This window comes from Amaranthus tricolor, chromosome 5, assembly GCF_026212465.1.
Source record: "Amaranthus tricolor cultivar Red isolate AtriRed21 chromosome 5, ASM2621246v1, whole genome shotgun sequence".
NCBI classification, from domain to species: domain Eukaryota; kingdom Viridiplantae; phylum Streptophyta; class Magnoliopsida; order Caryophyllales; family Amaranthaceae; genus Amaranthus; species Amaranthus tricolor.
In genome coordinates, this window is record NC_080051.1 from 21,621,265 (window position 1) to 21,676,581 (window position 55,317).

Consider the following 55,317-nt stretch of genomic DNA (forward strand, 5'->3'; position numbering starts at 1 on the left):
TATTATTATTATTTTTATTCTTTTTAGTGATTTTCAAATCACAGTTATTAATTAAAAATTACTGTGCTACGTAATGTCCATATACAAGTAAAAGTAAATCTAATATCCAAACAAACAAGCTAGTACAATTATTATTGATTTATTATGAGTAGTTTTTTAAGATATGTGCTGTCACTGTGTCCCAGAAATAAGATACTACACTATTTAAGTGTGATGTGTCAACTTGTTAGGTTTGAAACTTTGAATAATTTCATCCTTAGTTTCAGTGAATACTAATAGTGTGAATTGATGTGTGTATGTGCACTTACTAATTTTTGATAGGACCTTAATTCGTAAGGGGTCAATAATTGATTCGTTCTTGTTGTGTTGTGTGCGGTGAATCATGCTAAAAGCATAAGTATACGCTCGATAATATATGTTATGCAATTCAAATGGGTGTATGATCTTGAATATTACTTAAGGATAAGTTATCTTATCTCATCATGTGAGTATGCATACTTTTTGGCTATGACAACTCAAATAGGACATACAGCGTTATAGGAAGGAGGTCTTCTTGGGGTTAGCTCCCCTATGTGTATTCCTCCAAAATTATATAATACTTTGGCGATTCAAACTGGAAGAACAACGTCATAAGTTGGGATTTGAAAGTGGAGCTATTGTGATTAAATAAGAATTTGAACTAGAGCCTCTTGTATGCAAGGATGACCTTATTCATTTGCTTAACCTTTTTCTTGTTTATGTATTATGTCTCTGACGTATACTTTTTGTTGTGTTTTTTTCTTATCAACCTGCGATAATGTTATCATATTGACGATTAATAATTTGATTTTAAATTGAAAAATGACAAATAAGAAGGACCAAGTAGGACACCTTGGCATTTTAATCAACTTTGTCGTGGACTTTATTTTAATTTGTGCATTTGGATTATCTAAGTTTGAAGATATTTTTTGAGGTTCGGTTGATTCTCAAGTTGTACATTTAATTTCTGCTGTTAGGTTTGTGTATTTTGTTTAGTTATTTTTTATCATTAGAATGTAAAACGATCCGCTAATAACTTTTAGTGGGCGATATACCATTTAAAATTCATATTTACATATAAATATCTGGATCGACTTAATTCGAATCGTTACAACTGATATCAGAGTCAACGTTCGTTAATTTAATAAAGAAGTTATTTTAACCATAGTACAAGTGTAAAAAGATAACATCAAAATTATAATTCGCAAAAATCTGTCATATGTATTTTACAAATTATCTTTTCTCAATTATGAAATGAAAAAAAATGAAGAAAACAAAAAAGAAAAAAAAAAAGAAAAAGGAGCTGTTGATGAACGCAACAGCAGCAAGGCTTCGTTGGATAAAATCAATTTCATCACTCTCTCTCTCTTCCTCCACTTTCTGTCTCCTCCTTCCTCTTCTTTTCGCAACCCTTTTTTTTTCATCCAATTTTTTTTTATTGATAATCCATCCCAAAATATATCCCATATTTTTTAAAATCAAATTTAGTTGATTAATTAATTTTTTTTTGGAAATTATAGGTTCTAGGGAGAGAGAATTTTAAGTACAAAAATTCAAGCTTAATTATTTTTTCATTATTATTATATTATTCTGAGTAATTAATTCATTTTATTTTTCAATGGGCGTTACCTATAAATTCTCTCTTTATTGTTGTTTCCCTTATTTATCTTGACAACATATATAAAACCCAATTAGGGTTTATTTTTGTTGATTGGTATTTTAAATCAAAAGAATCAAAAGTTTCCTGATAAATTGATTCCTTTTACATGGAACCCAGAGTTGGGAACAAATTTAGGCTTGGTAGGAAGATCGGAAGTGGGTCCTTTGGAGAGATCTATCTTGGTTTGTTCTTCATTCTTATCTAATTTATAAAATTAAATTAATTTTTTGGGGTTTTTTTTTTGAAATATCTCGTTTTTCTTAATTCAATTTTAATTTTTATTGTTGGGCAGGTACCAATTTGCACACTAATGAGGACGTGGCAATCAAGCTTGTAAGTCTTTGCTTCACTAAATTCCTCTACTTTTTTCTTCTATTTGATATTTGATTTATGTTTTGTTTTTAGTTCTTTTGAATTGTTATAAGTGATGTTTAATAGTCTAGGAAGCTCATATGATTGCTTTCATTGGATTGATATACTATCTATTTGATGATTCGAACTTGTCGAATAGGTCAAGTTATTAGCTTTACTGTTTTGAATTGGTAAAAGAAGTTCATGGGTAAGGGTTTAATGTTAATAGATACGGCCGGTTATATTGTTATGTGTTTTTGAGGTGGGATATGAATGTGTATGGTATGGTATGCTGTAGATTTTTGGTTATTGAATTATTGATTCTTTGCTGACTTTATATGTTGTATTGGATAGCAATATCAATATCAATATCAATAATTGCTTTTGCTTTTGCTAACTTGAGCTTTCAAGTGATCAATTGAGGCCATAGAGTAAAAATGCGGTAACGAAACGTTGATACACTAACGGGAGGGATGTGATTATCTTAGTGCCTAAGTATCGGTCGAAAACATAAAATCTCCTTTGATACAACCCAAAACACGGTTTTTTACACCTTTACAACACAGAATATCGATTCGTTGGTTTTGAAAACCTTTAAACCTTGTTACACTATGATTGGGGCTGCGATTGCTTCAGGAAGTTTTAATTGTTGGTTTTTTGTACACCTTTACAACACGGGAAGTATCGGTTCGTTGTTTTTGAAAACCTTTATAACCTTTCGATGCTAGGCGATGTGACCTTGTTACACTATGATTGTGGCTGCAATTGCTTTAGGAAGTTTTAATTGTTGCTCTTTTATACACCTTTACAACACAGGAAATGTCGGTTCATTGTTTTTGAAAATCTTTATAATGCGGCCAACGCGATGCGATGCAACCTTGTTACACAACGATCGGGGCTGCAATTGCTTTAGGAAGTTTTAATTGTTGGTTTTTAAGTTATTTCTTGTTGTGATTCTTAAAAATGTTTGCAGGGAAGTGGTTATAAAGCTGCCAATTTCCTTGTATTGAATGGATTTGGTAGTCGTTTCTTATTGGTTCATTGGCTGTAGTTTTTGTAAAAAATTTTGGTGGTCATTTTAGTTGGTGTTTGAAGGCAATAACTCTACATTATAGAGCTTTACTGTGGGTCTTCTGAATATGTAGTTGAGTTGGCTCAGTAAGATGTCATTTGCACTTTGGGGGTCAATATGCTATGTTAGCCATAAGCATTAAGATTTTGAGTTGTATAGTGTGAAGAATCATGTTTTTGGACTTGCGTACTCAGTTTGTGCATTCATCTTGATCTGGTGATTTGGCTTTAACTGTGTTGTGTGCCATCTATTGATTTCATCAGTACTGTAAGTTCAAACTCTTCTCTAGATTTGATGATATGACACTGCAATTCTAAAATTCTTGATTTTCAATTACGCTGAAATTTAATATTCAAATTGCTTTTATTAACCTAACATAATTTGATATTTATTAGTGCCAATTTTCTCTCTTCATTTGTAATTATAGAAAATGCCTAGGCTTGATTTTGTTTTTTTAGCTAGATTTACATAGTAGTATAGCCTCTTCATTCCAACCCTAGCTTCATGTTAAAAAATTAGCCTATTATGATCTTCCCCAATTGTAATTTCACTAATATGGTGAAGATATCAATGTTAAAATGAGGAAGGTCGAGATGAATTTTCTCTATAAAATTTAAGAGTCTTGTAATATTCACTAAAGTTTGCATTGGCTTATTTCATTGGCGTAGCAACGTTCTTATCATTATTTAAATTGATCTAGCATTTTGGGATTGTGAAGAAATGTCTTATTGAAGTCGAACAATATATTGAAAGATGAATAAGAGAGACTATCATGTTGTGTAGCCTAAGAGTATCAACCTTATTTGTTGAAAAATATTGATGTAACATTGAGTTGTGTATCAATAGAATCCTTTCAATGTAGAGAGCTAAGTATTTGGACTTCTAGGATTTGCACATGCTTAACCTTGTTAATATTGCAAGGAAAGAAGATTCATTGCACTTGGCATTCTAAAAGTACTGTTATCTTATTTGTGTGATTTGGAATGGAAGTTAGCCTTTTGGCTCTACATCTAATTGATTGATGTTTATGGTGTGAACCATCCAGTTGCAAATAGTAATTTTTCATTTTATACTACACACGCACATGAATGTTCGCGTTGAAACACATTTGTGGGAGGCAGAAGGGTATCTCGTAATATGTGATAGACTAATTCTACCATTATAGTGAATAATAGAAGAATACAGAAATATAAACAAGTATTCCAAGTAGAGAAATGTAGTGTTGATCTTATTGATGTAATTGATTGAAGAACAAGATTTTACAAGCATTCGAGAGCCTTGCATTCCCCTAAGACATGAGCATAAAACCCACTTAATATCAATACAAAGTATTCTAATCTTTTTCTCTACTCCTCTTTCTTATTTATACTAATTTCTCCTACTAACTAATACTAAAATACCCAATTTTCCCTTTTTAAGTAGATACCATTTTGGGTATAAAATTGGGATGGTTTATAGAACATTGATAATTCAATCTCATTTGCTTTTGAATTTAATTAAATTTGTCCTAAACAAGTGCCACTGCTATTATATAGAACGGTAGAAGGTTCCTCAAATCTTTCCCTGCTTAGTCTAATCTACTTTATGCTCGTATACTTGTATTTTGTATATCATCATAATCTTATAATTGAATTGTTAGCTTAAAAACAAAAGTATTGTCCAACTTAAGGCCTTTATTAGTGCTTGCCTTGGTATTATCTTGAAACTTTAAAGGATTTATTAGATGGATGTGAACATTTCATGGTTACTTCATACTGTCCCAATAGCTCATTTTAACTATTGGAGCTTTAGGGAGTAAATTTGTTTGACACAAGTAGATGTGACAAATATTCTAGAAAAATATTCATTTAGGAATATATTTTACATTTTTAGTTCAATTTTCATAATAAAAGAGCAAGGATTTTGAGTTTTAGGTTTGATTATCGGCATCTTGCTGCAATTAGATTATTGTATAAGATTATAGACAACAACATAGTGGTATATGACAAGAATAAGCTCAAAACTTTCACTATATACATGAAAAATTAATCTCTGTCCCATACCAAATTTCAATACTTTCCTCTATTATTTTTCAATATCTGAGGACTGAGATTAGGTTGAAACACCATTTTATTTATGCTCAATTATTTTTCTAATATTTTATTTTTTTCTTTTGTCTGCACCATTTCCCTTGAAGTATGACACTGTTAAAAATCACTTTTTTTGACTTCATTACTTTATTCGCGTGCCTCACTTTTTGTCCGTTTCTTAGTGTCATATTAACAATGAAAAATTTTGGAGTCTTTTTCTTCACTATCTTAATTAATGTACAATTGTACTTTAGTGGGAGTTTTTTCCCTTTTCAGCCCACTATTTCTTTTCTCTATCTCTTCTATTCAAAAGAAAAGATGTGCCTCACCAATATCCTTTCCCTTTTCATCAAGGCATATTCCACATGGTAGCACCAATATTGTCTAAAACGCCAGCGATAGTTGTTTTTTTTATTTTTTGTTCACATGCTAGCATCATATTTTAAAAGTAATTAAACCCCTAGCATTATTCAAAGGATTGCTTTAAAAGTTCTATCAAATGTTAGAAAAACACTCAAATACCCAAACTTTTTATTTTTCAATTTCAAAAAAAAAAAAAAATCAACCCTCTCTACCCTACCATTCACCACCATCACCACCCACACCTTTTCAACACCATTATTCCCTCTTTAAACTAAATACTCCTCAACCCAACATATTGGTGAAGAGTTTGGCCATTTAATACTACTTCAACCCACTTGATAAGCCTCACCTAGAACTCATTATAAGAATTACAAAAATAACTTCAACCCTTGTGAATTTGTGATTGGTATTTTCATGTACATCATTTTCCTGCAGTGTGCTCTGTGGAATAGCTGAAAAAGATGGTTGCTTTTATTTATTCTCTATCAGGACTCGGTTAGCTTTTGAGAGGGAGTGGGGCTGTGAGGAACTAGGTTTCATGTTAGATTACTAGCCTTTGCTATTGCCTAGTCTTGGGAAGTCACTACAATTCTATGAATGCATATAACTCAAGTATAAAGCTGTGTCGTTGGGAGGTGGGCAAGGGTGGCAAAGTCTTTTCTCTTTTTTCGATTTCAATATTTGAAAACGGGAGAAAAAGGAAAATTAAAAAGTTTAACAGAATCTTAATGGAATATGTCGTTTTTAATGAATTTTACTACCCTATGGACAACATAGTATTTTAGTGATATTATGTGGACGAAAAATTTAAAAAATTTACCACTTGCATTTTGGACATTATTGGTATGACCATGCAAAATATCCCTTCGAGAAACTATATCAGTGGCCATTCATATACTTTTAAATCTTTTCTTATAGATATGTACTAAGGCTATTTTAAAAATAATGATTTGAAAGATTTTAGGAATCTTCATTTGAATATTTTTTAGCTCCCATAGCCCCATCTCAATTTGATTCAGTATGTGAACAAGTTACCATGTTACATCTTTGCATCTTACCTTTGTAGCTGTGATAGTGTTATTGCATCTTTATTTCATCATCTTAATGATAATGGTATCCCTTCTATTTTCTGTAATTAGTTATGTATGAGTGATGAAATAAATATGTTGTATATTTCTTAAATACGTAAGGTTCAGTCAATCTACTTCTGTGGTGTGCAATTTAATGAATTGATGCAATTATATCATAACTCTAGTCATCTGTGAACAGCTTTTTGAATACTGTATTTCCCATTGATTACTTTATTTTACAATATTTTTCAGGAAAATGTGAAAACAAAGCATCCACAGCTGCTTTATGAGTCCAAATTATATAAAATACTGCAAGGAGGAAGTAATAACTTATCATTAATTTAAATCAAATATCATTTGAGTAACACCTTGAATTCTTCCTCTGATTTTTCTGATGATGGCAGCTGGAATTCCCAATGTGAGATGGTATGGTGTTGAAGGAGACTACAATGTTCTAGTCATAGATCTGCTAGGACCCAGCCTAGAAGATTTATTCAACTTCTGCCATAGGAAATTTTCATTGAAAACTGTCCTTATGCTAGCTGATCAGATGGTATTGTCTTCTTTCTATTTCTTGTCTTTAATTTTTCTTGTTACTTTTTGTTTGATAGAATCTTTAAACTTTGTTGATCTAACATTCTCAGATCAATCGAGTTGAATATGTTCATTCGAAATCTTTCTTGCATCGCGATATCAAGCCAGATAACTTTCTCATGGGGTTATCGCGACGTGCAAATCAGGTTTGTTATTTTGTTTTTATTATCAAGGTAGAACCCTAGCAGTCTGGTTGGAAAATTATTTTTCCATCATTAATCTTTCATTTTAATGCATTTTGTGCGGCTTGTCATCTCTATCTAGGTCTACATGATTGATTTTGGTCTAGCAAAGAAGTATAGAGACAGTAACACCCATCAACATATTCCTTATAGGTGAGTGGTGATTTGGTTAGTTGCAAGTCGTATTGTAGGTCCTATGTGGCTACAAACTATCAACCTACCGTCATCATCATTATACTACTATTAATATTATTACTGTTACGATTATTGTTATTATCATGAAATTATGATCATTATCATTATTTTTTAGCTCAACTTTTTTATCAATATGATCATTGTAATACAACATTATTCCATTAACCCAATGCCGTTAAGTGACTCCCACCCAGGGTGGGGTTTGGGAGGGTCGGATGTACACAACCTTACCTTTGTTGTTAATAATAAAACTAACAAAGAGGTTGTTTCCGATTGACGCTTGGTAGCAAACGACATGTGCAATTTCACATAAATAAGAAGTGTACATTATTTAATGAGTCATTTTGCTTTAGTCTATTATAATTTGAAATCAAAGAAATATAAATTTTTAGCCCCATCAAAATATTGGACATAATATGCATTGTAAATTTGTAATAGTTCCCTATAATCTGTTCAATCGGTAAAGGATCTTCTTGTCACTCTTAGCCATATTTTAAAAATGTTTTTTCACTTCAAATATGTTTTTATTAAAGATTTATGCGTTTGCTTTGCTGTCGTGAATGTCCTGTCCTACCTTCTCATGTACTCCCCCTTGGAAAACAAAAGGACAGAAATGTGAAAAGAAAATAAAGAAGGATTGAAGAAATGTGAAAAGAAAACTGACTTAGTTGGATCTTTGTTGTAGGGAGAACAAGAATTTGACAGGAACTGCTAGATATGCAAGCATGAACACTCACCTAGGAATTGGTATGTTCTCCTGTTCTATTGGGCATTGAACTTGAACCATTGACCACGTTTCTCTCTGAATCTCAGTCTTCTGCTTCTCTGCTCCGCTCCAGTCTTTAGAATTTGTTGATGTAAATGATTGGCATTTGTAAGGCTGGGGATAACACTAGATTCGATTTTGTTTTACAGAACAAAGTCGGAGGGATGACTTAGAATCAATGGGTTATGTTCTCATGTATTTTTTGAGAGGAAGGTGAGCGTTGGTTTCAAAGAATTTGGATGTACGACTTTGCTTGTTTCCTTGGTTTCTCTGGTGCTGAGTCTGTATTTTTTGTAGTCTTCCCTGGCAGGGGCTGAAAGCTGGGACGAAGAAACAGAAGTATGAAAAAATTAGTGAGAAAAAGGTTTCAACCTCTATTGAGGTAATACTATATTTCTTCTCTAATAGAAATCTTTTAACTTGACAGTTTGCAGTTGTCATATTGGCTTAGCAATTGTAATTCTCCTTCAGGCTTTATGTCGAGGTTATCCATCAGAATTTGCATCTTACTTTCACTATTGCCGTTCACTGCGGTTTGATGATAAGCCGGATTATGCCTATCTAAAAAGACTCTTCCGTGACCTCTTTATTCGTGAAGGTCTATGAGACTTTAGCCTTAATTGGTATTTAGTTTTATGGTGGTGCCGCAGATTTTGATTATGGTCATTTTGCTTTTCAGGATTTCAGTTTGATTATGTGTTTGACTGGACCATTCTGAAATACCAGCAATCCCAGACTGTTGCCCCTCCCCTACTTGCTCTTGTAAGTATTCTTTACCTTGGCCTATTTCACTGTTACTCCCTAACATTCATTTGTTTATTTACTTGTTTGATGGTTGTTACTCTGCCAGGGTGCCGCTGGACCAAGCTCTGGGCTGCCTCATGGTGCCAGTGACAAACATTTTGGTAATTTTTTGCAATATTATCTTTTTTCATTTTTGTTCCTGTCCACCCTTTGTGTTGGGCGTGTAGACAAAAGCATTGATGTTGTTGCAATTGCAGACTGCAGTAATGGTCCATAATTATTCTTGTATTAGTATTACTTGCCCATATTGTTGGAAGTAAGGCTTTGGCATTATATTAGTATTACTTGCATTGTATTTTAATGGGATATGCAATGGTAAGTGGAGAGAGGGGGTTAGTACAAGCACATAGTATCACAACAGAAAACACCACTATGATTTTACAGTGCTAAGAAAACAAGCTGGGAAATGTACCTCTTTTAGTACGTAAAAATGGTAACAGGCTCTAGTCCCCTTTCGTGAATTGCCTTATTTGATTTGTTTTGTTGAATAGACAATAGAATAGGTTTCACATACTTTTTAAATGATTTACTTATTGCAAACTCAATATATATATGACCTGGTCTAGGAACATTACTAGACATGTGTAATGGGTCGGATAAGGGACAAATTGAAATTAAATGGGCTGGGCTGGGCCTTTAGAATATAAAAGGGCTCAATGGACCTGGCCATTCAGCTCGGCCCGATCCATTTTAATATATTACTCATAAACCAAAAGAGGACAAGACAATACAAATACAATACATAATAAGAAGTTTACTGTGATCTAACTGAACTGGATAAAACATCTTTACTAATTAGTAATCACTCACGTAAACATTGACAGCTGCATGATTGCATGATAAATGCTTACATTCAGCAGCACCCCAAAAATAAAAAAATCAAAAAAATCAAAAAATCACTATCAAGGGCCTTAAGCTATCAAAGTATGTATTGATGATCAAATGGCCTAAAATAAAATTGATGATCAGAAAATTTTATTTTGTTCACATTCAGCAAATTTAATGGAACTAAAATAACGCAGGGGCATAATTATGGTTGACTACATTTCATGACATGGTCGTACAGTAGTAGTAAAACCATCAGGGGCATAGACAAGGCGATAGTATAATAGTCTAATATACGATCTTGAAATGGCTTCATAAGCAAGGAATTTACTAAAAGCTTTTGAAGGCCTGTATAAAGCCAACAAACAACCCTTTAAAGCCTTCTCTGTTTATGTGGATAAAAGGCCCTATTAAGCCATGCCTGTTTTGAATTTGCATAGTATAGGGTCCGATAAGGGCCTCTAAGGGGCCCGGCCCGTTGCACTGGTCTGCCATCACCTCTTCCTTCCGGATATATGTTTATATCTCCTCAGAAGGAATAGCTAGTCTAAGATGTAAACCTAAACCATTTAGCTCCATCCTGGAGGCGACTAGAAGTTGCCTGACTTTTTTGGCTGTCTTTATGTTGGACATTTATTGCAGGTCTCTCTTATACTTCACAAAACTGATTCAAATGTTTTCATATAGGTGCTGAGGAAGGGAGACCCTCTAATTGGCTTTCAGCAGACTCATCTCGTAGGAAATTAACAAGTTTGCCAAAGCAGAAAAGTCCAGCTCCAAATGATCCAGCTGTAGCAAAAGAACCCATGGTAAAAACTTTTACAGAATCTCTTGCCCATAGTAATGGAGAGGGAGGGATTTATTTTTTTCTCTAATAAAGACCATCCCTTCACTGTTGGACCTTGGAGAGATTTGGAGGAAAATGGAGCTCCATCTTCGCCCTTCCTTCTCTCTTCTTTCTCTCCCTCTACCATCCCTTGAATTATATATCCATCACAGCGTGAGTGATTACATTGTTATATATATATATGTATATGCATACCACCTATGTTACTCGGACTCTTCATTTTGCTTCACGTTCCCGTGTCCGACCCTTGATGTTTGGACATTAGTATGACACTTAGACACTTCATTTTAGGCATAAAATTGAATATTTAGATGTATCCAACACTTGGACACGTACTAGTATCAGACATTAGTGCCCAAGTCTAAGTAACATAGCATACCACAATGTCATTATAATTTGTTTCATGAGAAACAAAATTAATCTTGAACCGAGCTAAGATTTATTTATTAGTAGAGTTTACAACTTCGGTAATAAATTAATAATCAAGCTGAATGATGGCAACTATCACACCAAAAGCAGAATGACACAATCACATTGAACTCGAGCTTTCCGGAATTTTTTTGCCAAATCTTTCATTTTTACCCTTTCCTTGGCTCATATCTTGGTTATGGCTGATGAAGCATATGACATTAGCATTAACAAGCTCCAGTTTATATTGTTTTCCTAATTTGTTTATGTTAACAATTTTTAAATGTGCATTTATAACAAGTTGGCAAGTAAATGTTTTAGGAGCTTGGGAGGGACTGAGGGTGGACTCAAAAAAACAAAAATGATGCTTGGACTCAATTTCAGTTAGGTGTTTTTGTAATTTGGTGTGAAACAATTTTATTTATGCAAAAAGGATAGGTGGTTTCCTTTGTCGTTAGATGTACTCTTACACCAACTATGATCAAAAGATCAAGTTAGGTGTGTGCAATGCAACTCGTACAATGCAACTCGATAGTGTAGTTGAATGTTTATGGTTTTAATTATGCAATCTTTATGAAAACACTTTGCTTCACTCACAAAATGCTCTCGATCTGAATCAAGTTAAGCTACACCGACTCCGTCCTCTTGGATTGTTTGTAATCACAACTCACTTGACTCGTGATTTTTGAACACAAAGATAAGACAAGATTTTTGCTATAAACAGAAATTTATTAACTCCCAAATCTGTATATGAATAAATAAAAAGCATCTTTTTATATAGGGATTGAGAAATCTAGATAAAAAGAGGGGGAGAAGACAACTAGATAAGCAGTAGTAACTGATCAATATTCTCAGGCTTTTTTGCTTGTGGACACTCGATTTTGTGCTACTATATTCCACTCTGCATATGTCTGATCAGAAGCTTCAGTGTACACCCTTATGGGAATTTAGTTAATTATCGAAACACAATGTATCTCACGTTTTCCTTTCATTTTTGCACATTTTATATCACGTGCACCCAATGTCTGTTCTAAGGGTTGACCCTCGAGATTGTAAAATGCATTCCTTGTATTGATTTGTTGGTATATCTTGGCAGCTATCAAATTCTCTAGTAAAAACTAGCACATCAGGTAGACGTGCTGTTGGGTCAAGCAGTCGGGATGCAGTCTTTTCTGGCAATGTTGCAGACGGCACTCGCCCGGGTACTAAGGATTCCAATCTTCAGAAAGTAGCAAGTGGGCATCGTAATTCACCATTTGTGTCATCTGAGCATCCTCGCTCGTTTTCTGCCAGAGTAACGTCGAATGAACATACTCTTGAATCTACCATCAAGAAGATTGAAGGACTCAATGTTAGCAATGAAGAGAGGTTGCAATGATTTGTTATCAGCACAGCTTTTAGACCTTACTTTTCCCCCATGTAAATTTCAATACTACAATTTGGTTATTTTTATGGACCCTTGAGTGCTTTTTGTCTAATTTTTTTTATATCATTTTTTAGGCTCTTGTTCTCCCCCGCCCCGTCTTTTAAAAATTTAACTAGAACAGGTGAAAGCCCGAAATCGAAGGCGTGAAAAGTTGGAAGAGATAAGCACTCTGAGTAGTCTGTAAAGAAGTTTTAAAGAGTCCCCATTAATGGAGTCAGAATTGATATTATTTAGATTCTTTGTTTGAACTTGTCCATGCTAGGATTTTCTAGGGTTCACAAATAGTTTTATTAATTATATCGTCATTTATAAGTTTATAGATATAAGGAGTTAAAGTCATATGGTGTAGAGTTCTAAAAGCTAAAGATCCAGATCCACCATTATTTGCACCTATGGCTCGTTTGTGTTTTAAGGGGCCTATTTTTATACCCTCATTTGTACCTTTCATCACGCTCTAGAAATGAGGTAGTCTAAGTAAGTGTAATTGCGACGTTTGGTTTATCGTTATGATGGGTTAAAATGACATTAAATTTCTTTTATTTTATTTGTTAATTTATGTGTTTTAATTTTTATTATTTAAAAATACGAGGACCAATGAGATAATGTCACATAGACATCTTAACCTCTCAAATTGGTCAAACCCTTGAACCTATCGGTTAATTCACATTTTCTATTAAGTGGTAGTCATTTACAAAGAAATATATTACATTAGGTAGTTTTTTACAAAAAAAAATACATAAGATAGGTTTTTGCAAATAGACCTATAGATAAGATAGTTTCTTATAATTTTTCCTTTAATAAATTAAAATGTACTAAATGTCTTTTATATATATATATATATATATATATATATATATATATATATATATATATATATATATATATATATATATATATATATATAACATTGACTTTAACTTTTTGAAACACCACTTAATATAATTATAATGTACTCAAGATTCTCCGGCCATTGTTTAGTTATGTATAGTTTATTGTGATTAATGACTTGGTTCACCCAAGTTGTGCATAGTCGAGCATTTGGACTCCACCATTTAGAGTCAAAGATGAAGATTTTGTCGGAAGGATTAGTTTTTAGCGAAAATTAACTAAACATTACAATTCATCAAGTTTAGAATTTTGAACGTACGGCCCGGCCTACTGCAGTCTACAGCACCCGCACATATTCACATGTTCTGATTTAGCGTGTTTCTCCGTTATTTTACTCGTCTAAATCATCGCCTTGGTAAGCCTAAAGTTTAGTACGCCGAAGTCTCTCTTGAGCTTCCCTACCACTTGAACTCGTGTCCCGTTGCTTTCTTTACACATTATTTAACTTCAACATTGTAATACCTTCTCGTTTGTAAGCTTAGCATTTTACTCTTATCGTTAAACCTTGTCCTAACTATGGATGTTGCCGCCATCTAGAATAAAAATTCACGTCTTTTTTTACCTTTTTGACAAAAAAAAGTTTGTTACCCGTTAATGATGAATTAACGCATATCAACAATTCAACATAAACAAATATTTCCCCAATTATCATCCCCAAACCATCAAACTAACCCTATTTAATCATCAAGCAACTGTGAAGCTGAATTGATTTATTTTTATTTTCAGGGAAAATTAGATCCTGTTGTTAGCAGGCAGCAGCAGCAATACCATTATTAAAACAGCTCGTTTTCTATCATACTGTCGCAACAAAAGATGAGCCCACATAACTAGCTCGTTTCTCCGATTGATCCCTTTAATATCGTAAATAATCACTTTAACACACTTTAACACACTATAAATGTACATAGATTAGCCCAATAAAATAATCTCATACCATCTTATTCAAGAATTTTTATTATTAAAAACTAAAAATTCATCATCCCAAATCACAAACATACATAAGACAGAATAAGGAAATTAAGATTAAAAATAATAATAATTAGTTACCATTAACAAGATGAGAACAAGTATTCTTAATCCATCTAAAGCTGTTTCTAAAAGAAGCTTTTAGTTTTCCTTGAACACCATAAACCTTATAAGAAGCAACCCTTTTCTTTCTTTGAAGCTCTGCATCACTCAAATTCATCATCCATCCTTTTCCTTTAATTGAAGATTGTTTGATATAATTATGATAAGAAGCATAATTACAAGTAGTGTAAGACCTTCTTAGATGTTTCTCATTAGGATTATGATTAGGATTCTCCATCTTCATTCTTCTTTCTCTGCATGACATTGATCTATAATTCTCCATTTTCTTTTTCTTTTTTTTTTTAGTTAATCAGATTCTAATGGGATTTCAGGGATAACTAATTATCTCATATATACTCCATAGCAAGGAAAGACTCGTCTAGAGTGACCATAGAAAAATATATTATTATATATAAAGCGGGTATTTTAGTGTTTATATTTTTATAATATATACTCTCTTTGTGTTTATAATTCTTTTTAAATAGAATTTACGAATTTTAGTGTCTATATGAAAAAATATGTTCATGTCTGATCTTGAAAAATTTATCTTAATATATATTTTTTAAATATCGATTTTTTAAAATTATTAAAAACGTAAAATTAGAATTATTTAACTTTTAAATTTCCATTGAGATCTGCACAAAAAGTAAATAGAAAAAACATGAAAATAGAGAAAGTAGTTCTTCATCCTATTAGTTTTACTAAAATTTTTTCTGTCTTTTAAATTTTACTATATTTTTAATTTTGAATTTGATTCACATTCTTTCGCTTCATATTCATAAATTTAAATTATATTTTCATCTTGTCTATATATTTTTTTTCATTTTAGTGTACATTTTTCTTTTTTTTTTATCCGCAGGCTGTTACGTTTTTAATGTTACGAAAGTCAGGAATTACTAAATGGAGTTGTTTAAGTGGTTTTGTTTTGTCTACTCAAATTAAATGGTTTTGTTTTATTTGTTTTGGTGAAGGATTTCGTATTGGATTAATAAAATAAAAAAGGGAGATCATACTTTTGGAGATGTAGAAATGTAGTTTTCTTTTATTTTTTTTCTTCTTAAAATGCTAATACACATTTCTATAAAAAAAAATGCTAATCCACATGAGTTTCCCTTAAATAATGCTCATATAGATCCAAGTTTTAAAAGATTTTTCATAAAATAATAATTTTCACAATAACGTAGATGCATTGTGGATTTGTGTATATTGGAGAAATTGCTAACAATACAATGAAGGTTTTAAGATAAAAACTAGGTTCGTCTAATAAGGAAAAATTGTTAAACTACCAACGCATCAATAAAAAATTATACTAATTATTAGTGTTTTAATAAAACAAGATAATACCCCCGTAATATAAGGCTTTGTTATTTTTACTTAGTTATATGATCTCGAGTATCAATTGACAACCTATTTGTTTTAACGTCATCATTTAAATCGATGGTTGTGTCTTAATGTATCACCAAAAACTCTCATGTTCCATGGCCTTTCTCCGGTTTTAAGACAATATTCGATAGTCATAAGCAGACAAATTATGTGTTCTAAATCTTGATTTTGGTCAAGTAGCATTTTAAATCATGGATTGACCTCTAAACCTATCGTATCAATGATAACGTAGATAAAGGATTCACTTTAGAATGATCCTCCTTTTTCCTATCAGATGCACGAGTGAAATGAAAACAACTAATAATATCTATCTCGTTTGCCCTAGCATGTAATTATCGATAAATTCAAATTGCCTATCCTTAATAAACATCATAAAATAATTTACTTCATCACCACCAAAATCCTCCAAGACATCCTACATATATTTAAGAAAACATTTAAAATTCTACAAAACATTTACTAAAAAATTGCAAGTTGTACAAATTGTACAACTTTACCTAGGTCAAGTCACACGTTTGTGCGACTAAAGAACGTAAATTTATTGCTTACTTTAATATTTTTGAGGTTGAATTCACCGATTATATTGTTCCAATGATAAAATTCAATTTCTAAAGTTTTTGAGAGAAGTCAGAGAGAAGACATAGAAAATATAAGTTAAAAACAATTTAAAATTCAATATAAAATATAACAACAGATTAAAAAGGGTGTGGGAAATGGCGATAAATTTCTATACCCAAAATTGAGGCGAGGCCATGAGGATACAACTTTTGATTTCTCAATAACCTAAGAATCATAAAAACACATTACACGACGTTGACGTTCCTCGTACGTATAAAGTCATCCACCCCCACTTCAATTTTCTCTATAGATTTTATGTTCAATGTCTGTGGTCCTCTATTGTGACCATTTTCAAGATACAACGCACTATTATTTTTTTTCAAGTAATTGTAACTTTGTAAGAGTATATATATAGTATATTATAGGATTTAAGACTTAATATGTGTTATATACTTTTAAAGTCTTCTATATAAGAGTTTTTTATAATAGAAGTGTGAATAATATAGTATAGATTTTTTTCGTAACTGGCATAATATATTGCACTTTGAAATGAGGGAGGGATGATTTAAATTCAAACTGTATTCTCTTGTCGCGTTGGTTTTGATATCATATTATGAAACCAACTCAAATAAAAGTTTAAGTTGATAGTTGAGGCCTTGAGGGTCTGAGGCTCCATGATATATTATACAGTTGGTCTCCTGAGAAATTGTGTCCCTGAGAGATCTCTCTCTCAAGCCCAGCCCAACCCATTAAACCTTAATGTCCACCGAAAAAGTACTTAAAATGTCTACTTACAATATTCTTAATGCCTACCGAAAAACTAGCCTACTTACCATATCTTTAATGCCTACTTACAATATACTTAACGCCCATTAATACTTAAAATATTCTCAATGCCTACCGAAAAACTTACTCTATATTTTTCTTTTTAGGTCAGCCCAATACGAGATGATCTCTAAAAAAAACCCGTCTCTCACAAGAATTTGTGTAGAATATAAACTTGCGCTTAAAAGCTATTAAAAAGTTAGCTTCGTGTTCAAAGGTTTTCTCTTCCTTTATTATAACATGGTTCAAATCTCTACACCTACCGGAAGGATTAATTATCCCTTTTCCTTGCCGGTGGAAGATTCTCTAGCCTTACCCCGAATTTTAAGAACAATCCCAATATCTTGATACCCCGAATTTTAAGAACAATCCCAATATCTTGATACCCCGAACTTTAAGAACAACCCCAATATCTTGATAATAAATCGAAGGAAATATTGAACTAACTTTTAATAACAACCTGCTTCTCGGAGCAAAAGAGCATCAATATGGCACAAACAAGGAAAAGCTTTTTGTGTATGCAATAAGACACAAGATCAGGTCCCAAAATTTGCATATACCAACTTAATTTAAAAACAGGATTAAAAATTTTACGCTGAAGACTTCAGCTAAACCCAATAACAAAAAGGTCAATATATACAGTAGCTTTCAATCCACAATTGGATCATAGCATTTAGGTAAGGCAAAGTAAACACCCAAACAAACAAAAGTTAGTGTACCTTGAATCGAATTCAATTCAAGCTTTGTTTGGAGTGTGAACGATGATGGAGTTAGAAAGAAAAATGGGTGATCTCTTGTTGAGCATCATCATCGTCATCATCTAACATATCTTCCTCCTCCTCGCTGATCCTACCATCTTCATCTTCCTCATCGTCTTCTTCTTCACTCTCATCCTCATTGTCCTCTACCAGCATGCTCTTGCGGTCAGTCTTTCCGTCTTTTAAACCAGTACCTAGAACCACTGTTTCTCCATTTGACTTTTGCATATCCTTCCTAAGCTTCTCCATGTTTTCACGCCGGCGATCGTCCTCCAACCGTTGCTTCTCTGCCCGTCTCTTATCAAAATCAGCCCTACACAAGCACCAAATGATTATGAAGCAAATGGAATAGTGGCCCCCTTAATATATCTTCTTTTATTGGTTAAATAATAAAAATAATGATCATAATAAATGAATGAATAGATTACATATAAAAAAAAGTGCAAGTTTTAGCTAATATTTACTTATAAGTTTCCATGTATTCTGTAGCACTATCATCAATGGCTTTAAAGAATTCATTCATCCCAGCGCCAGACAATGCAGATACTCCAACTGATTTCAGATTTTTATAAAACTCATCCAGAACAAGAGATAGACTTCGAGTCAGAGTTGAAGTGTACGACTGGTCTGACTCAAGTGCTGCATGAAACACCTCAAAGTCTTCCATCCACTGCAAAAAAGACGAATATTCAGTGAGTCTAGGGGGATCGATTTTCAGATGACAGGATACTACGCATACATCATTATATGTATGACAGTGACGTAGGTTGATCAATATCCAAAAAGTAATGATTGTGAAATAATCAGATCATATTGCAGTGTAGCAGAGTTCAAGTCAAAATAACAAAGTCTACAAACCAAAACACAAAATAATGGTGTAAATAATTACTTTTTAGAAAGATAAAAATTTGTGCCCAGCAGAGCTAAAAAATTTTCTATCAGTAATCAGCGAAGGTTAAAAATATAGAAAAGCAGAGACTGAAGCTAAAAGGTGAAATCACGCCATATTTAACTACAATCACCAAACCTATGTTACACAGACCCGTATACCCATGTCCAACATAGATATCTGTCAAAAGCCATTTTATGAAAAAAAAAAACCAATATTTTGAATCAAATCGAGCAATGCACAAGAGCCAAGGATCCGACAGAAGTACTTGAGGCAATATAACGACACAAACTATGTCAAATGAAGACTTTAAGGAGCCATCTAAATAATCCTGTAATAAGACTTCTACTTAACTAGACATCATATACGCCAATACTATTGAAAAAGTAATTATAACAAGCTCACGACAAACAATATTTGTCTGAGACTCAAAATTAGCTTGTAACTTGGGGAAGAAGCTGAACAATGCGTAAAAAATAGTTTAATTCAAAGAAATCAAAACATTGAGAACATTTACAGTGAGAATGATCAATCATCTCATAATTAGGTTAAATCTACCATGTGGATGATTCTAGTTGAGCGAAGCAGATTCTCCTTGTCAGTCAATGTGGATGATCTTGCGTTATCGCAGCCTATATTGCAGCTGCAGTAACCCCCCTATGGTCCACCTTACATCATCTCTGAGGTTGCACATTGACTAAGTCTGAAAAATAGTTAAACGGAAAACACTACAAAAAATCCACTTTTAGTACCTTATCCATATAACTTTCCCATACAGTTTCAACAAACTTCATAAAATCAAGCTTAAGCCTTGAAGAAAACCATTTTAAGGACTCCGACATATTTATCAACCATTTCTCCCCCAAGCGCCACATCTCTATTCTTCAAGAAAAACGTTTAACGGACAATGAAAATGCATAGTTGACGAAATAGGAGCTTGTTGATCAAGGAAGACTTTTGTCAAAGCACTTTAAGCACTTGTAAGCAAACACCTCACAAAGGGCAGCTCATGCAACAACACAATGCAAAAACAAGGTTGCTTGGTACACTAACAACCACATTAAATCATAAAGATTTACAAATCCACCGAACCGATATAACCCACATTGTAAAGGTGTAAAAAAAACACATTTCGAGCAAGTTCAAGGAATATATCATAGTATCGCCGATATTTGGAGGTATGATAAACGCATCACTACCATTACTGCATCGAAGTGTCCGTCACAGCAATCGCGATCATTACCACAGTTTTGATAAGTTTTGAACTATAATTTACAAGGCAACAATACATTGTAAAACTCACAATCCTCATTCTAAAAAAACTTCCAAAAACTTCCAAGTTCCTCATCATACCAATCATCATTGCCTCCCATAATTCCGTAAACATTGAGCTTCTTTCTCCTCATAAGGTCTTCCTTGGCAATTACACACTCTATCAACACTACAAAATAATGATCATGATACAAACTTCTTTTGTAAATTGACCTACCATCACCTCATAAAAATCACTCAAAAGCCTAAATACATAGAAGGCATCCCCTGCAATGGCTTGTTGATCACACAAACACCACTAACCCTCTAACTTTAACTCTTCAACATGATAAACATATAACCTCGTTTTAAAGTAAGATTCTCAAACTATTAATACATTATAGAATAAACTCAACTCTTTTCCCATGTACTCCCAGACCAGGGACGTTTAGTGCAACAGGTTGCTCGTATTTTTCATTAGGTACCCTCCCTCTCGAAGTCATCAACTAATGATATGTCATTACTAGTCTCAGCCTTAAATAATCACAGCAACTTTACAAAAAAACAAAATAAATTATTCATCAATTTAGATTATTATCTCACAAGTCAAAACCAACCTCTATAAATGACAAGATACAAATACAAGATTTTCGACAATGTGAATTAAAATTTAATCAGTAGGCAATACAAGTAATTGATTGCATAATTCATAACTCCTTAATGTGGAATACAAGACTACTTAAAGCAAAACCACAACTTCATCCATGATTAGTTGCTAAGTCTATTTCTACTATAAGTAAACCCAAATCCATCAGAAAATTTATTTGATTTGAACACACATCAAGATATAAATAAAAAAAAACTTGAGTACAACATAGCACACAATACAACATTAGAAAATCAATCTGATCAATGTATATGAAAGTATCAACAACCAAAAATATTTAGACAAGGGATATAATCAAAATTTCAATAACTATGAATATGAAAGGAAGAAACAATTTGAAAACTGAGTGTTTCTTGACATAACACAGCAAAAGTGATTAGTTTGAGGCGAGTTTGTAAGAAGATTAAAAATAGCTAATAAATGATCAAAGCTTCCATTTTTACAAGACAGCTAATAAAGACATTTCTTCTGCTTTTAAAAAAAAGTCATTTTGCAAGGCATTATTTGTATCATGCAAGTTTTAAAAATAAATTAAATTTGAATGTCTAAAGGATGTTATGAAAGCTCTATAGAGAAATTTCAAAACTAAAATGCTGACAAAAAAAATAATCTCACAATGTAATTATAATGCTATGAATAAAGTCTACCTCTAAAGCAAATTGATGTTGAGCAACATCTGTCTTGTTAAAAGCCAAGACGAGAGGCAGTCGCGTCTTGTAAAGAATGCTACAAGCATACAGCATATTACTCATGAATGTAGTTGGATTTGAGGAGCGTGGAGTATCAACCACATAAGCAATCACGGTCGGAAAGGTCGACGCAAAGGCTTCAGTAATTATGGCTCCAGAAGCAGACCAAGTAAAAATTTCAATCTGCCCAGGTGTGTCCACCAACACATAATCAAGTTGGTCGGCTCTACGTTCAACAACTGAAATGACCTGAAAGTTAAAATGAACAGCACCACTTCATTAGCGTGAACTCAAGGCAAATACACACAAAACAATTCAGTACTAACCTTAGGTACAAAAATCGTACAAAATCTTTTTCGCTCATGTACCAATACTAAAAAAAGAAAATATATGAAAAGAGAAGTTTTGGCATTACACCAATTCATAATATTTAATTTTCCATGCTACTACTCCATATCATCAAAGATAAGGGTCAAAGTAAGGGATCTTACAATTGGAATTTAAAAACTGTGTAGCCTTTTGTAAAGTCTATAGAACTCATACTGACACATTGATCATGTGCACAAATATTGCTTCATGAAAAAAAAGGACCAGAGTCCTATAGTAATTAGTATTAAGCAGACAAACAAGCTGATCACATTGCCTCGTGACACTTATCTCAAGAAGAATAGAAAACCAAAGAGCATAACAGCACTATTCTTTCCCAGGACAAAAATGGAGAAGGTGCACAGCTACACTGTATTAATACATACGACTCCTGGCATATGTGAGTCTAGAAAGGTCACCATATGACATCAAGTTACAAGTAATAAAAAATAACATAATCCATTCAATTCTATCTAATATCGTAATTGGAAAAAGGGGATGTTAAATTGCACCTTCATAATTCAACTAATACACAAGAAAAACACCACAAATGAGTAGTTTTCATTTATAAAATTGAACAGGATGCCAGGCATAATTCAAATCAAAAGGGCTATAAAGAAAACATCTGATGACCCTTGTCCTCAGTCACAACAATATCGCAAAAATTCAAAGCAGACCAATCCATTAAAAAAAAATATTTATCCTAAACCTTAACAACAACCGAGAATAATAGAAGCTGCACAACTTACCTCATCAAATTTTGTTGCAAATAGATTGAGGGAAGTTAAAATTCCTCCATTAGGACCCAAGTTAAATTGCTTCATAACTTCCTTGTACTTGACAGTATCCCTTATATCAATATTAGCACCAAAAGGAAGAGTCATAACAGCTGGATCAAGGTTAATCACATAACCTCGAAGCTTTGATGCATGTGTTTGGTACACTAGCTGCCGCATAAAAGTCGTTTTTCCACTTCCTAATTACATTTGATTTGCGCATTAACTCAATAATATACATATATATATATATATATATATATATATATATATATATATATATATATATATATATATATATATATATATATATATATATATATATATATATATATATATATTCATAGAAGTTCCACAATAAGTTGCTACTTAATTTATATTGAAAATGTGCAAAAGCAACAAAATGGTAACCTTTAAATGCCAATAATCAACAGAAAATAGTGTAATAATAAAAACTTAGGTTGCCTTTATGTTCATCTTCAAAAGGAATCCAACAATGTAGGATGCTCTATCTTTGATTACCGCCATTTAAACTACCTTCTAGAGTTTCATGGTTTATATTTGCATCACTCCAAATACTAATGCAATATTATTAGTGAATTTGAATTACCAATGTCATAATATTAGAAAATTTCATAAAACTATGCAATAACTAGTTCTTTCTAAAGTGTACGCAACTGTAAACAACACTTTTTTCATTCATGAGACTGACCTGCCATTCCAACGACAATAATGATCACAGGTTTTCTCTTAAAGCTCGATGTTGGTTCCTCAATTTTCAGCTTCTCAATCGACTGCATGATCTCATCATTTTCCTTTACCTATATAATCCAACAAACGGTTCATCAAAAACCTAAACCTTGACAGTAAAAAATAATAGTTAAAGTCACAATAAAAGTAAGCAAGACATTACATTTTCCTTTGTAGATGACTCCACACTGTCCATCTGAACAATTGGGGTACCATTCTCAGTAGCGTTAGCAACAGATTCATGCATCTCCGAATCAACCTCCATTGTCCTTTACAATTTATTCAAGAAATTAAAGAATTACAAAACTCAACCCCAACAGCAAACTAGAACGATTTAACACAACCATCAATCAATAAACTCAATTCTGAGATAAAATTCGCACAATCAATATTATTTGATGCAACAATATCACTATAAAGCCACTGCGTAGCTCTAGATTAGGGGGTCGCATGTACCTAACCTAACTTTGCCCTTCCAGTTTCAAAAATAACCAGGGGCATATCTAAAATAAAATCAAATGCTGTCCATATTGGTAATATAAAAAAAATTATATCATCAACATTTTAATTACGTTAAATGTCCATGCTGAATTTCCATATTTTAAGAAAAACGCATTATATCATCATTTGACAAATTTTGTAACAAATCACATTTAAAATGCTATCTTGTTGCGTAACTAAGTCTTAATAATCTTCACATTAATGAAATTACAAAGTTTTGAAATGAGAACCCCAACAAGTATCCCTGGGCCTTTGAAGACCAACTTCTTATTTTAATCCCTTTCTTGTTAAATATCACCTTCATAAAATGCTTTTTCAACTATTTCAGCTTGTTTTTTATGAAAATCATTTTTACGTTTATAAGAGCTACCAATTGTATTTAAAGTAAGATTAACCAAATATGATCGAGAAGCCACTCTTTTGAAATACCTATCCATTTTAAATTGTACATACAATCATTGTAGAATTATATTACTAATCCACGATTTGAAAATATATAGCCATAAACCCTAAATCAATTATCTAAACTTTTATTAAAAAAAATTCAAAAAAATTATCTAAATCAATCGAAGAATTAAATTACTAATCAACTAAAACTTTAATAAATTCCAAGTGATTAAAAAATGAAACCCTAAATTCAGAAATTACCACCAATTAAACAAAAAACCCTAAATTGATCAACGAATATGATTGGGTATTGTATAATCATCAATCATGAATGAACAAACAATGTTTAACAGTTAAAATTCAAAAATAAAATCTATAACAATTGAAATTAAAACTTCTAGGAAAAGAAAGAAAAAGAAAAACATTACTTTGGTGGTGATGGTGGTGGGCGGTGGCTGCCGGTACTGCGTTCTGGCCGTCTGGGTCTGCGGAAGGGCTGGAGACTGGAGTGGAGGCAGGCGGCAGCAGTGGATGAAGGATTGAAGGATTTTGGACTTGGGTTATAAATAAGGAAAACAGAATAGTGCGGAGCCAAGGAGGAAGTTAGAAGTATTGCGTCAGTAACATTGTAGACAAGTTAAAGTACATATAAAGATGGTCTTGCTGTAAGATAGGCTTAATATAGGTTAGCTTAATTTTAATTTTAATTTTAATTTTAATTCTAATTTATTAAAGAAACAATAAAAAGTTTAGACCTAGTTTTAATTTTTTTTTAAATACAAAGGATTTGGGCCGGTTTTATAGGGACAGTCTCATCGTGAGACGATTTAATATAGATCGGTCTAATTTTATTTTATTAAAAAAATTATAAAAAAGTTTGAATGTTGTTTTAAATTTATTTTATTCAAAGATAATATAATGACTTGCAAAAATATTATTTCTTCAATTTTCTTTAATTTGTTCATTTACTTAGATTCAAGAAAGGTTTAATGATCAAAATTCTAATATGATCAAAAAAATAAATATTGCTTTTACATATCTAATTATATAAAGCTTCTTTTATAAATCTTTTTATGTACTCTTGCAATATATTTTTGACAAATAGTCAATTTTGTGGTCTCTTTATTGATTTATTTATTTAATTTTAAATAAGTCTCCTTTATTTATTCAAAGGTATTAAGATTACTTAGCAACACTTCAGAAAAAAAAATTACTTAGCAAACGATTCATAACTCATTAAAATGTCAGATTTGACCAATTGCTCTTATCAATTGGTTTGGCTGTAAGTTTTTTTTATGTAAGCTATAACACCAACTTTAAATGAGTAAAACAGGCAATAGCACGTGTGTAAGTTTCTTTTTGTTTTTTGTAAAATGCTAGTAGGCTAGAACTGGAAAGCCGTTTCTATAAGAGACGGTCTCTCAAAAAACCTAGCTGAAGTTGAATAAGATTTGGCTGTAAGTCGATTATAATTTGAACTAATACAAGTTTGATTGATTTCAGTTTGCGTCATTTTGAGATTCAATTAACTTTAAGTCTCATTATATTGGATTTACATCAAGTTTAAGTTTGAAAATTTGAAACAATAAGCAAAACAATATAAAAAATTCACATAATAGTTAAAGTTTCAAAATATTTCCCAAGAATTAAGATAAGCAGTTTTTTCTTAAAGTAGAGGTTCGGCTAATAGCGAACAAAGAAGTTTGGTCAAAAAAAGTTAAGGTCTTTGTTCACTGTTACTAATAGCGAACAAAGATTTTAACTGTTTTTGACCAAACATCTTTATTCGCTGTTACTAACAACGAACAGTTACAACGAACAGTTACGACCTTAAAATCAGCTGCTGCATTCTTTTTCCCTATTCAAAAAAAGAAAAAAACAATAGCTTCAATTAGCTGTTCGCTATTACTAACAACGAACAAAGAAGTTTGGTAAAATAAGGGTCAAAATCTTTGTTCATTGTTAGTAACAACGAACAAAGACCTTGACGTTTTTTGACCAAGCTTCTCCATTCGCTGTTAGTAATAACGAACAAGCCGAACCTCTACTTTGGAAAAAAATTGCTTATCTTGAAAAATATTTTGAAACTTTGACTATTATGTGAATTTTTATATTTTTTTGCTTATTCATTTCAAATTTTCTTTTAAGTTTTAAAGCATTGGCCTTCGATCAAAGTGATAACATATTGGTCAAATTAAATCTCCAACAACTTTGATTTGGTTTTTGCATATATTTCTCGTGTTAAAATCATATTTTGAGGAATCACGAGTCAAAATATGAATAATCCAAATTTTAAGATCACTTAATAGATCTTAGACTTTTCTTATCGTGTCTTAAACCCTTGGCTTGTATAATTGTATGAAACTACGAAATAAAAACAAAAGATTTAAACACATCAAGATGTAATGATACTCATTTTTCATGGATTTTCACCATTACTACAATAAGGATGCAACCCTTTTTCCCAAGGGCTTTCACACATTATGGAGAAGCACTATAAGAAGTAACATCCCAAATTAAAAAACCTTCATTGGTTTAAAAGGTAATAAAAACAATCATCCCCACAGATAAAACAATCAAACACCAATCTCGAACAAATAATATATGGAATATGGATCAACCTCTAAGAGCACAACAAGCAATGACGAAGACGACAAAGAGGACAACAAGAAGAGCACCATTAAGCATGGTGACTTTTCTCCAACCCTTCATGAATAGAGCAAGATATCCAGCTTTGCATGATCCACAATTATAGCACAATATCTCAAAGTTATTGTTCCAATTTTTGCAATCTTGATCTTCTGAAGTTAGTCCTTTGGCTGGTACTTTCCAATTTGTTGCATTTTCATACTCGTACCCACAATGTACTGGTGGTTTGCAGCATCCCATCTGAACCCGAAAATATAGATTTCATCAGTTAATCGATCGAGGAAAAAGAAAACCTCATTGATGGAGTTACATTTTATGCCTAAGAAGCCCCTACTTTATAGTCAAAGACATCAATCCTAATAGAATACTATCCTCTTCCGTCCCTAGAAGATTGCTTGTAATGTTGACATTGTGTGAGGGAAGCTATGAACTTCGGGAGCAATCTTCTAGGGCGACAAAATAGCCTATTAATTCATGATGAACTCAAAATGGTTCGGAAATAGCCCAAAATCAACCATAATTCGCTTTTTTCTATTCTTAAAGAGATCGACGAATCATGTGACACTAGTCAAAATCTATAATAATGCAACTCGATTAAGCTACCCCATGTGTTATAATTTTGATAGATTTAAAAAATGTTGTAGTTGAGAAAAACAACACTTTTCTTTGCAGAATATGTGCACCCTTTAACTGAATATGTACGCCCTAAAATTGATTTTTAGTTTTCATTTCTCAAACTGTTTTCACCTAATCCTGCCCCTATATACACACACACACACACACACACATATATATATATATATATATACACTCCACATATAAACTATTTAATTGGACAAAAAATAATAATCATTGATCCATCATGAAAAGAAAAATTATTACCCAAAAAAGGGGAAGAAAAGAATGTACCTCGATAGATGTCCGCTTAGAGCGCTTGAGCATGACAAAATCCATAAGGGTCCTAAAAGTTTCAATCTTGCCACAAGCATCGTGACTAATCATGCAAGACTTGATATCCTCCCAGTGACTACCGCCCACCAAATTATTCCGCAACCAGCCTGAAAAAGTGTTAAGTTCGTACTCCTTAACACCACCCCCGAGAACATCTTGTCCTCGATCATTTCCTTTGACAACTGCGCTTCCAACAGATAAACACGCTAGCAAACCGACAATTACGATGAACAAAGTGATCAAATACAGCCACAGGAGTAGCTTTATTCGACAGCATGCACCCAATAGTCCGATGAGAGAAACCGCGAGCAAAGAAAGGCCAAGTGCAAGGAGAGGCTTGTACAATACAGGATCACAAGGGGAATCGGCTGTTACTTTTAAGAAATATCCAGCCAAGATTAATGGTAATGAAATGCACAAGGTTATAGAATTGAGTAATCCTAGGAGAACATTGCTTACCCCCATTTTTATTTTCTCGAACGTTTTCTAGTGCTTCGTATTTAGAAATGTATATTATCTCTACCTGTGGGGAGATGAGGTACCGACCCACCAAAGGGGAAGATTTTCTGGGTAGGATAAACAAACTTGCACAGAAGGGTTATTTTTCTTTCTTTTTTTCCCTTTATCTTAAAGTGGTGGTAAGGAGAAAATCATGGGGATAAAATAATCTAAATTTGAGGCTATAATCTAATTCTAATTGTACAAAAACTGGAAATTATAATTTTAAAAGCTAGATAATTAAATTAACAAAAATCTAGTAAAAAAAACTCATGTGATTTAGCCTAAATTCAGGGGGACAAAAATAGGAGCAAAATGGAGAGTAAAGAAAACCTATCATTTTTCTACTCTAATGCCTTTCTAAAAAAAGAGAGGGGGGTGGGGGGGGGGGGGGTAAACAAGAAAACTCATATTTCATTAAAAATAAACCAGAAACAAAAATAATTTCTTAAAAAATATTACTAGCCCAATATCATTTTCTAAAAAGGGGCGTAAGGCTAATATTTCATTAATAATTATCCCGAAACAAAACCATAATGGTTCCTTAACACAAGAAACTAAACTTTTTAGAACGAATTCAGTTCGGAGTGGTCTTCGGGAAGACCTGTAGTTTGAATTGGTTATGCCTGTGATATTCAGAGTGGTCTTAAGAGATCTACTATTCGATTGAATATAGTCATGATCTACAGTCAAAACCCACTATGGCAGTAAATAGCGGTTAACGAATGAAGAATATAAGTAATATGACCCGGAAAATATGGGCAGAATTTGAACATCTCAACAAGAGACTTCTCTAAAATCATCACTTTATAACGCGGCTTCCAATTCTCTACACTTCAGGTCATTTTATCCACATACACATTTCTTGCACAACCAGTACAACTTAAATTTACCCTACTTGGCTTGTATATAAAAAGGGAGAAACACAAGTACAAGATTATGGTATTGTAAAACCTTAACCTTCGAAGGCTTGAACAAGCACTAGAGCAATATCACAGCCACAACAATCAGTGCCACAACTGTACAAACCAATGCCTGCATATTGAGGATTATTAGTTATTTCTATTAGTGACATGAAAATTGTAATCTCGAAAATTTTCAAATAATTAAGCTAAACAAGCAGCTGGAGTAACAGGTCAAACAATGATCAAACAGATAATCCAATAACAACTTGTTTTCTAGAACAGGTCAAAGTGCCATGAGTTGTGAAATCTACATTCTCTCTAAGCATAAAGTATTTTACTATAAATCTTGAACCCATGTCAGACTTGCTAATTTAAGAAAGACATTCCTTGATTTTACCCCAAAATGATGTGTCGAAAAGTCATAACCATGTCTTGAACTTCCAACAAGGGTGATTGGCGAGTCTGATCAAATAAAAACAAAGAGATGTGCTTGGAAACGTAGATACCAAATTTGTAAGGAACACTATAGGCAAAATGAGAATGAGCTTCAAATTGCAACATTCATAAATCAAAGAATTGGTAATCTTTAATTTTCTCTACTTTCTTGCTACAAATCTTTCTATAAGACTTTTCACACCACAATAACCTCAAAGACTCCTAAACATAAGATCTTTTTGAAATGATCAAATAATTCTAATAGATTAATACTATACAATTGTGTAACATTTATCAATTGTTTATTAAGAATATCATAAAGAAACCATATACAAACATTTACCATGTCCACTAAATTTTTTGATGCCACATGAAATTACCTCTAGCATAAGCTACTTTAATCAAGAGTACTTATCATGATCTACATTGTGTACAACAAAACTCACTGGCATCAAAAGCAAGCCAAGTATACCAGGACAAACAATGGCTTAAATCTATAAAACGATACTCACAGCTATTGCAGAAGTGGCCAGTCCAATCCTTTCCCTAGGGTCTTTGTGGTAGTAATTTGTGAAGTAAAGGAACGTAGCATAGTACCACATCGGTGGGAATACGAATCCAAGCAGAAACCTGTGAGAAAACACATACATATTTGAGAGAGAAGTCTGAGCAATAGCCAGGAGAAGTAAATAAAAGAGTTTAAAGACGTACGAAAACCATCCAATACCACAGCCAAAGCATGGGAGTGGTTTATCATATAACCCAAGGAAGTGATCCTCTTCATCTCGAATAAGCTTATAATCCCCTTCATCACCTTTTCCAGCGTCGGCTTGGTAGCCTGCTTTATATAACAAGTAACAAGTTACATGCTGAATAGTTGACAAAACAAAACTGTAATAGTTCACCGCGACCGAAATATACAGTATTGGCAGTGAAATCACCCGCATTGACCGCAAAATTCACTTCGTGACTGAAACTGTATTTTTGCACTTATTCCTATAACACTGCCTCCCCTTGCTTATATATGCACCACACAGTTTCAAAAATGTACTGAATCTACCTCTACGACCCCAATCACCGTATTTGGTGAGGAGTTCAAACATATGCAATCTTTAATCACAAATATAAACACAAATTTTACCTCCTTGAAGATAGGTAGGGCAGCGTTGCAGACTCTAGGGATAACTGACACCCATATTTTCCAATTATTTTTTGCTTATTTGAGCATAAAGAAAGTTTATAGTCAGATATGTCATTTCGTCATCATACTCTATGCATATAATAGCAATTAGACGATCATCACATTCTTGACGTTCGTGAGTACATCACAAATGTAGATTTTGCATTGCGTACGCTATCCAGAAGACAATACAATGAGATCCAAAGTACCAAACAACAACAATACCTAAGCCTTAATCCCAGCACACGAGCTCAAAATCCTAATGTTTACCAACAAAACCTCTGGTGGCTTACACTTCTTCACCCGATTCATCTACAACTCAAGACAGAGCCCATTCCTACCACAACACTTCAAGTCACCGGTCAACACATGATGTCCTTTTCTAGACTATGATCACAAATGCAAATGCGGAAAAGAAAACTAAAAATAAGAGCATCATAAATTAGAAACGGAGAAAATTAGCAATACTTGGTTTCATGCTTGGTTATATACGTATTAGCAAATTGACATCAAACAATTCCTGAAGCCCAACTCCAATCCTGAGATTATCTGCAACATTTTGAGCATAACATAAACAACTAAATCAATTTCTTCAAATTTAATCAAACCTAGCAAATAGCTAAATGGGCATTCTCTAAGAAGGATTGGCAATAAGACTAATCATTTTCAGAAATTCATCAATGACAATAACCACCTTCTCTATAAACCATAAAAAGAGCAACAATATAAACGATTGATATTGGTACGGCTCTAGAACTAACAGAATTCAGCAAAGGAAATCATCAGTTCATACAAGAAGAAAAGAACAGGAAAATTGGGAAATTGAATTGGAATGCAAAAACAAAAAGAATTAAGTAAGAACAAATGTTAAATTGAATTGTGGGATTTTTCAGTAAAAGAAACAGTAGCAGAAGCTTTAAAGAAGAAATACCAACAAATAAATGGTGGGTACAGGATACTGGGTTCTGGGCAGTAGTCCAAAACTTTGTTGGTGAAGAAATAGGAGTAGATAGGGATCGAGAGGGTGGGTGGGAGAATTTCTTTGCAGGAAAAGCCAAAAGTAAAGAGGTCATTAAGATTCTTGTTCTTGAAAATAGGAGTATAATTTTTCTTTTAGTTTGATTTTCATTTAGATTTTTCCAATTTTATTTTGTCTTTCTCTCTTTTTTTTTTAAGTATGCTTTATAATCTAAAAAAATATTTTTTTAATTAATTTTAAGGTACATTTTATAATTATTAATTTTATTAATTTTAATTATAAATTATTTAATATTAAATTAGAGAGAATATTAAAATTTATAGAAATGGTATTTAAGTGAAACGACTTTTGGTATATGGAAGATAAATGATGAGGTTGTCTAAGAGATGAATTGAAAATTAATTCGCCTTAAATGAAATTGTTGCATTGATTGAGAAAAAAAGTATTTGTTTCGAGCTGACTTTTGAAAGAGTTATTCTATAAAGGTAATCACAACGTTCATTTTTTGAAAAAATATTGTTATGATGGGTAAAAATAACGTTAAATATTTTTTTCAGTTTACGTATTAGAAAATAGACGAATAAGTACTTGTTTCAACCGAAATTTCAAAAGAATTATCCCATAAGGTTAATTGCGACATCCGTTTTTTGAAAAATCATCTTTATGATGGATAAAAATGACGTTAAATATCTTTTCCGATTTACAAGTCAGGAAATATGCAAATAAGTACTTGTTTCGACCAGATTTCGTTATAATGAGTAAAAATAACGTTAAATATCATGGTAAAAAAAGAGAAAAGTAAAAATAATAAAAAATGAGTAGATGAATTTTTTGTTTATCTTTTTTTATAACTAAAAATTGACTTCACCGGTCAAAAATTGACATGCATTATTTATTTTTAATTTATCTTTTTATTTCGGTTAAACCTTTAAATTTAAGGATCAATTAATATTTTTCTGTTAAACGTTAGTCATTTACAAAGAAATTGTAAATATATAATATTAAGTAGTTTTTTTTGTAAAAACATAGATTATTTTTTTTTAAATAGACGTATATATTAAATATTTTTTTTTATAGGAGTAAAATTTTTCCTAAAATTATCACACATTCGGGCCGCCTTTGAAACAGAAACCCTAACCCCACCTTTCATCTTCACTCTTGTTTTCCACTTTTCCCTGAGAATATAACCCGACAAACTTGCCTCCGACCTTCTCCGCCATTCGCCTCCTCTTCACTCTTCTGTACAAGTAAGGTATGTGAATGGAGGAATGCCGCCTTCCGGTTGTGTATTTCATCTTTTTTCATCATTATGCCTTTATTTTTCTTAATTGTTAATAAAGGAATGCTTCAATTTGTTGTAATATTAGACTATTAGTGAATAATTTTGGTGAATAGTTATAATGAATAATGGAGGAATGCTTTAATTTATTGTAATGTTAGTGAATAATTTTAATGGGATTTTCTTTCTATTTTCTAATGTTACTTGATTGTTGTGAAATGGTTGGGTTTAACTGTCGTCGTGGATTAATGATTAATATTTTTTTTTTACAGCTTTTGTTGACATCACTTGATTTTAGCACTCTTCAAAACCCTTAATTTTTCTAAAACTCCTATCAACAAAATCAAACATGGATCCCGAAGCCCATCTTCAATCACCTAAATCAAAGGAAAAGAAGAAGAAACACAAAGTAAAGTACTTTGATGCTTCAATAAAAATGGTTAAGAAGAATCCACAAAAAAATCTACCTATTTTAGGCTACACAGCTTCTGGGTTCGACCCTTTCTTAAACCCAGAATCAAACAACATTGGGCTTTACAGACATCAAGAAAAGGAAAAAAGGGTTGAACTTGTTGTCAAACCAAAAGGCTTTGAAGTTGATTATGTGGGTACAAGTTATTCTGGCGAAACAGCTATTGGTGGAATGGGTAGTTGTGGTCTTCTTGTTCTTAATAAGAAAACCCAATTGTTAAATTTTGTTCCTGTCACTGCTAACAAGGTATTCTCCCTCATTGCTGCTTCGTTTTTCCCCTTTACTTTTTTTGCATATGTCTTTTAATGTTATGTTTTGAGATGGGTGTTTTCTTTTGAACTGATTTAAATTGACATTCTATATCAATGGCTGAAACCTTCTTTTGGTTTAATTATCAAAGGAAGGGGATGAGATTTGGGGAATTTGTTTTTGTTTAATTGTGTTTAATTTTGAAGTTACATGTGATTGTAGTTGATTAGGAGTTTGGGGATTAGAAAAGAGATAAATTTATATATTGTCTTACTTTATTGGCCGTGGCTCACCGGAGCTCTATTTATTTGCAAGTAGTGGTATTTGTTTTATTGTTTTAACAATTAACAATTGTATGTTCCGTAGTAATCAGTAAATAGGTTAATCCTTCTCATATTTCTATAAAAATTTCAATGTACTGTATTGCATATGAAATCCCATGTTTGTGTGAGCGCTTGCACTCTCGATGATGAAATAGGTGTATGAAGGGATTAATTTTAGGGGAAATTGCCTATAATAATTTCATGTTTCACCAATTTTCCTATGATAATCTCACCTTTCGATTAACCCTTAATAATATTAAATACCAATTTTGGAGTGTTTGCTCGGAGCGCACCGGGGTAATGATTTATTTTGCCAAAAGAGGAGAAAAGAATAGGAAAAACATAAAATAAAAAAAAAGTAAAGTAAAAGAAAAAATCAGCGTAATCCTTCACTAGCTCCTCCGTGCTTCTTCTTCCTCTTTCCCACACCCCACCATCAATTAACAAAAACTCGACACTGATTTGTAAATGGAGCATTCTAAGCTTAGACTCAATTGGAATTCATCATTGGTGAACATATAGAATCTCAATTCATATGAATACATCTTGAACATTTCAATGCAACTAAACCCTATATAATATCAATTCATAATAAATTATAAGTTTTCTCATAAAAGGGGCAAACATCCTATTTTCAAAACCTTAAAAGAATAATTTCTTTACATAATTTTAATAACTTTTTTCTTTTTTCTTTTTTATCTTTCCTTTTAAAAATACTATACCCTCTGTTTCTTTTCAGACATCCCATTTGCTTTTTGCATGTTTGCCAATGCACTAATTTAATTTTTAATATCTCTCAATGTGCATGATTTAAAATTATAAAAAATAGATAATAATACACCTTATGTTGAGATGAATCAAACAAGATCCCATTTGACTATGTTTTAATTTTTAAATTAAGAATAAATTACAAATTAAAAGTGGTTGATGAATAGTACTCAAAAAGTATATGGGACATTTGTAAGGAAACAGAGGGAGTATTATTTTTTTATTAATTTTATTTACTGTAGCAAGTAAATTTTTGCTAGTTATGTTATTGGAGAACTACCCCTAAAGTTGGAATGATTTAGTAATTCTCAAAAGGTGAGATTATTGTATGGAAATTAGTGAAGGTTGGATCATACTATACAATTTTCTTTTTTATCAGTGGTCAAAGGCTCAAAGCCTTTAGGGGTTGTTTGTTTTGAGGGACTTGAGGGAAGAGAATGAGAATTTATAAAAATAAAGTCCCAAGTTCATGTTATTTGCAAGGAAGGGGAATGAGGAATGGGATTAAATTTGATCAAAATCCCTTAGGAAAAAATGTCCTTTAAGGACTGGTATTTAAGGTTGAGACTTTATTTAGAAAGTCTCAAATAAAGTTAACATAACAAACAAGGGTTGATGAGACTTTTTTTAACCTCAAAGTCTTATCTCAAATCTCATGTTAAAAGTCCTGCCATTCCTATTCATTCTAACCAAACACCCCTAAAGGTATAATAGGGTTTTAGATGCATCTTGAGATCAAATAAGAAGGATTTTAAAATGAGAAGGATAAGGTTTTTTTGTTAGTCACTATATATATAAAAAAAGATACTATCTTATAAATTAAGAATGTTCTTGAGATTAATGACATAGTATCTGTTCTGTGTAAGATAGTAACTTTTACAATTAGGTGTTTTTGGCTCGATTGTGACCTTAGATATTTTTATCTTATTCAAATCAAGGGTGTAGAATGTTTCTTATCCTTCTGATTTTGAACACCCTTCTTACTGGATCCATATATATATATATGTTTCCTTGAGAAAGTTGGGCTAAATTTTGCAAGTGTGATATTTCCCCAATAGCTTTCAGATTATCATGTTAATTGTCATATACCTGTGTTGTGCTGTGATAAAGTTCTAAGAGTGAAAGACTATACAATTATGAGCTTTATAAGTCCTAAAACTTTCTGGCACTACTATCTAAAGAATTTGCTGGACTTTTGGTGGCTTGTGTTTTTTTCGGATAAATTGATCAAGTAATCTGTTAACATGAACTTTGTTAACTGTGTTCAGACATTCAGGCTGCTTCCGTTGGCTAGAGCATCGCAAATATCTGACAAGGAACCTGCTACTCCCACTATAATAGAGTCCGCAGAGGTGAAAAGACAGAAAGAATATGAGCTTACAGACCTTTATGGTACTAAGGATGCAAAAAAGAAGGTTTGTTTCTTCCCAATGAATATGTTTCCTGCTGTGAGCCTGTTGCATTCATCTTTGGCATCTGCAATTCATGTTCTGTGATGCTGTTAATGTTGTGATTTTTCTTAAAAGCGTTGGTTTCTTCTTTTGTGATACTTTAGATATTCAGTTAATACAACCTCCATTTCGTATTAGTTGCAACCAAAGGAAATGCACACATACTGTGCTTTATGCATTTTAGATAAAAATTTGAACATTTTCTGTTAACTTATCACAAGTTAGATATGTATCTAATTGTAATCGTTTTCTTACCGAGGGATATTTATGAGAAACTAGGGAGTTTCAATCTCCAAAAAGTATAGGTTCACTGTACTAGACTGTAGATGACAAGGAGTGCCAATGAAATCTGTGTCATGTTTGTTGCAGATAATTTATTAATTCATGTATCTCTTGCAGAAAAATAAAGCAATGAAACTGCGTATGAACCAAGATACTGGTGATGCAGAGGAGGTGGACCAGATCATTGAGGAAGAAAAAATGGACAATGCAGCCCTTGCTAGTTCCAGTTCAGACACTACCCGTGATGTTCCCCCTCACAATCTCTCTGCTACAACCCCAGAGGAGGCTTATCTGCTTGATAAAATTATACTCAAAGGAGAATGGGATTATGTGAATGATGTTTTAGAGCTGTTGCAGGCTGGACAGGAGTTAAAACCAGATATTTACCCTAGTTTTGTGTGCAACAGATTTCACAAATTGGTATTGAGCAAGGTGAGTTTTTGAATGACATTTCAAAAGGGACAGAGGAGTTTATTTATTTGTTGGACACAGTCTCTCTGGGCCACCTCCTCCCTGGACACAGTTTATGTACTCGCTGGGTAGAAATATGATATTCCGTTTTTTGCTTTTTTCTTTTTCATTTTCTTCGAGATGTTTCGTACATGGCCATCAGAAAAAACTTGTGCAGGTTTTAGTTAATTGGCACCAATAGTGTTAGCAGAAGGCAAAGTTGCAGTTTTTTAAATTTTGATTTTGGGTAGGCTAAATCCCTATAGGCAAGGGAAGAGAGAATTAATCTTTTCTAAAGATGGTGAGAAACAAAAATTGAACAAATATCACGTTGTCACAAGGGTGAAAGGGAAAGGCTCAACCATTTGACCAACCTAGGATTCTCAAAAAGTTAAAAGTTATAAGTCGCACATTGGTTAAAAGTTGCAATTTGATGTGAAAGAATTGGCTTTACATAGAGTTACATGTGCTTTGTGTTTTTGTTATTGGAATGAAACAATAGAGAAGTAAAAAAGTGAGTAATAAGAGTACATGGTAGTACAAGACTGCACTTGAGAGCACTTGGCCATCCCATCTGCTCATCGAAATGTAAAATTCATGGCTTGCATCATGGTATCTCAAATTAGTATTTTTCCCTTTAAGTGTGTCTTTGTTTAATAAGATGACATGATGTAAAGCTAAGCTTACATGTGGGGTAGGATGAAAGGATCTATAGCTTCTTGTGCATGGGTTTTCTCTCATTGACTGAAGCAGTGTAACATAATTCGCTAGTTAATTCGCTTTTTGGATTCGTGATTCGCTCAAAATGACCCTAAATAGTCCAAAACCAACTGTAATTCGCTTTTTTTAATTCGCGATACGGAAGAAAATTAGTGAATTATGTGACAGTGGACTGAAGTATTCCCGTAGTTTTTATTGCCATAGCTTTGCTTGAACTTGAACGCTTGCATGTATTTCTGACTTTCGGTATGTATTTCAAGGGTAATAATATTGTGTTATCTTTTGAATCTATAGGATGAGGCAAAGAAGAGAAAGCTTGCTGGCATCTTATCATATATAAGTCATCTTGTTAACTTTAAGAACTGGAACTCCCTGGATGGGTCGTCATCCTCCAAGCACCGTAAACCTCCTCCGAGAATTCTCTCACAGAAATTCACCAAAATGTTTATCGATTCAGATAAAAACAGGCTCGCAGATGATAAAATTGGCTCCCTCATTGGTTATGTGCTGGTTCTTACTCTGTTTGTTGACGAGTTTGAGACTGATTTTACAGACATTTCCAAGGATCTGAAGATGTCTACCCTCACGATAAGGCCTTATTTCGAGAATTTGGGCTGTCGGTTTAAGAGACAAAAAAACGTGACATTGGCTACCCTTCCCATTCCTCTCACGTTCCCAACAATTAGGAAGAAGAGAAGAAGAGGTAACAAATAATGTCATCGTCTCCAAAACCATTTTTCCGTTGTAGAGATTATGTACCATACGAAAAGAGTACATCGTTTTTGGGTACCTAGGAAACTGAAAGCGGTTTGGTATAATTGCATTTTCGAGTTGCTGACGGTAAATTTTGCAAGCGATGGTTGAAAGTTGAAACAAATTTGAAAATTAGTGACTTCATGACTAAGAGAACAAAGTGCATAGACATACAAGTAGTTATTTGGTTATGTTTGTTCACGTTATTATTGGTTTTAATTTGGGAAGACATGCGTTTTATGCTTCAGTTTTAATCTGGGAAGACATCGTCTATCATTTTCATTGCATTTACATTCCATTTAACATTTTTGCTTTTAGATTTTATCTCTCTAATTCTCTCAAAATTAAATTCTTTCAATTCAATCTCAACTAATTATTTGTATGCAAAGTAATTTAAAAGGTGAATTTTACATTAAAAACGTCAAAATAATTAATTTTATGCAAAATTTAGGAAATTTTTTTTATATTAAACCTTTTTTTGAAAAAAAAGTTGTCCATAATAATTTAATATTTTAAAATTTTCCTAAATAATTTCAATTATTGATTAAATTTGAATAATCTCAAGTATTGATATTGTTTTCTATGGCATTGTTGTGCTTATCACTGTTTATACAATGTCATATTTTGACAGTTTTTTTTACCAATTTTTTTTTTACCATCTTCTTATCACATTAGTAGCTTCCTTGTCCTCCATTAAATTCTAAAACATTTCTCTTCTTTCTCCTCCATTTAAATTTGAAAAACTATTCTTTTATTTTATTTGTTTTACTATATTAAAAACGAAAGAGAATGAAGGTGTAACATTTTGCTTGATCACATGTGGCTTCATCTATTTTATCTAAGGCAAACTATGATATATGAATGTGTAAACATTTGTTAATCCGAAATGATATTTTTTTTTTGATAAATAACTAATAGAAATGTGTTACATTGTGAAAAAGTACCAAATCATGTATGGTTTGATAAGTTTTCATCTGAAAATTTATTTCGATGAACAAAAAGATCACCATTGCTAGATAGTAGCTGTTGATTTTATTTCTTTTCCTTTTTGACATCATTTAGTCCTTTAATACATATTCAGTTCTTATATTTAATTTCATTTGATTTGCTTATAATCTACTTTGGAAGCTTTAATTCACAGACCCGCTAAATTATATTAATGTCTCGCATCAAAATAAAACAAATATTAGCGCAAAAAATGACATGTATCCGTTGATTATGAAGAACTTATTTATATTATATAAAGTAAAAAGAATGACACAATATACTTAAGAATTAAGACAAGATATTTGATTGTCATCTTCTCACGTCTTATTGTAAATCTTGGTTCATAAGGAGCATGAATCCTGTTTACCAACCAAACACACAACACATATTTAATTATTAGAAATCAAACTCCTAAGAAACCTGTTACTCCTATCATAATGCTTTGAGAATTGAGATCTTGCCAATAATTAGGAATTGGTCAACAATGACAGATCATATATAAATTCCAAACACAATTAATTATACAAATAGGTATCCCGTCAGAGACTGACCATCACTTAGTGAGACGACCTCAAACAAGAGCTGATCGATCATATTGTTATATGTATTAAATGCACTATTTAACCATGTATGAGAGGAGTTTTTTGGTGAGTCTGTCTTATGCAATAATTTGTGTAACATAAATTCTCAAAGGAAACAATCTCAGAGTAAGTCCATCTTTATTAGACTGACCCAATACACAAACTGTTTTAAAATGATCACTTATATCTTAAAGTGATTACTTATAGTTTTAGAATTATAATTTTGTAATCTTAGAGTAATCACTTATAACCTTAGAGTAATCACTTATAACCTTAGAGTGATCACTTATAATCTTAAAGTGATCAATTAAAAAAATAAGCAATCATTTTATGGTGAGACGGTCTCATACAAAACTTGTTCAATAATGAATTATAATTATTATTGTTTTACGAATACTATATAGTCCTGCTATTTCATAGTGTTGGTTATAGTTGCTTTTGCATAATTTTAAAAGTCTTTTTTGAGTCTCACTTTTATAAAAAAAAATAGATTTTCTTATATTAATACGAGTAAAAAAGAATTTCACATATTTATTTTAACTCATAATTTGAAATATCAACAAAAATCATTTATAAATTATCTTTTCATGTATGAAATATTCTAAATATAATCAATAAAATACAATAAAATAAACTGAGGTATTAATTATTTAGTTTAATATCTAAACTTTGGGGTTAACGAAAAACAAATAAAATACTTAGTAATGCGTCAGACAGAAGACCATAAAAATTACGAAAACTCGTATAAAGGAATACAAGAATAATATGACTATGACTTCAAAGATTAGCTGCTCAATCTACGCTCTATTTCTCCACTTATACTATTTCCATGTTATTTACAAATCAATACACTATTTGTGCCCTTAAAAAACTATTTGCATTTTGTTAAAACTAAGCCGTTGATATTAATATAATTTACATTAATACTAATTAAATAAAAAATAAATTAAAATCTGATCTGATTGGTGAATAGAATGCAAAAAAAATAATTGTTAGTTAAATATAGAGAATAACACATTTTACTACTGGAAGAATTTGGGCGTGGACAAAGTATGCACAAAAACTTGATTTGAATTGAAGCAACCGTCTTACCTAAGTTTCAATTAATTCTCCTCACAACAATACTTGAAAGTTTGAAGTATTTAAACAAGAATTAGCCTTGGAGATGAGAACAATCATACACACAATAAATCACTGCAATGGATGTTGATAATTATGAATTTGTCATTTAATCTAAATTAATTATCGGAAATAGACAATAACCTTCCTACGTTCAGAATGCCTACAAGTCCATTAGTAGTTTAACCCAATCAAGCTTTATTTTACGAATAATTGTAAAATTAGAGGGTCGGTACTCGGTCCATTGAGCAAGAAGACAGCTCAATCAACCATATCCACCCAGAATCAAAACAGAGAATTGCACGGCTACGTGGTTGATCAAGCTTAAGTGTCCAACCAAGCAAAGGCCACTCAATTAAGCACGTGACATTTTGATTTTTTTCTCACTTTTTCTAATAAAATTCGACCAACAATGCACATGGATTAGATTAGTAGCTTCTCAAATTTAAAAAAAGACAAAAATCACTAGGAAAATAAAATAATTGTTTGGCCCTCCCTATTTTGGCCTATAAGGATTTTTAGAAGGAGAAAAGTTATAAGCAATTGATGTGAATGGGAAACACTATAGATAATCATTTGTAGTCATTACTTCTATTTCCCTCCACCTCTTGCATTATTATTTTGCTATTTTTCACACTAATAATAATCCTCATGATTATAATTTAAGGGGAAATTATCAATTGGTAGTTGGTACCCTTAAATTTTTTCAATTTATTAATGGTATCCCTAAATTTTATCAATGACATCCTCGTGTTATTAAGCGTCTTACAACCATAACCTTTTCTATTTATTCAGTCTAAAATCGTGCAAAACCGTTAACTTTTTTTCTTTTTCTTTTATTTTTTATTGTTTTAAATTGAAAAATAAAAGTAAAAGAAAAAAAATTTAACGGTTTTGGATGGAAAAAAATTAGAAAAGGTTACGATTGTAAAATGCTCAATAACACGAGGGTACCATTGATAATCGAAAAAAATTAGGAATACCATTAGTAAAGTACAAAAACTTAATGGTACCATTAATAATATCCCTAATTTAAAATAATTATGTGAGTTTGAGTATTAGTTTAAACTTTTGGTTAATTTAGATTTTTGATGGGATATCAAAGCCAATGTGATATAATAGACACAGACTTAAATCTTATGCACCCCTCATTTCAAGTGAAATATTACATGTTGCATTTAGAGGGTGTTCAAAACAAGTCAATAACTTGATATTATAATTGAACCCGACTTTAACCTGACTTCAAATGAATTTAAAATTATGTAAAAATTAATATGAATATAAGACCCGATTTTAAATCAACTTAAAATTAATCTGATTTTGAATTAAGACTATGAAGGATCTTCTTCTAGTGGCCAAACAAAAATTTAGAGATAGTTTCCTTAAAATCCAGGGGCTAGCTAGTACTAGTATCCCAATTCCCAACCCCAATATTTACTTCAAAGTTGAAAGAAATACAATTATGCACCAAAACTGTACATTACAGGTACAGCTGCCCCAAATGGTGAATGACAGCAAAATTGGACATCATAAAAGTTTAAGTTTAAACTAGCTGGATTTTTACATAATTATAATAATAATAATAATAATAATACAATTATCCACTGAATAAACGCGTTTTATTGCAAGAAAATACGTTATGTGAGCCCCACTCTTCATGTTTTTTTTCCATTACCCAGCAGCCGTTTCCCATATTAATCATTAAGCCAGCAAAATCTATATAAACAACCATTTTTTCATAAAAGCTTTAAGAAAAAAGTTGAACCAACCTAAAAGGTATTACTATCTTTAAAGCTAAAGCAAACCCAGAAACCAGAAAGGAGGAACTCAATTAATCAAACACACATTCATTCATTTTGTTTACCATAAAATGGAGCTTAAAGAGGAAGACCCACCTCCTTTTTGGCTGCCCAGCACGGCTGCAAATCGCCATCATCGCAGACGACACCAAGCAGCTTCAAGCCTGTTTCTGAACACCGGAGTTCTTGTTGTGTTGTTGCTGTTTGCTGCAATTGTGTTTTTATCTATTGTGATTCCTTCTGTTCTGTCTTTGGCTAGACAAGTGTTTAATCCAAGTTTAGTGAAGAGTAGTTGGAATTCACTTAATCTTGTACTTGTAATCTTTGCTATTGTTTGTGGGTTTTTAGGAAGGAAGGATAATGATGATCAAACACCAGGGAATAGTCCTATGAGAAGAGATCAGGCTGTTAAATCTACTGATTTGACTCCTCGGCAATGGTATGAATATCAAGATAATAGTTTTGGTAATGTAGATAGTGTAAGGAGATTGAGAAGGAATAGCAGTTCATACCCAGATCTTCGATTAGAGGGATCGTCGATGGTGAATGAGAATCGATGGCGCTTTTATGATGATACTCATGTTTGTAATTATCAGTTTGTAAGATCTGAAAGTCGGATTAGTCGCAGCAGATCTTTGGGTGTGGTTGATGAAGATGAAATTGATGTTAAATGTATTGAGGTTGATAATACTTGTGCAAGTAGTGCTAATGACATTACGCCTTTAACAACTCCTGAGAAAATTGCTGATGTTAAGAACATTGACAAGGATACTGTCCAAATTGATCACAACAAGTCTGAACCTGCTCCAGTATCACCACCAGCCTACTTAAACCAACCGTTGTCACCACCGCTATCGCCATCGTATTTCTGTTCATCACCATCACCACCACCACCACCACCACCACCGCCTCCGCCTCCGCGCAAGAATCGTGATGCTAAGCGAAACGATGACCCCACAAAGAGAGCTTCAACATCACCGCCTGTATACTCAAAACAACCATTATCACCGGTATCACCGACGTATTTCTGGCCATCTCCATCACCACCTCCACCGCCGCCACCACCTCCGCCGCCCTTGCAAAAGAAGCGGAACAACTCGACGAATAGGGAATCTAGATCACAACAAGCTTCATTTCCACAGCAACCATTGTCACCATCATCACCCTTATCACAAATCAATTACTTATGGCCGCCACCATCACCACCACCACCTCCTCCGCCTCCGCCTCCTCCGGCACCACTACGTACATATTCATCGATTTTATCAAAAAAGAAGCATGAAAATAAGAAGAGTCCACCAAAAAGAGAATCAAGATCACAAGTTCAAATCAAAATGCCACCGCCGCCTCCACCTCCGCCACCACCACGAACACCACCTCGTTTACGAACAAAAGTAGGCCAATCATTGGAAGATAAAATAGATAAAAAAGGAGGAGGAATTGTGATTAGAACCCTAGGCCGTCTACCACGAAGGAAAAGAAAACAAACAAGAAGAAGTTATGAAAATTTGTCGGAGTTCATTGAACCTCCGAAAGTATCAATTCACCGTTCAAAATCAACACCTGAATTTCCACCTTCATCACCTCCGAAACCGATACCGGCGCCGCCATTATCTCCACCACCACATTCCATATTCCAAAACTTATTTTCTAAAAAAGGAAAGAGTAAAAAGAAAGTCCATACCCTTTCACAATCAGCTCCTCCAGCTCCACCACCACCACCAGCCAGCCGCGTGAATCAAAACAGAGGTAATGGCAGTGAATCGCCACTGATCCCAATACCGCCACCACCACCTCCGCCGTCATTCAAAATGCCACCATGGAGGTATGTGATGCAAGGTGATTATGTGAGATTAGAAAGCAACAATAACAGTCCACGCAGTGGTTATTCACGATCAGAAGATGAAGACAGTTCACCGAACAATCAAAAACCTAGCACAAAATCAAGCTTGTTTTGTCCAAGTCCAGATGTGAATACTAAAGCGGATGATTTCATTGCCAGATTCCGAGCCAAATTAATACTTGAGAAGTTGAATTCAATCAAACAAAATCAAGGGACTGGTCCTTCACCATTGGGTCCAGATTCAACCCGATCCTGATCACAGATCAATATTCAAGCCATTCTATATTAATTTTTAGATACAAAAACAAGGATTTTAGTGATTTTATCATTTTCTTCATTAATTTATACCTTTATTTATTCTTTAGTTTGAGTGTTTATACAAATAAAAAAAAGAACCTCACATACATGTAGGAAGAATGTACACAGAGATATTGAATGGTTACTTTTTGTTTTGTTCATCTGTCATAAATCATATTCATAGGCATATGAAATATATGATATCTTTCAACTTGAGAGTTTTTAAAAGAAAATATTGAGATGGAGTGAGTGGTGGCTTATTTGTATATACGATACATGTGCCAATTTCAGATCAAGATATTTAATTATGTACTTAATTCACCTAATTTAATTATGATTAGAAATTAAAAAAAAAAACAAATCATTCCCAGCAAATTCCTGTCAAAAGGAGCATTACCTAACCAATTTTGACTTGCATCTCATTATAATAGAGATGAGAGTTGAGTCCCCAATATAATACCAAATAGTTGGTGGCATCTCCCCTCAACCAAAAATCCATCTCGATATGAAAACAAAATACCTGAAATAAAATAATTTTAATATCTTAAATATTAAAAAAAAATTAACTTCCTAAAAACATAATATTTTGAAATAATATTATCTTTATTTTATTCTACTTTTTATTTTCTTACACTCCCCCAAGTTAGGTCTTGGGATCACCGATACCAAACTTGCACAATAGTTTTTAAATTTTCGAATCCAATTGCTTTTAACAGAAAGTCTGTTAGTTGATCTTTTGATTTTACAAAGCGCATGTTGATGATATCATCAGCAAATTTGTCATAATTTATTTTCAATTTTTTGAGTTTGGACAAAAGGTCAAGAAGCAAATTAGGTTGATTTATTTTATTATTTGGGTCAAAGCTTTGAATTTTAGGTTGTTGGATTTTAGACTCACATGAGTTGGATTGTGAAGGAAGAGGAGTGAGATGGGCTGGGAACTCACAAAAAACATGGGTTGAGTTAAGAAATGGTTCATGGGTCATGGGAATTTGATGGGGTAGGGTTTTATTATTTTGTGCCTCCATATAAAAAAGAATTAAATGAGAAAATAAAAAATTACTCTCCTCATTCACGGTCTCCTCTGTGCTTCTCACTTTTGAACTGAATTTCTCTTTCTCATTATTTTCGATTTTTTACTCACCGTGAACACTGGTATTGGTGGTGGTGGTAGAATCAGTGACATTCTAGCAAATTATCTGTACCTTTGAGAATTTTTTCTTTTAAACCTTGGTTTCAGGGGTCTTGATCTCGGTTTTAGGTTTGATTAATAATTCTGGGTTTCAGGTTTTCCTTATCTAGTATATTTCTCCCCCTTGCGATCTCACACTGGATGGGTCGTTCACAGGAGGTAGTGAAATTGGCCCAAGAAAGATGTGAATCCAAGTCCACAATTCATGGGCAGTAGTAGTATAGTCAAGAACACAATAAATAATGATGGGTTCAAGACTTGCAAGGATCCAAGAGATTACCAATTTATCACTTTGGATCCATTGTTGATCTCTGGTGTTAGGAGGGACGGTAATAATATGATTGAGTCGCCCCCGATCATCAATTTCAGTCTGAATTTCTTTACACCACTTGGTGTAATTTTTGAAATTTAACTTCAGAAATTTCTGCCCAAATACGAATTTTTTTGTTATATTTTTGGATGAGTTGGATCAAGTGTTGTTCCATTTGAGCCATAAAAATCATAATTCTGGTTTGATTTTGGTTTTGATTTGGTTTGGTTTGATTGGTTTTTGTTTTGATTTGATTTTTGTTTGGATCGATCTTAGTCGATTATGATCAATGATAAAAAAAACAGATAGAGTTTTCCGTCCAGCAAAACCTTACGGCGCTGATACCATGTAGAAAATTATAATGCGGAAATAAAGATTGATTTGAGTTTTGAATACTTGGGTTTGTATTGATTTATCAATGAGAGGAATACGTCTATTTATACATGAGATTAACCTAAACCTAAATAATAGGAAACAAAATAACCTTAATATCCAAAATATTAAAAAATATCTTAACTTCCTAAAAACATAATATTCTGAATTAATAATATCTTTATTTTATTCTACTTTTAATTTTCCAACAAAAACATGTTGAAATGACATTTTTATTCAGATGTGAGTTGTCTCATTTCGGAGGAAGAACAATATACATCACTTTATAATTTTGAAAAACAACTCTTTTTACTATCGATTGATTTTAGTAGTGAATCTCCTTTAGATTGGTATATGGGTTACCTCTTTGTGTTAAAGTGCCCGTATCACTTTATAAACTCGAGGAGTAACTACTATTTTAGGTTTGTATATGGGTTAAGCATTACAAAATCAATTAATTATAGCTTATAATTGTACGTGTCAGAATTAGGGACCCTAAATTAGGGTCAAAATTGATTGTTAATAAATTAGTAAACAATAATTAACTACTAATATTTAGGACCTACAAAACGATACCTAATTTAGGGAAAAAACTATTACATAACTGGGAGAGTAATTCAAGAGAGATAAAAGAACAATGCATTAATTAAAACTGTCTCATAAGTACATCTACAATACATAGGTCACTCAAAAGATAATGCCAAAAGGGTTTTTTTTCAATAGTGGGACATATGTCAAGCGCTTAGGAGGGTAATTCTGGTTAGGGCATTAAATGCACCGCTGAGAGTATTTATTTTAATCCAAACAAGGCAGTATTTTGGGATTGCAAAAGACATCTACTGAGGGTATTTGGGATATTCCTCTACAGTCTATTGATATGCTATAAATACTCAATTTTACGCCATAAATAAGGCAACAAATTCTCTACAAAAAAGACAACTTTACTCAAAGCATATGAACTGCAATTTATTACTTGTACATTAAGTAAGAACCAATTCATTAAATTCAATTGATCTTCAAAAGACAACTTGAAAAATATAAAGAACATCTATTGATTGAGAAAAGGTTTTATTCATTAAATTTATAGCCTCACGCTAAAAAGCCCTAAGTAATAATCCACCTTATTGTCATTGTGCACTTGGAAGGATTTGTTAGGCAATTTATATCTTACAAACACTGACTTGGGCGTTGGAGTAGGTCCTCAGAAAACCATTCCAGGCACTCCTAACCCTTGTTCAATTTGCTGGTTAACAAAGCATTTTGAAAAGTGGTCTTACAGTAAGTTTTGGCTTGATAGCAAGAACAAACCTGTAATCAAGCTTAAACCTTTACTTAAGAACAATCCTTGGACTAATCTTGACTTAGTTATTAATTAATTGTGTCCTATACAAATACAGGAACAATAATAGCAATAATGCAAGACACTTTAGTCAGCAAACGTTTTTCTATTGTATAGTAATTAGTACCTTTAATATTCTATAGCAAAAGTATCCTTTACAAATTGCAAGTACTTCAATTAGCCTTTGATGGTATGACTCTTGCTTGATATATTCACCTGATCATAGGCACTTGCTTCAATAAATCAGATTACTCAATGCATTGCTTAAAAGTTGAGAGTAATAGCAATTGAAGACTTTGTCCTTCTTGTGAAGAATGTCTATTGCCAATTTTATAAAGGTTGAGCTTGTTGAAAGATATCCCACATATGATCCCACATTGAATAATTAGAGAAAGTTTGACTAGTATATATATAAGCTTGATGGACTACTCCTCTTATTACCAATTGGTTTTAGAATGGAATCTCATCGGATTTATATGTAATCAACTCTCCTATTGTATGAGACTCGTGTAAAAGTCTAATAACAAATTTATTAAAGCTAGCCTGGTTTATTAGGCCTGAAATTCAGCCCAACTCAAACTTCGTCAAAATGGGCCATGCATGCCCAAATCTAAATTGTCACCCCAATCCGGGTAATACCGAGTTGGTTGATCTAACAAAAAGTATATTAAGCCATAGATTAAAAGAACCAAGTGTAAAAAGACACTTAGTGAGTCCTACTTAGGCAGAGATTGATGGATGAGTTGTACACTTTTACAGTTTTACGTTATGTTGCCGTTGTATCAACACTAAGGTTGTTTCGATAGATTCTGCAAACAACATTTGTAATGTCACATTAAAAAAAACCACTCAATCATCATTAGTGCCTCGAATTATGTGCTTGCCTAGTCTATAGGGTTGATACTAGGATATGTAATCCCTCTAGATTCATGGGTTCGCCTATTAATAGGCTTCCCTTTTCACTCTTTCGACAAGATTTTGATTCTCACCACATAAAATATGAAGAGAATAATCTATTTCATATGTTCACGTTAAACAATCACATCAAAATCATTGAGATTTCTCTAATCTACACTCTTGCACCAAGCAAATCATTAGTCATCTTTTATCTGCAATGCAACATCTAGACCTTTATTTGTGCTCATCTCCGGGGTTCTTGGTGTTATTTTGCAAGCAATTCATGATTTTCGACCAACCACTGTGCTACTACTACAACCACTGCAAATGAGCCCTTTTCTTTAATTGTTTTCTATTTTAACGAGAACATTATTTAAGTTTGGTAGTTGACCATGTACTTGTAGAACTTTCACCATTCTAATAGTGTCGTTCCTAACAATTTTTGGACCTTAAGCGAAAAATAGAAAAGAGCCCTTATATAAGTAAAGTTTCAGTTTGTTTTCTTATGTAGTTCAGCGGTCATGCGCTTAATTAAGAAACTCAATGTTGCAAATTCGATTCATGTTAGAAGTTATTTAAGCAAATATAATTTTTTATAATAATAATAGCTTAATTTGAGCTCTTTTTTAAGTTGGGCTTTAGGTGATTTCACCTTAAAACTACCCTCAAAAACGACTATTCATTCTAGCTTGTCCCCAAAGAAGGGGAAAAAAGATGAAACACCAAGCAACAAAAGTGGTGTTATAGGCTTGAATATCCCATAAATTGCCACATCAAAGATTCAAAGTCACGGACTCACGGTTCCAAATTCCAATTCCTTCAAAATACCAATCATAAAGCCCACAAAAACTACAAAGTTGATCCTTATCCAAGCCCAAAGTCAAGAAAAGTCAGACTGCTACATTCCCGTGTCAGATTTTTGACACTCGAACATATATAGAGTACTTAAAACACTTATTTTTGCTGAAAACTTCGGATTAATCAACGAATAGCCAAAACGAATATTGACATGAGCGTACGAGAGTTCAAGTAACATATATTTCACAGAAGAAAGTTCTGCTTAACTGATTTTGTCACAACATAATTGGCCATATAGTTAACGCCAAAAATGATAATACTGTCTAAATCTAAAAGCAAAACATATGCTTTCACATAGATAAAATGTTGCTGCAGACATAAAGAAAAAGTTAACAAAGGGACAAGCTCATGTTTATGTACATGCAATATGTGGTCTACCTTAAAATTGAGATTAGGGAAATTTAGAGAACATATCTTTATGGATTTTTCCCACATAATTTATGTGGTAAATAATATAAATTTTTGCTAATTTTTTAAAAATTATAGCAATTTTTGATTAATCATGAATAATACTAATTTTAGAGTATGTTTTCTTATAAGAATATCGACATTTGTTTAAATAATAATTTTCCTTTATTTTTTGTCAAACAACCTACTATAGATAAAAACTGATATAATTCAAGACAAACACACTCTAAGTTAGTATTATCCATGGTTACTATAAGTTGGTATTACTGTAGGAAAATCAGTGAAAATTTGTATTATTCACAGTAATTTTTCTTATTAATTTTATAGCTAGGTGACATAGTTGACAAAGGACTTTTTAGTGACGTTGCTAATCAATCCACAAGGAGACGAGTTGCGAGACTTAGGACCTCTTTAGATGTTGGGGGATCATATAATGGAAGATGATGGTCTAAGCTATGGTCACCACAATGAAAACAATAAACAAAGAAACATTGGGGTAGGGGCTAACTCGTGTGCTATGGACCTTATATAGTTAGTTTAGGGTTTACTTTGGTTTGATTGCAAAGGTGTGGATTCAAATACGAAGAGCGATCCGATCCTGAATCGGGATTGAAATCGCCGCCGAGAATCCCATTTCCATCACTCTCGTGAGTGAGAACAAGACCTACGGGCAACAAAAATCCAACAACCCGTCAATTCTTCCTTACTCTCGTAGATGAAGGATAAAACTCACGTTCCATAGGTTGGGTGCAAAGGTCAACTCTTGTTGATCCCTTGCCCTCGACTCTGCCCATTGAGCATGTCGAAATTCCAACAAACCCAACTCTCGCTGGTGCTTGAAAGGCAATCCGGTGACCTCAACGCAATAAGCGGAGTGATCCACTTTTCGGGTTCACAATCAAACCAACATCGACCCATTTGTAACCATAATCAATCCATTAGCACAAGTTGAATCAACTCCGAACCCTAGATAACTACTCTCTAATCAACATTACAACTAACAAAACCATTAACAACAAATAAACCATTTTAGCCACCAATAACTTAAAAATGAACAAGATAAAAGAAAATAATCAAGAACAAATGAGTAATAACATAGATTAAATAATATTAGCTAATAAACAAAATAAAACTAAAAATAAATGAGATTAGAATTTACCCACAAAATATAAGAAAGATTGAAGAGCAAATAACAAAAACCCATAAATGTTTATCATCAAACTCCATTAAAATACCTTAAAGCTTCAAATAATTACCAACAAAAGAGAGAAGACAGATATAATTAACTAAAATAAACAATGAAATAAAGTTTTGGTTATGAAAATTAAAATAAAGACAAGAAAATTTAAAGAAATTAAAGTAGGGTTTATAAGAGTAAAGTGGGGAAAAGAGGAATGAAAACTAAGAAAAGCTACTGCTCTCTACTGTTCGAAATTCTCTTTTAAAGAGGGTTTAATTCCTCTAAATGGACCTGGGAAGGATTATGTTAAGGGGGTCGTAGGATCGAAACTCTTTATTAGCATTATTTTGCTGCTGCTGCCTGCTGCTGTTTTGCACATGAAACGATCACTCGTTCAACATTCTGCGGAAGTTTATTTTTGCTCGATCATTGCCGATTTGGAAATGTCATAGTTTCTTCATTAGAACTCCAAATTCGACTTATGACCTGTCGATTCGAAGCTAATGAACCCAAATATTTTTACTTGGGTTGGATTCCTTTTCACCTCTTGGACTCATTTCTTCCTCGGCTTTGATTCTTACTTCCTCCAAGCCTCGCGGGAGATTCGGGAGCATCGTCTCTGACATGCCTTTGCTTGGAAAAAAGGTGGAAAACCTACAAAAACATAAATAAACGCATGCTTTCCTCGAAAGAGGTGTAAACCCAAGAAAAAGAAATGAAATATAACAAAAACCGCATAAAAACATAACAAATATCACGCATAAAATGAATGAAAATTGCATTAATCAATAGTCATTTAACTTTTGAGATAATATACTTAAAATATACTCCCTCCTATTCACCTTAAGAGTCTCATTTGACTTTTCACGGATTTTAAGGAGAGTCAAAAGTGAGACCCTAAAGGTGGGAAAGAGAGTGGTATTATAGGTTTTTAATGTAAGGGAGGAAAATTAATATGGATAATGGAGGGTATAATTGAAAATAGAATAAAGCTACTAAGGGTATAAAAGTAAAAAACCCATACCAAAAAAAAGAAAATGGGACAATTAAAGTGACTTGACCATAAAAAAAATGGGACACATAAGCTGAATAGAAGGAGATATAATATATAATACTCCCTCCGTTCCTTTTTGATCTTCCACATTACTATAACGGGCAGTTTCAAAAGTTCTTCCACTTTGGAATACTTTCTATTTTTAGAAAGTTTTTATCTCACTTTTACCCCTTAAAATCCCCTTTTTCTTTTAATGTACCCATTTTCTTTTATTTATAATTATTTTTTCTCTCATACTTCCAACACAATCATTACTTCACACTACTATTTAATTAAAATAATACCCACTACAACCTCATACTTCCAATACAATCATTACTTCCCACTATTATATAATTAAAATAATACCCACTACCACCAAAGATTCTCTTTTTCTTAATCTTTGTGAAATACCCAAATAGGAAGAACAAATAGGAACGGAGGGAGTATATCTTAAAGTTTCAACTATAAATTAAGAATTAGGATTTTAAATCAACTTTTTTCCAATTCAATTCCTAGGCTCTAATCATATTCATAGATCCTAGGCAATTAGGGGGTTTAATCCTTCATACTTAATTTGACTTTTTAAGTCCTTTTCATTTTAAGTGTACTATAACTAGGTTGCTCATTGTTGGAACAAGTTGCTTAACTAAAAGCCTTAAGCCACATCTATTTATTGGTCAACGAATAAACCATTATTTTACAAAATGTTGAATTGGTATGAGTTTGCAATTATTTTCTTCACGCAAAAGTGGCTACTTAATTATTAATGTTTTAGATATACAATACACATAGTCCCAAATATTATATTCGATTAATTATGCAATAAAATAATACTTTCTCTATTTTATTTCAAATGTCCAATTTATTTTTTCACATTTTTCAATGCACTAATTTACTACTTACTAGCGATGATTGTGTATAATTAAAAAATAAAAGTTAGATGTTAATAAACATTATATTGAGACGAATCAAATAAGATCTCGTTTGACTATTTTTTGATGTTAAATTAAGAATAAAATACAAATTAAAAATCATTAATAAATAGTAACTCAAAAGCAAATGAAGAGTGTAACAAATTAAGAGTACCAAAATTCATAACAAGTTTGAATCTCATCTACTTTTTATTTGAAATGAAATATTTGTTGATTAGTATCATGTTTAACGACTTAAAGAAGACATGTGTTGCGTTCACACTTAATAGAGTATACAACATATTATGGGGCTTCAACCATTAGTTTAATGGTTTCGTTGAGTTTTATAATATTTTTTTTATATAAATAACAAGTCTTGTATGAGCCCGTATGAGACCATCTCATCGTGAAATTTGAATTCACACTTGTATAAGAAACAATTTTTTTTAATCATTTGAGTTGATCAAATTAAAGTGGTCTCACAATAAGACGGTCTCAATAGAAAATTAGTGTTTAAACTAACCCACGAGAAAGTGATGTTAACATGATTTAATCCATCGTCATGAGTATATTACCTTTACATTATTTTTATTAACTGATCAGGTAGGGCTTGGTCAGGTTCCCTTAATGGATAGAGTTTTCATGTTCTAATTTTTAATTATACAAAACATTTGGGATTGAAACATCATTATTTCAACTTAAATTTAATTTATGGTTGGATATTACATATATAATTAAATAAATTTAATAATAGTTGTTGTATATAAAAAGTAATTTCTAACTAACTAATCTAGTTATTAATGGGAAACTAAGGCTTAATGGCAAGGTATGTATTGTGGTTTGTGGGGGTCTCAATTTAATTCTTTTCGATACAAGAACAAGACTCAATTTATTTGACTAATTAAGTGCCAAGACTAGTTCTACGCTTAAAACACTCGTAAACATTTATGCGGGATTGTAATTTATGTTATTAAGTTTTAACGACTCGTTAGATAGGTAGTATCAAATAGTGATAGTGGAAATGAAAACTAGTATAATTTTGGTTGAAAAATCTCTTAGCTATCTTGATGGTAATGCTTGTCTAGCTTCAATCATCTTATTTTCTTCATAAAATTCATTCTAATACATTACTATTGGGAGATGTGATATTTGGTGGTAATGAAAATTTGTAAACAAAAAAACTTTTTTTGATCAAAGTTTCATCAAATGATTTGATGAAATTTTACACTATAAATCATTCTCATTAGTCCATTACCACCATTTAGTACCTGTAACACCCCTGAATTTCCAACCCCTGAATTTCCAACCCCTCAAACGAAACCAAAATCGTGAAGGACGGAAGGAAATTCAAGTGTTACATAAAAAAAAAGGAAAAAGAATTTAAATAAACGTTAATGATTAACTTTAAAAGGTGAGTGGAGATTTTGGCAACACCTCC

General features: G+C 32.5%; 7 protein-coding genes across 13 annotated transcripts; 3 read left to right on the top strand and 4 right to left on the bottom strand.

The window, feature by feature from the left end:
- Window positions 1-1,310: 1,310 nt before the first annotated feature.
- LOC130813719 (uncharacterized) lies at window positions 1,311-12,888 on the top strand. The gene is made up of 14 exons (XM_057679568.1): window positions 1,311-1,860; window positions 1,971-2,011; window positions 6,856-6,925; window positions 7,008-7,156; window positions 7,248-7,343; window positions 7,462-7,532; window positions 8,260-8,321; window positions 8,490-8,553; window positions 8,638-8,722; window positions 8,812-8,938; window positions 9,020-9,102; window positions 9,191-9,245; window positions 10,657-10,778; window positions 12,321-12,888. Exons 1-14 carry the CDS (start codon window positions 1,785-1,787, stop codon window positions 12,600-12,602), a joined length of 1,383 nt encoding a protein of 460 aa, XP_057535551.1. The 5' UTR covers window positions 1,311-1,784; the 3' UTR covers window positions 12,603-12,888.
- A 1,169-nt stretch (window positions 12,889-14,057) lies between these two features.
- LOC130813721 (uncharacterized) lies at window positions 14,058-14,988 on the bottom strand. Its single transcript, XM_057679569.1, has one exon. It carries the CDS (start codon window positions 14,887-14,889, stop codon window positions 14,578-14,580), a length of 312 nt encoding a protein of 103 aa, XP_057535552.1. The 5' UTR covers window positions 14,890-14,988; the 3' UTR covers window positions 14,058-14,577.
- A 2,871-nt stretch (window positions 14,989-17,859) lies between these two features.
- LOC130813722 (GPN-loop GTPase QQT2) lies at window positions 17,860-25,032 on the bottom strand. The gene is made up of 7 exons (XM_057679570.1): window positions 24,835-25,032; window positions 23,682-23,787; window positions 23,481-23,589; window positions 22,742-22,968; window positions 21,585-21,875; window positions 18,595-18,800; window positions 17,860-18,443 (listed from the first exon to the last, which is right to left on the bottom strand). The coding sequence occupies exons 2-7, from the start codon at window positions 23,781-23,783 to the stop codon at window positions 18,143-18,145; spliced, it is 1,236 nt and encodes a 411-aa protein (XP_057535553.1). The 5' UTR covers window positions 23,784-23,787; window positions 24,835-25,032; the 3' UTR covers window positions 17,860-18,142.
- A 1,537-nt stretch (window positions 25,033-26,569) lies between these two features.
- LOC130813723 (tetraspanin-8-like) lies at window positions 26,570-28,472 on the bottom strand. The gene is made up of 2 exons (XM_057679571.1): window positions 27,965-28,472; window positions 26,570-27,295 (listed from the first exon to the last, which is right to left on the bottom strand). Exons 1-2 carry the CDS (start codon window positions 28,469-28,471, stop codon window positions 27,023-27,025), a joined length of 780 nt encoding a protein of 259 aa, XP_057535554.1. The 5' UTR covers window position 28,472; the 3' UTR covers window positions 26,570-27,022.
- A 926-nt stretch (window positions 28,473-29,398) lies between these two features.
- LOC130813724 (60S ribosomal protein L18a-like protein) lies at window positions 29,399-32,126 on the bottom strand. 7 transcript variants are annotated; one of them, XM_057679574.1, is made up of 6 exons: window positions 31,956-32,104; window positions 31,719-31,780; window positions 31,493-31,573; window positions 30,556-30,685; window positions 30,357-30,474; window positions 29,399-29,539 (listed from the first exon to the last, which is right to left on the bottom strand). In XM_057679574.1, the coding sequence occupies exons 3-6, from the start codon at window positions 31,500-31,502 to the stop codon at window positions 29,486-29,488; spliced, it is 312 nt and encodes a 103-aa protein (XP_057535557.1). In that variant the 5' UTR covers window positions 31,503-31,573; window positions 31,719-31,780; window positions 31,956-32,104; the 3' UTR covers window positions 29,399-29,485. The 7 variants fall into 7 exon arrangements, with proteins under 7 accessions (XP_057535557.1, XP_057535560.1, XP_057535556.1 ...); XM_057679577.1 differs by having other exon boundaries at window positions 30,556-30,682; window positions 31,956-32,102; XM_057679573.1 differs by lacking the exon at window positions 31,719-31,780 and having other exon boundaries at window positions 31,956-32,114.
- Window positions 32,127-33,104: 978 nt separating this feature from the next.
- Window positions 33,105-39,069, top strand: LOC130813725 (DNA-directed RNA polymerase I subunit rpa49). The gene is made up of 5 exons (XM_057679580.1): window positions 33,105-33,255; window positions 33,555-34,000; window positions 36,363-36,509; window positions 36,945-37,259; window positions 38,292-39,069. Exons 2-5 carry the CDS (start codon window positions 33,632-33,634, stop codon window positions 38,709-38,711), a joined length of 1,251 nt encoding a protein of 416 aa, XP_057535563.1. The 5' UTR covers window positions 33,105-33,255; window positions 33,555-33,631; the 3' UTR covers window positions 38,712-39,069.
- Window positions 39,070-42,978: 3,909 nt separating this feature from the next.
- Window positions 42,979-45,609, top strand: LOC130813726 (formin-like protein 20). The gene has a single exon (XM_057679581.1). The coding sequence runs from the start codon at window positions 43,308-43,310 to the stop codon at window positions 45,333-45,335; it is 2,028 nt and encodes a 675-aa protein (XP_057535564.1). The 5' UTR covers window positions 42,979-43,307; the 3' UTR covers window positions 45,336-45,609.
- The last annotated feature ends 9,708 nt before the right edge of the window (window positions 45,610-55,317 follow it).

Coding starts and splice junctions, on each gene's coding strand:
- LOC130813719 (XM_057679568.1), top strand. CDS start 1,785: ATGGAACCCAGAGTTGGGAACAAATTTAGGCTTGGTAGGAAGATCGGA. Junction 2,012..6,855: donor AGGACGTGGCAATCAAGCTT/GTAAGTCTTTGC, acceptor AATATTTTTCAG/GAAAATGTGAAAACAAAGCA. Junction 8,723..8,811: donor AGGTTTCAACCTCTATTGAG/GTAATACTATAT, acceptor ATTCTCCTTCAG/GCTTTATGTCGAGGTTATCC.
- LOC130813721 (XM_057679569.1), bottom strand. CDS start 14,889: ATGGAGAATTATAGATCAATGTCATGCAGAGAAAGAAGAATGAAGATG.
- LOC130813722 (XM_057679570.1), bottom strand. CDS start 23,783: ATGGAGGTTGATTCGGAGATGCATGAATCTGTTGCTAACGCTACTGAG. Junction 21,876..22,741: donor TTGCAACAAAATTTGATGAG/GTAAGTTGTGCA, acceptor TTTAACTTTCAG/GTCATTTCAGTTGTTGAACG. Junction 18,801..21,584: donor AACATCAATTTGCTTTAGAG/GTAGACTTTATT, acceptor TCTTTTTTGCAG/TGGATGGAAGACTTTGAGGT.
- LOC130813723 (XM_057679571.1), bottom strand. CDS start 28,471: ATGGGGGTAAGCAATGTTCTCCTAGGATTACTCAATTCTATAACCTTG. Junction 27,296..27,964: donor CTAAGCGGACATCTATCGAG/GTACATTCTTTT, acceptor TTTCGGGTTCAG/ATGGGATGCTGCAAACCACC.
- LOC130813724 (XM_057679573.1), bottom strand. Junction 30,475..30,555: donor TGTGGTATTGGATGGTTTTC/GTACGTCTTTAA, acceptor GTTTTCTCACAG/GTTTCTGCTTGGATTCGTAT. Junction 29,540..30,356: donor TGGCCACTTCTGCAATAGCT/GTGAGTATCGTT, acceptor CTCAATATGCAG/GCATTGGTTTGTACAGTTGT.
- LOC130813725 (XM_057679580.1), top strand. CDS start 33,632: ATGGATCCCGAAGCCCATCTTCAATCACCTAAATCAAAGGAAAAGAAG. Junction 36,510..36,944: donor CTAAGGATGCAAAAAAGAAG/GTTTGTTTCTTC, acceptor TATCTCTTGCAG/AAAAATAAAGCAATGAAACT. Junction 37,260..38,291: donor ACAAATTGGTATTGAGCAAG/GTGAGTTTTTGA, acceptor TTGAATCTATAG/GATGAGGCAAAGAAGAGAAA.
- LOC130813726 (XM_057679581.1), top strand. CDS start 43,308: ATGGAGCTTAAAGAGGAAGACCCACCTCCTTTTTGGCTGCCCAGCACG.